We start from the raw sequence: 72,089 nt of genomic DNA, 5'->3' as shown, positions 1-72,089 counted from the left end.
CAATCCAGAGACAAGGTAAAGCTGGTTTTAATAACCATGGCTTTCCTACGCCATTCAGGCATGGCAGTGTGTTGTGTCTCTGAGGTTTACATATTTTTGTCAACCCTCTCTATATCTTGGTAGGAGAAACCATTGCAATTAAATCTGTACAAGTGGCTTTCTGAAAATTAAACAGCTATGTTTAAAAGGACATGGCAAAATTTAGTTCAACTAGCACAGAACGGAAACTAATTACATTGAGACACTGACCTTTGATTCTATTCCTTATGTCATAATCAGTACCTGAAGATACAGATGAGACGCTTGCCGTTTTCTTGAACTGCGAATACATTGACGCGCCGTCAACATGATATTGATTCAGCAGTCTCTCTCCCGCCACAGAATTTGGCAGGATATCAACATATCGAGTGTTGCACACGGTGTTAGGAGCTATGTGCACTAGCTGCGATCACTGAATCGGAAGACACAGTGTTGTTTTGCATATGATGTCAAATGGTGCTGCAAATGCATTCGGCAAATATGTGCTTCCATTCCGACTGAACGCTGAAGTATCTTCGACGATAAATTATGCACAGGCCATTAGTTCTCGTATTTAATACACAGAATGTTCCGGCAGACCTTTTGCGCAATCGCATAGATACACATCCCCCGTCGAGCAGTGAATCAAGTGGAACCAGGGCAGAACGGTTATTACGAATGTATCTCGTTCACTGATGCGTTTTCTTGGTTTGATGTTCCCTCTATTTTCGATTTATTACAGAAATCTATATCACATTTTCTCACACTACTGACTGTTGTGTATTTCTGCCATTTTTGGTGAAATGAAGAGCACAGATGAAACATTTTTTAGGACAGGACGATACACGAGGACAGGGGCTCATAATAAAAATACACGCAACGAAGAAGGTTCTTCATCCTTGACACATTTCTCGGGATATGAACGTGGAACATAATCATTATATCGAATTCGGTAAGTCATGCGCTACAGCCCAGATCGCGTAAATATTTCTTTAGTATCGACAACCGGTCTCGACAGACTGAGCTATCGCCAGCATCTCGTGGTCGTGCGGTAGCGTTCTCGCTTCACACGCCCGGGTTCCCGGGTTCGATTCCCGGCGGGGTCAGGGAATTTCTCTGCCTCGTGATGGCTGGGTGTTGTGTGATGTCCTTAGGTTAGTTAGGTTTAAGTAGTTCTAAGTTCTAGGGGACTGATGACCATAGATGTTAAGTCCCATAGTGCTCAGAGCCATTTGAACCATTAGACTGAGATATCATCTTCAGGTCCTTAATATAGTGCATGTACAAATAATATGTCGCTTACAATAATTTATAATTATTATTATATTTGAGGAAAGAGCTTTTTGTTTGACATTATGACAAATGGAAACGGTAACAGTACATTAACATACCTTCAAAATTTTTTACTGTAAAACGTTCCACTGTGAGTTGGAACCACATAACAAGTTGTCATATAAGTGAGTACAATGTACATATTATACTAAAGTTTATCAGGAATAAAACATTCACAGTTAAAAATGGACATTATGCGCATGGCTATGTCCATATATATAGCGCTCACAGATGATTGTTAAGTCTTAAAAATCGCAGTATACTGGAGAATGGATATTAGCACATTTGTTAACGTTATCCTGGCGTGTTCCACTCATTGACGGTATGTACGGTACATCTGGATGGCAGTGTCGCAAACATAACACGTGAACAGCGTGTCACAGCGACTAGATGGCTCCTACAGCGGTATCGCATGGTCAACGTGAGAAAATTCAATTATACCGAATTTCTTTGTAAATTAGAAGCAATAAGGTGGAGTGGAAAAGGTGTTGTTACGATCTGAATGTAGACCGTACATGTGCCGTTCGGAGCACGACCTAGTGTAAATTGTTTGAATATAATGTATTCCTCTTCGCATGAAACAAATGAGAAGTAGCTAGCGCCGATGCGAATCTGTGGTGTCACCGCCAGACACCACACTTGCTAGGTGGTAGGCTTTAAATCGGCCGCGGTCCGTTAGTATACGTCGGACCCGCGTGTCGCCACTGTCAGTGATTGCAGACAGAGCGCCGCCACACGGCAGGTCTAGAGAGGCGTTCTAGCACTCGCCCCAGTTGTACAGACGACTTTGCTAGCGATGCTATACTGACAAACTACGCTCTCATTTGCCGAGACGATAGTTAGCATAGCCTTCAGCTACGTCATTTGCTACGACCTAGCAAGGCGTCATTACCAGTTTATATTGAGATTTTAATTATGTATCATCAAGAGTGATGTTCTCCAATTATGGATTAAAGTTAAGTATTCCAGAAGCTATGTACTATTTTTGGCTACTATAATTCCTTGTCATTTCCAGACCTCACGCCAACCTGTGTGAGTTTAAACGAGTGCTTTTCGGCTTCCTCCAAACTCCGTGAATTGGCCCCTGCCAAATCACAACACATGGCGACGAGTGTAAAAACGGTCTTCTTCTTTATACTTGCTTAAATTACTTGTGTCATGGCTTCGCCACAATCTCCAGATGTACTGTCCGAATTTTATCGCTTGCAGAATCAGCAGACGCAGGCCTTGCTGGATGCCCTTGGACAGCTCGTCCAGGGTCAACGTGCAATGCCAAAAGATGCGGCAGCCGCCGCTTCACCGCTACCGCAGCCACAACACCCAGTTGCACCACCTTGTCGTCCTTTTGATGCGGCACTGGAAAGCTGGACGGAGTGGTAACGCCAATTTGGATTCCATCTCGCCGCCTACAGAATTCAAAGTAACGAGCGGCAGCCTTTTTTATTAGCGTGCGTCGGCGTACAAATGTATCGTGTGATAGTGAAATTGTTTCCCCGATGCGATGTAGCAACTCTGTCCTACGAAGAAATTTTGGCTGTTTTAGATGCTTATTTCAAAGAATCAGTCAATGTCGTTGCATAAAGGTATACGTTCTTTCGTACAAAATGTACGGCCGGTCAAACTAATCGGGAGTGGGTTGCAACCTTGCAAGGCCTTACTAGGGATTGTGCTTTTGAGTGTGAATGTGGACTCCCTTATTCCGACACAATGGTGCGTGATGCAATTGCACAGAACGTTTCTGATGTTCGTATAAGGGAACAGATTTTGAAACTAGTCAATCCCTCCCTTCAACAAGTGATAGACATATTGGATCGACAGGACACACTTGACTTTGCTCAGGAATTATTTGAAACTTCTCCAGCCGTGTGTCACATTAACTGGCCCGCTGCGTGGAACAGTAAACAGCCCTCGCGCCCATCCGCACAGCTGCCGCCAAGCTCTCCGCTACGTGTCCCGTGCCAGCATGCAAATGCAGTGAAATCATGCCCGCAGTGTGCTACTAGACATTCGCGTGAGAATTGCCCATCACGCGAGGCTATTTGCTTTTTCTGTAATAAAAAAGGACATGTTCAAAGTGTTTGCCAGAAAAAGCTCCGATCGGACACTCACAACCATTCCAGGCCCTTTATTTCGAGCCGGAATCGAACCAAGAATACTCGGGCTCGTGAACCTTCGCCCATGGAAATTCATGTAGTTAACTCCACTCCGCCCAGTGCCAATCTCTCTAATGGTGACTGTGTTCGTCCCACAAATAGTGTGCGTCGACGTCGCAGAAAATCCCGTCAAGTCGCAAGTGATTCGGTACCAGTGTCTGTTCACGTTGCATGAGACATCGCTCTTGTCGTCAGCAGGACAATAAACTTTTTGTGGACTTGGACATTAATGGCAACGTGATCCCATTCCAGCTCGATACCGGAGCTGCAGTTTCACTACTCAATAAAGACATGTACAAACAACTGGGCACACCTCTGTTGCGTGCCGCAAATGTTAAGTTAAATAGTTATTCAGGACAAGCTATCCCTGTATTAGGACAGTGCAGCCTTCTTGCAACATACAAGGGACAAACTAAACTTGTGTCATTTTACGTACTTCGTTCTTCTTCTGCAGTGAACTTGTTTGGTTTAGATTTATTTCAGTTGTTTAACTTGTCTATAGTAAATCAGGTCCTCCCAGTGAACCAGACTGTGCCTTCAGCCAGTGTTTCTCGTCTATGTGAAGAATTTGCAGACATTTATGCACCGGGCCTTGGTTGCGCTAAGAACTATAAAGCACATTTGGAACTGAAAGTCAACGCGCAACCGAAATTTTTCAGAGCGCGCAATGTTCCCCACGCATTGCGTGATGAGGTTGCAAGAACGTTAAACGATTTAGAATCACCAGGTGTGATTGAACGTGTGCAGGCTTCTCTCTGGGCATCACCCTTAGTAATTTTGCCAAAACCTTCCGGAAAATTGAGGCTTTGTGTGGACTTCAAGGCAACAGTGAATCCACAACTAGTGATTGCAACTTTTCCTTTACCCCGCCCGGAGTATCTTTTTGACAAACTGTGCCCGGGTAAATATTTTTCGAAGTTTGACCCAGCAGATGCGTACTTGCAAATACTGGTGGTTAACACGCATCTTGGTTTTTATCGATTCAAAGGCTGCCATTCGGGTGTGCATCCGCCCCTGCATTGTTTCAGCAATATTTACAAACTGTTTGTGCGTCGGTCCCTACTGCAGCAAACTATCTGGACGATATTGTAATCTCAGGAAAGACGGAAGAAGAACATTTAGCCAATCTCCGAACATTATTTCAGGTCTTGCGACAAAATGGTCTTCGCTTGCGGAAGGACAAATGTGTGTTTTTTGTTCGTGATTTTCCATATCTGGGACTTGTACTCACTGCCCAAGGCACACATCCCAGTCCAGAGCACCTCCGTGCCATACAAGACTTGCCTTCGCCACAGAATTTGAAGCAGCTACAGAGTGTGTTGGGAAGAATGAATTACTATCATCGCTATGTGCGCCACGCCTCTTCAATTTCAGCTCCGCTTCATCGCTTACACCCTAAAGGTGTTCCGTTCGTCTGGACGACGGAATTCGAACGCGCGTTTCGCCAGTTGAAATCGGCGTTGCTTTCCAATGCTTGCCTTACGCCATTCGATCCCCAGAAACCCCTTTTGTTGATGGTAGATGCATCGGATTTCGGGATCGGTGCTGTGCTTGCGCACAACGATGGATCACACGATCTCCCTATTGCCTTTCCGTCCAAATTGCTCTCGTCTGCGCAAAGAAATTATTCACAGATCGAGAAAGAAGCTTTGGCTCTCGTGTTTGGTGTTACTAAGTTTCATGATTTCTTGTGTGGTCGTCACTTTACCATCAACACAGACCACAAACCACTGACATCGCTTTTTCATCCAAACAAGCCTGTACCTCCAACTACAGCGCAGAAATTCATTCGCTGGTCTATTTTCCTCTCGCAGTACAGCTACGATATCTTGCATCGGTCCACTGCTAAGCACAGAAACGCCGATGCGTTGTCCCGTTTACCTGTTGCTGAGGATAGAGACTTCGATTCTTCCGAACTTTCTTGCATGTTCATTGATGCGGAAACCGATGACGTGGTCGAATCGTTTCCAATTGATTTTCGTCGTGTGGCTACAGCCACAGCTGCTGACCCTGTCCTTGCTACCGTTTTGCGTTTTGTTGCTACGCAATGGCCCTTGTCAAAGTCACGGATCGAGGATCCGTTGGTTCGCCGATTTTTTGCTCACAAGGAGAGACTTTTAGTACGACGTGGTGTTTCGCTGTTGCGTTCTGATAATGATCAGTCCAGGGTCGTGGTCCCACGTTCGTTACAGTCCTCTGTCTTAAAGCTTCTCCATCAAGGACATTGGGGTATAGTGCGCACGAAACAACTTGCTCGTCAGCACTGTACTTGGTTCGGAATCGATGCTGCGATTACGAATATGTGCTCTTCTTGCATGGCGTGTGCCGAACAACAATCCGCACCACCGCGGAAATTCTTTGCATGGCCAAAAGCCACTTCCCCTTGGCAACGCTTACACGTCGATTTTGCTGGTCCATTCTGGAATGCCCGATGGTTGGTTGTTGTCGATTCATTCAGTAATTTTCCTTTTGTTGTCCGGATGTCTTCCACGACGTCATCTGCCACCATCCAAGCGTTATCTGCTATCTTTTGCATAGAAGGTCTTCCACAGACCATTGTTTCCGACAATGGCCCACAATTCACGTCCGCAGAATTTCAGTCGTTCTGCAAGGCCAATGGTATTCAACATCTGACGTCCGCACCGTTTTCGCCACAGTCAAACGGTGCCGCTGAACGTTTGGTCCGGACTTTTAAGTCACAGATGTAGAAGTTGAAAGAGTCGCATTCTCGGGAGGACGCATTATTGCTCTTTTTATCCTCGTATCGCTCTCAGCTCCGAGATGGTCGCTCTCCGGCTGAGTTGCTTGACGGTCGCCCTCATCGAACCTTGATGTCTTCGATACATCCGCCGCATCAGGTTCCTGTGCAGCGGCAGGTACTTGCTTTTGCTCCCGGCGATGTTGTATACTATCGCAACTATCGCGGTTCACGGCGTTGGCTCGCAGGGCGCATTCTTCGCTGCCTCGGCCGCGCTGTGTATCTGGTTTTGGGGGCCTCTGGTGAGGTGCGTCGGCATCTCAATCAGCTGCGCCTCTGTCGTCGCACGGGATGTGCCGCTCCCCGTCTGCTTTCAGCGACGGTGCCGTCCGGTCAGCGCCCTGGGGACCCATCTACTGGCTCGCCTCATCCCCAGGTGTTACCGACGCTGCCTTCCATTTTGCCCCATGGCGACGCGCCGCCGCCGCCGCCGCCGCCGCCGCCTGTTCTCCCGCCGGCAACGCCCGCAGTGGACGCGTCGCTGCAACCGCCGGGCGCCTCCCTGGGTCACGCGCCGCCGATCGCTTCCCGTGACCAGTTGTCCTCCGCCATGAAACTCTTGCCCGCTCCGGACCATCTGTCGTCTTCGCCCGTCGGGTGCTCCGACTAGATGGAGGTCGACCCTTCGGCCCCTCCTGACTATCTTCGGGTGCATACCCCGTATGTTGGCGTGCACCCTGGACTAGGTTTTCAGGCGTTTCCTAGCTCCTTCGGACCGAATGGCAGGATGCGGGTGGCACAGCCTCGCCTGTTGTTAGGGTCCCCACCTCGTCGCATACGTCAAAATGGGCTCCTCCCCACGGCGGGCGGAAGCCTTATAACACAACCGTTCGCCGATTTGCGGGGGAGGTATGTGGTGACACCGCCAGACACCACACTTGCTAGGTGGTAGCCTTTAAATCGGCCGCGGTCCGTTAGTATACGTCGGACCCGCGTGTCACCACTGTCAGTGATTGCAGACCGAGCGCCGCCACACGGCAGGTCTAGAGAGGCGTCCTAGCACTCGCCCCAGTTGTACAGACGACTTTGCTAGCGATGCTATACTGACAAACTACGCTCTCATTTGCCGAGACGATAGTTAGCATAGCCTTCAGCTACGTCATTTGCTACGACCTAGCAAGGCGCCATTACCAGTTTATATTGAGATTTTAATTATGTATCATCAAGAGCGATGTTCTCCAATTATGGATTAAAGTTAAGTATTCCAGAAGCTATGTACTATTTTTGGCTACTATAATTCCTTGTCATTTTCCAGACCTCACGCCAGCCTGCCTGATCTTAAACGCGTGCCTTTCGGCTTCCTCCAAACTCCGTGAATTGGCTCCTGCCATATCACAACAGAATCTAGAGCACTAACTACGAAAACGATAGCAATACTTTGTTACAATCTTAGCTCTGTTTGAATTCTCGACATACACCACACTGCTCTGTTTGTTAAGGAACAGTATTTTTTTTATCTTAATGTATTAGTAAGTGAATATTTTTCGCTCTTGGACTGTGATACGAGTTACTTTCATGAAAGTCGACATTTCGTTGCTGACGGCAATTAAAGCGTACTAAGTTTTATAAGTAAATAAAGACCGAATCCCGTACCTACAACGTGCATGTGGGTAATTGTGTCCACCGACGTATTTCTACACCGGGTTCTTCCTTTATCCTGGTAACACTATTTTACGAGGGACGTTCTCCATTTGTGCCTTCGTTGGAGCACAAGAACTCGGCTGTAGTAAACCGCCCGTCCGCTTTACTGATGGTATCGATACTGGTTAAACTTGCTACGATGTCAAACTTATTTGCAATATACGTAGTTTCTGTATTTATTTATTTATTTATTACCCAGGTTACGTGAGACCATACGTGCCATAATACTTGGTCAGGAATAAGTCAGTGCGTAGATCACAGAACGCTGATCAGAAAAATTTTAACAAGAGAATTAATAAATTAAGTAATAAAAATTGTGAGAGAGTATATGACTAAATCACGCATTACAGAGATAAGTTCTCAAATACAGCGAAGAATTTGTGTGCAGAGTAGGTGTGTGGCTGTAGCAGGCCTTGTAACTTGAATTTGAATACTTGGGATTCATTACTCAACTTTTAGGTTCTCCTGGAAGGATGTTGAAAATGAAACCTGCTGAACAGTGTGTATCTTAGAGTACATCTGAAGTTGATATACAAGTGTATATCATTTAACTTCCGGTGTTCACTGCGTGAATGTTACAGTTTCTTCTGAATGAATTAATATTGTCAGTAACAAATCCTGCCAAAGTTAGAATACCGAGACATCAGAACGACTGACTACTCGACGTCCGCGAACCGACACCGTCCATCAGTCTGAGCGCACTTTTTTGATCTACTAATATTCTTTGTGAGTAATTCAATATGTAACATCGTACGAAACTTAAATGTTTTACTTTTTCATTGATACATATACAAGACTCCTGATGCGGAAAACCACTGGGCCGGAATCATCAAAGAAAAACATGTTGAAATGTGTGTGAATTCCTAAGTTACCAAACTGCTGAGATCATCGGTGCCTAGACGTATTCACTACTTAAACTAAATTATGCCAAGAACGACACACACACAAATGTCCGAAGGAAGACTCGAGCCTCCGGCGAGAGCGGCCACGCAATCCGTACATGGCGCCTCTTACCACGCGGCCACTCGGCTTGGTGTCAAATAAAATTCGACAATTTGATTTACTAATAACAATGCACATTCATCACACGTTGGTATTTTGAGAACAGATCCAAGCAATGTCAAATGATATTTTGTAATTGAAATATTCAAGATGGTAACGGTTACTGGTCTTTAAAATTTTACCACAAATAAAAGGCCACCTGCTAGCGTACAGTTTAAACACCGATTGCCAGATTTTTCATATTCACTGAGTTAAAAAACAAAGGGTTCTGAAAAAAATCCAAAGGCTCCTAAAATGTTAATTATCCAAATGAAAAAGAGAACACTGATTTCTTAAGTAATTAGAAAATGTGTGGCAGCTATGTGTGTTTACAGGGAACGGTAGTTCATTTAATTAAACAAGTTGAAAACTGCAAGAGGCCCATGAACATTTTCAGCAAACAAAACGTATTACTGAATTTAATTAAGCAAAGGTTGATATTCCAGCCTAAATAATATTCAAGAAGAGAAGTGTACAGCCAATGCCGTAAGTTACTTTAACTAAACCTGGCTGGTTTCATTAAACTCTACAACACTTGACAATTTAAATAAGACCAAGCCATTAAAAAAATTGTCATGGCAGTTTGTTACTGGAACATTAGGATAAAAGAATGACCTCAACGTGAAAATTTTAAATCTCCCTGCCAGACAAACTGAATACCGGTGCGATAAACCTAACTAACCTAAGGACATCACACACATCCATGCCCGAGGCAGGATTCGAACCTGCGACCGTAGCGGTCGAGCGGTTTCTGACTGTAGCGCCTGGAACCGCTCGGCCACTCCGGCCGGCCCAAAAGGCACATCCATGTGACAATTTATTACACAGTAAGTAGTTCTTTAATAAACTCCCCACGACTGACTTCGGAATGATAAGCCTTTAACAGCTAACGCGGGCGTCTTGCATTGCTCACACTAAATCTCATACGCGACAGGACGTACTGCCGAGCGGTGGGTTTTTCTCAAACTTTCCTGTAAACAACGTCCACCTATATGGAGAGGTTTCAGAATGTCTGCCCCTTCACTCTGCGATGGTAGATAGTGGTTTAGCCGACAAAAGCAACGTTGACGAAAATTCGACTATGTACCTACCATGCGAAGGCCACGAAACTTCAGTCCGTGGTTAGTAGCTGAAAGTCGATATAACTATCGTACGTTCGAGATCATTGCATGACTTGTTTGAAAAATGCCTAAAATTTCCTTTAAGCTTGTTTATGCTCCTTAAAACTCAGAAAATTGCTAACAAGTTCGTATTTAATATAATATCAATTCTGCAATGTTAATCACTGTCTCTGTTAGAATGTCACATCCGACAGCAGTTAGAAGATTAGTCAGACCCTACATTTAGAACGTTCTAAACAGTTACTGACCCACGACTACTTGTGAGTTAACACATTCAGTCCTTCAGGAAGCTTCTTGTAAATAAGTGATCTCCATAACGTCTAGTAATCCGTACGGAACATCCCACTTGGAGATTACGTACGACATGAAATGTTCGCACGCGTCAGCGACTCAAGAACCGATCCAACGCTCGGATTTCCTCATTTTAGTACCAAAGTAATCAGCGAGATTTATCGTGTCGGAGCCCGACCGATCTGTAATCTGTGGCACCAAGCCCTACGCAAACGAGCGGGAAATGCAGAATTCCTATAGCCTAGTATATTAAGCAGACAATCAGAACATTCCGAACCCTTCTGTACTCGCGGTATTTCTAATGTCAGCCAGTCAGATTGTTGTTGTAGTCCTCAGTCCAGAGACTGGCTTGATGCAGCTCTCCACGAAGCTTTACCCCGTGCGAGCCTCATCATCTTCAGGAAACTACTGCAACCTACATCCTTCTGAATCTGCTTAGTGTGTTCATCTCTAGGTCTTCCTCTACGATTTTTACCCTTCACGCTGCCGCCAATACTAAATTTGTGATCCCTCGATGCCTCAGAACATGTCCGACCAACCGATCCCTTCTTCTACTCAAGCTGTACCACACCTCTTCTCCCTAATTCTGTTCAGTACCTCCTCATTAGTTACGTGATATAATCATTTAAACTTCAGCCTTCTTCTGTAGCATCACATTCCGAAAGCTTCTATTCTCCTCTCGTCTAAGTTATTAATCGTCCATGTTTCACTTCCATACATCGGTACACACCAAACAAATAGTTCCAGAAAAGACTTCCCGACCCTTAAATCTATATTCGATGTCAACAAATTTCTCTGCTTCAGAAATTCTCTCCTAGCCATAGAGAGTCTACATTTTATATCCTCTCTACTTCGACCATCATCAGTTATTTTGCTCCCCAAATAACAAAATTCATTTTCTACTTTCATAATCCAATTCCCTCAGCATCACCAATCACATTATTGCAAGTAATTTAAACTAGACACTTCGTAATTACGAACTAAATAAAGTTTAATTAATCGCTTTCCACAAAATAAATTTATAACAAACTTCAAACTCAACGCCTCTTAGGGGTGCCTTTTACAAATCAAGCTCACGCGGACAACTTTCTCATGGATGTCACCTTCCCAAACAACAGTTGAATTCATATCGTGTAGGCTTTCACGGTCGGCGTCTTCAGTAATTAAAACTTCCGGGCTAAGAGGCCGTGGTCCAATAGTAGAAATACTTCTCCCTGACGTTTCGTAGCCAGCTGCGGGCAACATCATCTGAGGTGAGTCTACGACTGGCTGCTAGGCCGTGGAGGTCCTGTTTATATAGAGCGCGTAGAGGGCGCCACCACTCGTCACGTGTTGTCAATTTTTGATGGAGGGCAATACGTTTTATCACTGGGCCACAGTTTTTCGAAGTCGGTTTGATAAACATTCGGGACAATACCAGCGAATGATTTGCCCACCAAGATCGCCCGTCATAAACTCCATGGAACATTTATCGTACCCCGGCAACACTTTCACATTTACAGACTGTTACAGAGGTAGCATAGCTCATTACTTCTGCAAGGTGCTTCCAACATAAACCCCTGGCAATTGCGACGTCAAATCGTGAATGAGGTGTGCGCCAGTGTTGATACTAGATGGTGTTGCATGGTGTTTGTTCCCTTTATAGAATCTGATGATGATATTTTCGTAACGAGTCATTACAAAGAGGGGTCACAAAAATTCCTGTGGCTATTTTACCATTATCATAGCATCCATAATATCTGTTCTCACACTCCTACAAAGTATAAACCGATGGACCTCGCGCAGTCACCAAACCCCCAGTCCCCTGTCTATTGTTCGCCAAACGCAAGCTTTCATGACACCAGTCAAATACAAACCTGTTCTTTTAGTTGAAACTGGAAAACAACACTCTGCTTCATACTTTCCAAATTTGTACTATTTGTCGTGGTTTTTACATCATCCTTTCGGTTCTACCTTAATCAAAAGTTTACAGTGAAGCGCCAAACAAACTGGTATAGGCATGCGTATTCAAATACAGATACGTGTAAAAGGGCTGAATACGTCGCTGCCGTCGGCAACACCTGTGTAACACAATAAGTATCTGACCCAGTTTTTAGAACGATTACTGCTGCTACAATGGAACGTTATCAAGATTTAAATAAGTTTTAACGTGGAGTTATAGTCGGCGCACGCGCGATGGCACACAACATTTCTCAGGTAGCGGTGAAGTGGGAATTTTCCCATACGATCATTTCACGAGTTTACCGTGAGTATCAAAAATCCGGTAAAACATTAAATCCCCGACACCGCTGGAGCTGGAGAAAGATCCTGCAAGATCTGGACAAACGACGACTGGAGAGAATTGTTCAACGTGACAGAAGTGAAATAATTCCGCAAATTGCTACAGGTTTCAAAGCTGTCAGCGTGCGAACTATTCAAGGATACATCATAGATATATGCTTTCGGAGCCGAAGGCCCACTGATTTACCCTTGATGACTGCACGACACAAAGCCTTACGCCTCGCTTCGGCTCGTCACACCGTCGTTGGACTGTTGATGACTGGAAACATGTTTCCTCATGGGACGAGTATCGTTTCAAATTGTATCGAGCGGATGGACGTGTATGGGTATGGAGAGAACATCATGAATCCATGGACCCTGCATGTCAGCAGGCGACTGTTCAAGGTGTTGGAGGCTCTGTAATGGCGTGGGTAGTGTGCAGTTGGAGTGGTATGGTACCCCTGATAGATAGAAGTACGACTCTGACAGGTGACACGTACGTAAGCATCCTGTCTAATCACTTTCATCCATTCATGTCCATTTTGCATTCCGACGGACTTGGGCAGTCCCAGCGGGACAATGCAACACCCCACACATCCAGGACCGCTACAGAGTGGCTCAGGAACACTCTTCTTAGTTTAAACATTTCCGTTGGTCACTGAACTCCCCATACATGAATATTATTGAATATATCTTGGATGGCTTGCAACGTGCTGTTCAGAAGAGATCTAAGGCACCTCATACTCTTACGGATTTATGGACTACACTCCGAGATTCATGGTGTCAGTGCCCTCCACCACTACTTCAGACTTTACTCGAGACCATACCACGTCGTTCTGTGGCACTTTTGCCTGCTCGTGGGGGATTAAATGAGATATTACTCGACACAGTGTTCATTTACAGTGTTAATAGTTCGTCCTATACTATTTGCATGCTCTACTTTAGATATCGACAAATCTAGGGCTTACATGGCCGTTATCGAATCATCTTTTATCCTTCACAGAACATGAGTAGTAGCTTATGTATCAGGATTTATTAAGTAGCAGCTGTTGAACCGAAGTAGTCAGACATCACTTTAAGCTTCTAATACTATATCTCACTTAAGTTCCAGTAAAATTTTCGCGCAACTATTAAGTGGATCAACCTAAACTGCACTTCACGTACTGCATATTATGTGTCGCACAACTCGAATCCGAATCGTATGCCTTTGAGTCAACAGACTTACTCAATGAGCTATCCGTGAGAGTTTTAGCTGAATTTTGAAAGTAGAAGAGATGGACTTGCAGGGTTAAATTGAGTGAAATACTCAATAAATGGTACCGAATAATTCGCTAACGGTCGTCGAGACTCAAAGAATTGTGATAACGTCGGAATGGGTGGGACTCTATTAATGTGATACACTTTTGCCGTGATATAATTGACGGTAGTTGAGGTATAAATTGGGCTAATTCGTGAAAGAGTCGTACAGTTGCTGTGGCATCTCCGTAAAGACTTATTAACGTATGTAGTTACAACATCCATACGTTATGATGAGCAGATTTGCGAGGCTCAAAATATGTGACGTAAATGTCCGTATCTTTTGACTGCAGAAACTCTGATGCTTCAAGATTTTACACCGCCAAGTGGCCTTCCACCTTAGTATTTGGCATAATTTTTAACATGATACCACTCACCACTCCTGAGAAAAAGTGGTTTTAATAGACGGACAGACAGACAGACGACAAAGTGACACAGTAAGTGTAAGTAGGCTGTTTATATTTTCTTATTGGCAACTATGTAAGTAGGCTGTTTATATTTTCTTATTGGCAACTATGTAAGTAGGCTGTTTATATTTTCTTATTAACAACGTTACGTAGCGCTCTGTATGAAAATCACTGGCTGTGCTGTGTGCAGTCTGTGGCTAGTTTGCATTGTTGTCTGCCATTGTAGTGTTGGGCAGCGGCAGCTGGATGTGAACAGCGCGTAGCGTTGCGCAGTTGGAGGTGAGCCGCCAGCAGTGGTGGATGTGAGGAGAGAGATGGCGGAGTTTTGTAATTTGTCATGAACTGCTATATATATTATGACTGTTAAGGTAAATACATTGTTTGTTCTCTATTAACATCTTTCAATTGCTAACTATCCCTATCAGTAGTTAGTGCCTTACGTAGTTTGAATCTGTTATTTAGCTGGCAGTAGTGGCGCTCGCTGTATTGCAGTAGTTCGAGTAATGGAGATTTTTGGTGAGGTAAGTGATTTGTGAAAGGTATAGGTTAATGTTAGTCAGGGCCATTCTTTTGCAGGGATTTTTGAAAGTCAGATTGCGTTGCGCTAAAAATATTGTGTGTCAGTTTAAGCACAGTCATGTATAATTGGTTCTACGGGGACGTTTCATATAAGGATTCAGTGTTTACTGACTTAGATAAGGATCCTAAATAGACACTTCTCGGTGTTTCTAAAGTGCATCACCAAGTGGAATTATGTTTTTATACCACTGCTATATAAAATCGATCTATACATTTTTTAAACCAGTACTTTTTGTAACAGCGCACGCTCCACTATCACCCGAAACACTCATTCTGAAAATATAATATTAAAATCGATATTTCACTATCGTGATCATTTGGACGAAAAGGTGGTTGCTTTTTCTCATTGCAGATAAAGGTGACAAGCTGAGGAGTCGTTCGGAGGGTGACAGCGAGGAGGGTTGTCGTTTGTACTTTTGGCACTCGCACGGGATCCTTCGCCCAGCAGCAGGTGCTTGAGCCCATGCTCCCTCTGATGGCAGATCAGCACACCACGGAAAGCATCGCGAATGCTCGACTGGTCCATCAGGCGGCGCCGCCTCCGCCGCCGCCTCCGCCACCTCCGCCGCCTCCACGACCCACACAGGGAGCGGCGCTGCCTTTGATCTCGCAGTCGGCAGTCGGCAGCTGTGCTCCCCGCCGTTCTCTCTCAATGTATGTGCTTCCGCATAAAACCGATGCCACGATTACCTCTCCACTGCGATGGTCCATCCCGTCTTCTGATCTCCGCAGCCTTGCGGCAGCGACGCTGCTGACTATGAAGTCTCCTAGGCCGATAGACGTATCGGTTGTGACTACATGAATATCTCGCGAACGGCAGGAGAAACTTCTGCCAACATCGTGAGGCTTTGTTCCGTTCATTATTTAGGGCGAGGAGAGTTTAAAAATGAGAGCCTACATCAAAATTTCTATATGTACTTATGATATGAGTAGCAGAGCTCGTTTTAAGTTCGACCATTACTGAAATAGAGGTATATGTGACGTCACACAATATGAACGTCAATAGATTGCGCTTAGGCATTTGCTTCAGTCACTATGTACAGAATTAATTAGCCGCAGAACAATATAGTCTTCACGAGTTATAATGTCGTGTCATTTTCATGTATTCCAGTTTTATTATACACTCCTGGAAATGGAAAAAAGAACACATTGACACCGGTGTGTCAGACCCACCATACTTGCTCCGGACACTGCGAGAGGGCTTTACAAGCAATGATCACACGCACGGCACAGCGGACACACCAGGAACCGCGGTGTTGGCCGTCGAATGGCGCTAGCTGCGCAGCATTTGTGCACCGCCGCCGTCAGTGTCAGCCAGTTTGCCGTGGCATACGGAGCTCCATCGCAGTCTTTAACACTGGTAGCATGCCGCGACACCGTGGACGTGAACCGTATGTGCAGTTGACGGACTTTGAGCGAGGGCGTATAGTGGGCATGCGGGAGGCTGGGTGGACGTACCGCCGAATTGCTCAACACGTGGGGCGTGAGGTCTCCACAGTACATCGATGTTGTCGCCAGTGGTCGGCGGAAGGTGCACGTGCCCGTCGACCTGGGACCGGACCGCAGCGACGCACGGATGCACGCCAAGACCGTAGGATCCTACGCAGTGCCGTAGGGGACCGCAACGCCACTTCCCAGCAAATTAGGGACACTGTTGCTCCTGGGGTATCGGCGAGGACCATTCGCAACCGTCTCCATGAAGCTGGGCTACGGTCCCGCACACCGTTAGGCCGTCTTCCGCTCACGCCCCAACATCGTGCAGCCCGCCTCCAGTGGTGTCGCGACAGGCGTGAATGGAGGGACGAATGGAGACGTGTCGTCTTGAGCGATGAGAGTCGCTTCAGCCTTGGTGCCAATGATGGTCGTATGCGTGTTTGGCGCCGTGCAGGTGAGCGCCACAATCAGGACTGCATACGACTGAGGCACACAGGGCCAACACCCGGCATCATGGTGTTGGGAGCGATCTCCTACACTGGCCGTACACCACTGGTGATCGTCGAGGGGACACTGAATAGTGCACGGTACATCCAAACCGTCATCGAACCCATCGTTCTACCATTCCTAGACCGGCAAGGGAACTTGATGTTCCAACAGGACAATGCACGTCCGCATGTATCCCGTGCCACCCAACGTGCTCTAGAAGGTGTAAGTCAACTACCCTGGCCAGCAAGATCTCCGGATCTGTCCCCCATTGAGCATGTTTGGGACTGGATGAAACGTCGTCTCACGCGGTCTGCACGTCCAGCACGAACGCTGGTCCAACTGAGGCGCCAGGTGGAAATGGCATGGCAAGCCGTTCCACAGGACTACATCCAGCATCTCTACGATCGTCTCCATGGGAGAATAGCAGCCTGCATTGCTGCGAAAGGTGGATATACACTGTACTAGTGCCGACATTGTGCATGCTCTGTTGCCTGTGTCTATGTGCCTGTGGTTCTGTCAGTGTGATCATGTGATGTATCTGACCCCAGGAATGTGTCAATAAAGTTTCCCCTTCGTGGGACAATGAATTCACGGTGTTCTTATTTGAATTTCCAGGAGTGTAAGTCCAGTCACATTAATGTGACATTCACCTGCGTTGTGCGACAATGTGTAATAACCACACACAGACGGCAGGTGGCAACAAGAGCATTGGAGGGTACATGAAACCTGTGGTGTGAGGTGACGGGCGGGGGGCTTGAGTTTGGGGTGGGGGGTGGGGGGAAGCAGAACAGTGCAGTCGTTGTCGTAATGAGGGAATGGCGAGCTTTATCTCGTGTCCTAAAGGGCGTGATCATTGGCTTTGGCAAGAAAGGTAGAAATATTTACGAAACGACTAAGTCAATAACGTGTTCGCGTTCCACCGTGGTTAAAGTACACTGTCCAAAGTGAATCGGCACTATCCAAAAAGGACCCAGACGCAACTGTAGAGCTTCACGGACCATAGATCCCAAGAGTAAATAACGACTGCGGAGATGTGTACTGGCGAACAGACGTGTAGCTGTAGAGCATCCGACCACCCAGATGAACCAAGGGGCTAGCAACAGTCTTTCTTCAACAACTTATTAGTGAACGTTGTTGCGTCTGGGCCTCCGCAGCATGCGCCTGGTACCTGCACCTACGCTGAGTACTGTTCATCGGCGACGAAGGCTCGTAATTGCGCGGCAGCACAACTGGATGTCCTCTGAGAGGAGGTGCCGTTTCAGATGAATTAAGTTTCATGCCCCATTGGGCTGAAAGTATACACGCTGCAACAATCGTCTGAATGGTCCTTGCTGCAGAAGGAAGCGTTATGGTCTGGCGAATATTTTCTTAGCATTCCCTGTGTAATCTCGTCATTCTGGTAGACACAATGGATCAACACAAGCATGTATCTCTCTTTGGTAACCACGTCCATCCCCATTTCAGTTCACTTCTCCTCGACACGTTGGCATCTACCAGCAGGACAATGCAACGTGTAACACAGCTCGCATTGTACGTGCATGGTCCAAGGACACGAAGATCAGGTTAGTGTTCGTCCTGACCATCAGACTCGTGGGATGCAAGCGAGCTACATTCTGCTCGAAACTGAAGCAACCTGTTTCAAACATGGGAGAATAAATTTTATTGATTCATAAGCTATTTCCCACAAGGGAAGGACAGGCTGAGGTGTCCAACACTGTCACACACTGAACTCCAAGTGCATTTAGATTTTTCCAGGGAGTGGAAATGCGGACAATGTGCGTGGTTTCGGATGTGGAGGTCAGCATCGGTTGTCCACATCGTGCTGTTCCAGAGGAAAATGCTGTGAGCGGAACAAGGTTGCCCCTCGATTTCCTAAAAACAATTTGTGGTAAGATCTTTTAGGACCGAACTGCTTATGTCATCGGTCCATAGACTTACACACTATTTATTCTAAGTTAAACTAACTTACGCTATGGACGAAACACACATCCATGCCCGAGGGAGTATTCGAACGTCCGACGGGGGAAGCCGAGCGGACCGTGACAAGACGCCGCAGATGGCGCGGTTACCCCACGCGGCCCTCGTTTTCCTCTGTTACCGTCATCAGCATCACAGAATTTACTTCTACATGCACCGCAATACTGTCACTACGTAAAGCCCTTGCATTTAGTATATAAAATAAACCAAAAATTAATCATGTTAACAGAGATGAAAATAACATTGAGGTCGAAGTTCAATGCCTTTCGTTTTCCGCCACTTACATTTCAAAAACATATAAGATTTTTGCTAAAGGGAGAAGTAAATGATTATTAAGAAAGTGTCTGTGTTAGAGTTCAGGAAAAATCTTGATTAATGGGAAAACATCGCTACAGGAACAAACACCAAACCTCCCTATTTCTACTGCTGTAAGAATTACAGATAAATTTTACAAAAGTAATAATGAAGATGTTGTTTATAAAAATTATTTAATGAATTAGACATGAAGTGCCCATCCAGATAATTATTTTTGACATGCAACTGCAAAGTATGCATAGAAAACTGTTACTCTTTCGGTGCAATCCGTATCTTGAAATATGTTGCGTTTTAAGTAACACGAAACGAGATCAAATTCCAGCTACAGTGGAAAAGGAGTAAGAATCAGTATGGACTTAGATATTAAATTCTTCAAAAGCATGACTGTAAAAATGGAGGAGTGTTCCAGAAAATCCATTCTTTGGCAAGTTTCTGTCTTCAATGACACATAACATTCAGCGACCTGAAAATAATGTTGATCTAGCAGGAATCGTATTACTGCTTCTAAAAATAATTCTACGTATTTATAAAAACTGTAAGTATAAATGGTTCAAATGGCTCTAAGCACTATGGGACTTAACATCTGAGGTCATCAATCCTCTAGAACATAGAACTACTTAAGCGTAACTAACCTAAGGACATCACACACATCCATGCCCGAGGCAGGATTCCAACATGCGACCGTAGCGGTCGCGCGGTTCCAGACTGAAGCGCCTAGAACCGCTCCGACACACCGGCCGGCTATAAAGGTAGAAATGAAGCCAATCCTGAAGGGTATACTACGAAATATTTACCATCTACATTATCAAACAGCTAATGGGAGGGGGGGGTGCACGAACTTAGTAGTATATTGTCTATCTAACCGCTTAGATGGCAACTATACACTTGGCTTTAGATATTTTGTGTGTTTACTGATCGACCTTAAAGTTTAAAGTGCTGCGTTAAGAGGACTGATCTCACGTGAAAGGTTTAACACAGTAAGTCATGTATTGCAGTTAGAAACTTCATGCAATGAAACTTCTCCATCAGGTGTGACGTTTTAATTAATTACTTCATTACCACTTGTTCTATTCACAAAACATTCTGCAAGCATTACACATATACAACTGGCTGTTCCTGCAAAATCATGCCACTATACGACACAGAGTTCAGTAGGACGTCATAAACGTTGAGTTGGGGAGAAATAACTTTTACTTGAAACGTAGCGCTGCTTGCTCACGTGACACTCATCCAGTGTTTGATATTAAGAGCATTTAGCGACTTCCAACAATCTTTAAGCATAATTTCAAACATTTTCAAATTATTTCTCGCTCATATACTTAAAGGCAAATACTGAACACACTAACTCATTTGTAATGTAATCAGACGTCTTTAGCTGTTTTATATGTGGGAGTTCAATCCTGTAGAGAATCGGGAGTGTTACTGATTAGTAACTATGAATTGAGATATGATTGTCTCGCAAAACCAATACCTATGGTAGATTATTAAATTAAGAGCCTAGAAACAAAACGGCGAATGAGAGCTATTTTCAAATTGATTGCCGAAGCCAGAATAACCACATGTGATGGATATTTAGCGATGTGTGGGATACGGTTTGCCATATGATGGCATTGCACCACCCAACAGCCATGCGGTTGGGAACCGCGAAGGTACAATAGAATATTGAGGGCAATAAGCCGCATCATTTGCCCTCAATACGCATGATACAAACCTAATAGCTTCGTTCACATTCTTGGCTGGGCTTTGGTGCAATGAAACACAAATGCGCCATGGTACGTCAGCCGTTCACTACGGGTGGACATGCTATTGCGTCAGCTCGGATTCCCGTGAAAAAAGTGACGCCTCTGACTACAGTAGGGACAGGGAAGCTGTCGCTTTCGTTGACCTGCTGAGTTAAACGTTTCCAAACCCCTAGGAGAACTACAATGTCTGAGGCGAATCGTTGGCACTGAAGCTACACGCGGCCAGGTTGCAATGTTGCCGGTTATGGCTCACAGGAACCACATGCCCAGTATCTGCTACCTGCGTACTCAAGGGCCAAAAACAAATAACGCAAGAGTACAGAGGATGTTTTGAAACGCATAATACATGTTGGGACTTGTGACATCTTTTGCAGCATGATTTTGAGCAGTTCAGATGCCCTCAAATCTACTCTGTGATACATGTCTCGTCTTTTCAACCACTGAATAAGATTCGTTTTTCATTGTTGCCAATGTTGGTGTTTTATCATGAACATCTGAATGATATGGGACACTATATATGGCTGATAGTGATATGAGGTATGTCATAAACGATGTATCGGACCATTTATGAAAAAAGTTGACTATTTATCTCATCATGAAAATCGCCTTTTTTCTGACGGATCATTAGCAGGTGATTTAGCGTAAAATCCTCTGATGCCCTTCCACATAAAAAAAAAATGACGCGCGGTTCTTTTTCCAAATGACACTATCATTGTGATTTTATGCATTCAATAACTTAAATTTTTATTTAATAAATGACTGACATTAATCCAAGTTTATATTCCAGCAACATAATACTGTGACATACTGTCACAAATCGCTCAGCGATATTGCTTCATTTTCTTCCACAATTTGGTGTTTATTATCGAGAGAACTGCATATGTGGGCTTGGGAGGAAGGTTTTGCCTTTTCGCACTGGGAAGGTGCACACCCACTGTGGTCTCATGGCTCTGTTCTCGACAGAAGGCTGTCACTGGAGCTCATTAGGGGTGTCGAGCATTCGCAGCGAGACTGACTGTGGAAGTTCGGTTGCTGCCTGTTTCGTGATTTTGTGGGCAGAAGCGGTGCCTCACGTATCAGAGGGCAGGGGACATCAGCCGCCACTGCTGTCTCCAGATAATGTTAAGTACGACATCTTTATGTTCCTGCACGAGCTTCAAAGGTCTAGGCACCAGCGTTGCCCAGCCAGTGTGAGAAAGACTATTGCTTCCTCTCCATAATTTGCCTTCCAATCAATCAGAGCTACCCCACCACCATGCCTGGCGAACAGAGTCAACCAATCAAGGAGAGACTGCTCTGTTCGAGTATCAGTCTTGTGATTGTTAACGTGTGCTTTGTAGGCGAAGAGTTGGAATTTCCTGCGGCAGTCCCCCGTTTTTTCATGATATAAGGGACATTGCCAAATCGGCAATAGCACTAAGTGTTCATTCCAGGTAAAATTCTTTGAAAGAAGAGAATTGATGAAGTAGCACTAAGATTCATTAAACTTCATGACTTTCGTGTTCTGGTCACCGTGCTATTGGTCCCTCGTGTTCCGTCTGGTGCTGATGGTGAATTTGCAGCCTACCAGTATTCCATACAACCTCACGTCTCCCCACAATATTAACATCATCTTGTGTGATTTCAATCCATGTTTTAGAAAAATTTGCTCTCTATTAACAAATCGTTTACTGTGTACAGCAAACGGCCTTGCCGGAGTGGTCACACCTGTTCCCGTGAGGTCACCGAAGTTAACCGCTGTCTGGCTTAACTACCACTTGGATGGGTGACCGTACGGTCTGCCGAGCGCTGTTGGCAAGCAGGGTGCACACGCCCTTGTGAGGACGATTGAGGAGCTACTTGACTGAGTCGTGGCGGCTCCGGTCGCGACGTCAGACAACGGCCAGGAGGGTGGCGTGCTGACGTCACGCTCCTCTGCGTCTGCATCCAGTGACATCTATAGTTGAGGGTGACACGGCAGTCGGTTAGTACTATGGGTCTTCCGAGACCTCTTCGGACGGACTTTAGTTCTTAGAGTTTACTCTGTACAATAGTCAGAACAAACAAAAAACCTGTTATTCTCGGACATGAATTAAACTTCAATATCCTTCAAATTGTCATACAGCCTTTACACTGCTGCATGAGCCATATCTAAGCTTGTTGTTCATACTGTGACGGTGTTATCATTGTACAGTGGAAAAATTCTACAATCATTCAGTTAAGATCATGATCATCGCACTTTCTCGAATTGTTTGACTATAAGCCAGTTTATTGGCTAGGAAAATCTGTGTCGATTCCTCCTTGGGTTATAATTTTGCTGTGTGGTGTTTTATGACTGGCTTACTAACTACCTTGCAGTATTGAGATGTAATAAGCAACAACATTTTAGAGCAACGTCATACCATAACGTAGGTCAAAAAAGAAAAAAAGGGAGAGAGAGGCAAACAGCTTAAACTTCCAGTGCTGTACTTTCAAATGTCATGCCCATGATCCTCTGCAAAAATCTGATCTGCCATGTTACATCTGTCACTTCGTTTAATATTTCACGTTCATTAATAACTGAACAGGCTGGAGCCTATGTCCCTGGGCACATGGAGAAATTCAGAGTTTCCGAGAAAAAGTAGGTTGTCCTTCTGAAACGACGTGGGGAGTTTCACTAACGAGGGATGTTTCCTTCTCTTCTATTACTTATACGGCCGACGTATGGCGTCTTTCTGAAAATCGTTCGAAGCTGTCACTTACTTCTTTCTCTCAGGCCCCTTGTTCGTGATTGCTACACCTTTGATGATTCATTCTCATTACAGTCTATGTCGTATGATTAGTCCCCCGTAACTACACCATTGTTTTTACTTTATTCCTACGCAGTGGCAGGCCTCCTTAGAGATTACGCAACGCAATATAGGATGTCAACTTTTTCTTGTTTCCTGAAAGAAGTACCTCTCCGAAGACAGTAATTTCCGGTCTCGGTTTCGCTCCTCGTGCTAGGCTTGCACTAATCGTTGCTCTGGACATAGTGCGAAATGAGGTAAATAAAGACCAAGAACACCAAAAACGAAAACAGTTACATAATAGATTTGTAGTTAAATAAGCGGCACTGCAGCACCAGTGGCACTAAGAAACTGCTGCGTTTCATGCACGACCACTTTAGCTCGGCAGCGCAGCGACGTGGTTCGTGGTACCCGATAAAGTGGAGTTCGTCGTCGGGCGGCTTCCTGTGCTCGATTGGCACTCTACTAAGCCGTCAGTACCAAACATTTGTCTCAAAGATTATAGGCAGCCCTCTATGGTACCGAAACTGATGCGGTTATAGAGAGCGGAGTATAACGCCAACACTTAACGACATTCGTAATTCTCGGTTCTTTAGAAGTGGTGTTTTTCTAGTGTTTTATGAACGTTCTGCCCCTATGTTTACTTCTTATTTTGTACCAAATGTTAACCACTCCTATCCGTGTAATATAACCTGTGAAAACATTTTATAGGTTACAGACCGATGTTTAAGGTCGATAGAATTCTGACGTGGGGTAGGAAAAGCTTGAGGGAAGTGCCTGTAGAAGTGTATGAGTGTGTGGGTCAGTAGTCAGCCATCATTGTGAGCACATTTCGGACGGTACGGGGCTAAAATCTGTACAAGGTTGTTGAAATATCGCCTTAAATGGTTGTTGGCTCGGAAAGTATTATGCACGAACTCCATGCAGTGGATACTCACGCAGAAATTTATCAATCTGTTATAAAGTGTTGGCCTATAGCTTTTTGACTTACAAGGATAGTAATCGTAACTACACTGAATATAATAATTTTATGCGTATAAATTAAGCTGTTTAAATATGTTTCAATTTTATAATTAATGTTTAAACATTGCCAAGCATTAAATAAAATGAAAAAATGTCAAGACAGCAGTGGGAATCGAATCTGAGCAGACAAATTGCCAGTCACTGCATTTAACCACTGTGTTATCGTGCTGTTACGTGAGTTGCATCTCATAAATCCCTCATACTGCACGTGTAAATCTTAAGAGAGTGTTTTACCTTTTCCTGTGGCCCATTCAGGCGAAATATTCTAGGAACTTCTAAGGGGCATCAACCTGCTTTTGCTCTCATAATTCTGTTTTATCCATAGTTTCTGTCAAAGGAATCAATGGCCTGTTTATAAACAACAGCTGAAGTCATATGCAGATTAAATATTTGTTCAGTACATCGTCTCCCCTTCGTGAAACCGCCTTAATATTAATCTCCATTTGGAAAATGAGTTATGTGCAACTGACTGCAAAGAAATTTCTCCATAGTCGTTAACATCTTGTTTATAGCCTTTCATATGTAGTAAATGTATCAAAGCCAAGTTTCACTCTCCAGAGAGTTTTTCTGGTTTCTAGGATTACTAAAAGTTTAATTTTTGAGTTCCTTTTTTATTTTTTCTGCTCCAATACATTCTTCTCCTCCAGTGTTATAAGGTTTTAACAACTATTTAATTTCTTTGATAGTTATGGGTAAATTTTGTTCTAGATCTTCGAGAGTGTTTGAGTATTCAAGCCATGGATTAGTTCTGGACAGTTAACAAACTGATCAAAATATACTGCAAGTATTCCGAAATTTTCATTGATACGTAAGTCAAATTGGCGAGCCTCGTCCCGTGACCCTCTCGTCCTAGATTTATATTTGAAGCAGATCCACCTAACTATTGCGTTGGGCAGTTATAGAGATTATGAAGAATAATTTCATTTCCCTGTATGGTCAGATGGAAGCTGGGAGTTAATTCAGTTCTGAGGTTCTCACGTAAACTTTTGGGTGCAGCACAAAACAGATTCATGTCGCTTACAGCGTATGAGTGATGGAAGGCGGTCGAAGCTGCTCCAGTCAGCATGTTAAGATGGCAAGAAACAAGTAGTTGTACGAGTAGCTAGCTACTGTGGACTACGTAGTAACTGATAGCTTTACCTGTATTTTCATCTTTGTCCCTCTGGGTAACAGCTGAATTATGAGACGATTTAGAAGCATTGTTCCAGTAGTGTGAGTGTCCGGTTTGTCCTTGCAAAATTGTTTTGTCTTGAATTAGTCCAAATTGTTATTAACTATCGAACTTCTAATTATCTGAGCTTACCTCACTCAGTTTGTTTCCTACATGCTGTGTAGCATTCATTGCTGAAGTGCCATTGTTCGCTTTCGTTTATCATAGTTCTCCCCTACGGAGGAAGTCTCATTCTTGAATGATTAACATCGCCTCTAGTGTAGTTTCCGCTTCCTTAGTGCGCAGAGTACACTACACGCTGATCTTTTTACCATTTAGATTCAATCGGTGGTAAATGTGTACATGACAGTTTCATGATCAAATATTTAATTCGTCTCTTGTCAAATTCCATTTCGGCTGGAGAAGAGAATGTTAGTAAGTGTCGTATTTTACAAGGCTTTTTTAAAGTTGCAAGTTTCTATTCCCATGTGGTTGTAGTCGGTAATATAGATCATAAAGCTACAACTTCATGTAAAGATCTGGTAGTTACCATTCTTAGGCAGTAAAAATTTCGTGTTATCTTGTGTAGGGTTGGATTAAGATCTCCTCATTATAAATCAGGAATCAAATAATTAATTTTCTATGGATGGAAGTCGGTTCGGCCATTGCACTTATGACCGACGAACGATTTAAAATAGTAACAAAAAATGTGGGATGTCTTATGAAAGAAGATATTGATATACTAATACAGGCCTAGTATGATAAGTTGTTAACTCTTCTCATGTTTTATCAATAATTCCCAGATGTCTACGACGATTTAAAATTCCCTTAATAATAATAAAACATAAAGAACTATTCAGAAGGGTAGCCTAGTCTCAAGCACAACGTCAATCTCCAATCCAACGTCGTTACGACAAAATGACTTTATGACTTTCGCTGTTCTGGAAACTAGCGAGTAGTGCGTAATGGTGGCTAAAATTTTTTGTCGTACATCAGAAAGATTTGCGTATTTAAGATTCAGGTAGGTGCGGAGACACTGCTATTTTATATTTTAAACCTGTGCCTTCAGGTCGCAGATCACATCCTCAGAACTTTACAACTTTTGACACTCGCATCTTTTCTTTCCCGTACCCAAAGTCATTAATCTTTGATTCGTTTTAAACTGAACTGCACAACTCTTACCTTTCATCTCTTTCACTAAATAAAACTAATTTCTTAGAGCTTTCCTCTGTTGCTCGATTAGTAACTTATTTCAGTTTAAAACATTCTGCTGTTACAAATTCCACTAAAATACTGATGAAAACAGTAAGGCTGCTGATTATTTTTAAAACACGCCTCCATCTCTCACCCATTTTTCTCATTTCAACTGTATCTCACTTGTTTCTGTGTTAAAGGAAATTAATCGCTTGGAAATGACTCATTAACATCTGTAAAGTTCAATTTTATATTCCGTAGAAAGCGTTCACATGTTGTAGTATTACATGCAACCTGTTATAAGGGATAGAGATTGTTTCAAGTAGGCATGAATATGGAACCCTGGAACATATGCACCGCAAAAGTAGAGAAGGTAGTGGGAAAGATTAACACTAATAGGAAATAGGAAACCATTTGAACAAAGCAAGTTACAATATGCAGATAATTTCAGATCTCAAATACTGATAAAATTTGAAGCTAGACAGTCGATAAACGACACGTTCCAATCACCCACTCACGTAGAAGTGTTAAACAATGAGTGCACCAGTGCAAGTTTCTCATTATGTTTATCTGAACGTTGATTAACTGTGAAACATCGGATGACTGTAGAGAGCATTTAGAATGTGAACGCTTTTGGAAACAATTATGAAGAAGAAGTCTTAACTGCAGAAACCACAAATTTGCCAGGCATGCTCTACTATAATGGGTATTAATTCTTCTTTCCATAATTGCGGTAAATGAGACAGGGAGCTGCAGAAAATCTGAGATTTCCGTTTCAAACTGCAGATCAATAGCGCTTTCTGGCAGGAAGTACTCAGACAGCGTGACGGGAAACAGAATGTAATGTCTCATCCCACAACACTCTGTGCAGAAATTACACCCATAAGAAAATGAGTTATAATTACATATGATACTAAATTTCAGTAGAGAAGAGCGACGTTCGTGTCACGTTTAAGCGATTACTTTTACGTCTCATTCAAATACCACATTTGTTTGAAATCCATTCATTCGTTTCTGTCCGTTCACTATCCCAGTGTCTTTGGTATACTTAAATAATAGAAATCCGAATACGGCAGGAAATGGAAAATCTGAAGTTGGCGTAAACTTGAAGACAATGAGAAGTCAGTAATTCCAGCTTACGGAGGACAATCCCTCACAGGATACTTGCTCTTTGGTTGTCCATTCTGCATGCACACCAGATATTTTAATGTCTTACGTACCTTAAGTCGATAGCTGTTTTAATGTTTATTTACGTCAACTTTCATAATGGTTCATTTTCTCTTACATACATTTTCCACATTTTCCATTTATTTCAATCATCTCGTGACACTGTCCTACAAAGCCGAAAGCTGGTTTGCGACCATACAATGTTTATCAGAATATCAGGAAAGTGTTTCTTACTTTATATTATAATAAATTTTTATTTTTCATGATTTTAGGGTATAATTTTACTGTGAAATTAGTTACGTTTAAGAATTTATTGTAAGTGGTTACTGAAGTTAGACGAGCAAAATCCTTTTTAGAAAGTGTTTAATCCAAGTTATTAGCAATTATCTACATCTGCATCTACATGGATATTCTGCAAATCATACATAAGTACCTGACAGAGGGTTCATCGAAACAACTTCGCAATAATTCTCTGTTATTCTACTATCGATCAGCTCGGGGGACAAACGAACGCCTATAGCTTTCCGCGAAAGCTTTGATTTCTCATATTTTATATGATGATCGTTGCTCCCTATATAGGTCGACATCAGAAAAATATTTTCGCTTTCGGAGGATGTCCACCGCAAATCCTGTATCATGTCCGAGACACTCTGTCCTCTGTGTCTCGAAAATACAAACGTGTTTGCCTTCTTTTTCAATGTATTCCATTAATCCCATCCGATAAGGATCCCACTATGCATAGCAGTACTCCAAAAGAGTGGACGGACAAGGTAGTCTACGCAGTCTCTTCAATAAATCTGTCGCAGCTTGTAAGTGTTCTGCCAATGAAACGCTGGCTTTGGTTTGTCTTCCCCACAACATTTGTTATGTGTCCTTTCCAGTTCAAGTTATTCGTAATTGTAATTCCTAGGTTTGTTCTTAAATTTACTGCATTTAGATGCGACTGATTTATTGTGTAACGAAATTTAACAGATTCGTTTTAGCACTCATGTGGGTGATCTCACACATTTCATCATTTAGAGTCAATTACCTATTTTTGCGATTGGTTTTGATCTTCTTACTGTTTTGCTAGACGACAAAAGTCAGCATCATCTGCAAACAAGATCGCTGATCAGATTGTCTTCTAAATTATTTATGTAGATCAGGAAAAACAGAGGGCCTGTAACAGTACCTTGGGGAACGCCAGACATCACCTCTCTTTTACTCTATGACTTTCCGTCATGTACTACGAACTCTGACTTCCCTGACAGCAATCACGAATCCATTCGCATAGCTGAGATGATACTCCATCAGCACGCCAATTGATTACAAGCCGCCTTGCACCAAACCAAATCTAGAAATACGGAATCAGTTTGAAATCTTTTATCGTTAGCATGCAACATTTTGTGTGAGTAAAGAGCTAATTGTGTTCCACAAGAACGAAAGAACGATGTCTCTTTTTTTTTTTTTTTTTTTTTTTCCCAATCCGTGCGGAATATGTGTCAATAGACCGGTCTCTTCGACGTAGTTCATAACGTTAGAACGCAATTTATGTTCCAAAATTCTGCTGTATATTGACGTTAATGATGTGGGCTTGTAATTCAGTGGATTACTCCTATTGCTTTTCTTGAACGTTGATGTGACCTGTGCAACTTTCTAGTATTTGAATACCAATTGTATATGATTCTTAAGCACGGAGCTATTACATCAGCATACACTGGAAGGAACCTAAATGGTATACGATCTGGACCGGAAGACATTCTTTCATAAGTTACAGGGTGTTTCAAAAATGACCGGTATATTTGAAACGGCAATAAAAACTAAACGAGCATCGATAGAAATACACCGTTTGTTGCAATATGCTTGGGACAACAGTACATTTTCAGGCAGACAAACTTTCGAAATTACAGTACTTACAATTTTCAACAACAGATGGCGCTGCGGTCTGGGAAACTCTATAGTACAATATTTTCCACATATCCACCATGCGTAGCAATAATATGGCGTAGTCTCTGAATGAAATTACCCGAAACCTTTGACAACGTGTCTGGCGGAATGGCTTCACATGCAGATGAGATGTACTGCTTCAGCTGTTCAATTGTTTCTGGATTCTGGCGGTACACCTGGTCTTTCAAGTGTCCCCACAGAAAGAATTCACAGGGGTTCATGTCTGGCGAATAGGGAGGCCAATCCACGCTGCCTCCTGTATGTTTCGGGTAGCCCAAAGCAATCACACGATCATCGAAATATTCATTCAGGAAATTAAAGACGTCGGCCGTGCGATGTGGCCGGGCACCATCTTGCATAAACCACGAGGTTTCCGCAGTGTCGTCTAAGGCAGTTTGTACCGCCACAAATTCACGAAGAATGTCCAGATAGCGAGATGCAGTAATCGTTTCGGATCTGAAAAATGGTCCAATGATTCCTTTGGAAGAAATGGCGGCCCAGACCAGTACTTTTTGAGGATGCAAGGACGATAGGACTGCAACATGGGGCTTTTCGGTTCCCCATATGCGCCAGTTCTGTTTATTGACGAAGCCGTCCAGGTAAAAATAAGCTTCGTCAGTAAACCAAATGCTGCCCACATGCATATCGCCGTCATCAATCCTGTGCACTATATCGTTAGCGAATGTCTCTCGTGCAGCAATGGTAGCGGCGCTGAGGGGTTGCTGCGTTTGAATTTTGTATGGATAGAGGTGTGAACTCTGGTGCATGAGACGATACGTGGACGTTGGCGTCATTTGGACCGCAGCTGCAACACGGCGAACGGAAACCCGAGGCCGCTGTTGGATCACCTGCTGCACTAGCTGCGCGCTGCCCTCTGTGGTTGCCGTACGCGGTCGCCCTCCCTTTCCAGCACGTTCATCCGTCACGTTCCCAGTCCGTTGAAATTTTTCAAACAGATCCTTTATTGTATCGCTTTTCGGTCCTTTGGTTACATTAAACCTCCGTTGAAAACTTCATCTTGTTGCAACAACACTGTGTTCTAGGCGGTGGAATTCCAACACCAGAAAAATCCTCTGTTCTAAGGAATAAACCATGTTGTCTACAGCACACTTGCACGTTGTGAACAGCACACGCTTACAGCAGAAAGACGACATACAGAATGGCGCACCCACAGACTGCGTTGTCTTTTATATCTTTCACATCACTTGCAGCGCCATCTGTTGTTGAAAATTGTAACTACTGTAATTTAGAAAGTTTGTCCGCCTGAAAATGTACTGTTGTCCCAAGCATATTGCAACAAACGTTGTATTTCTATCGCTGCTCGTTTAGTTTTTATTGCCGTTTCAAATATACCGGTCATTTTTGAAACACCCTGTATTTAAGTTGTTTCACTGCTGCTAGGATATTTACTTCTAAGTTACTGATGCTGGCAGCTGTTCTTGATTCGAATTCTGAAATATCTGTTTCTTCTTCTTAGTTGAAATAATTTCGGAATCCTGTGCTTAGTAATTCAGCTTTAGCAGCACTATCATCGATAGTATTTCCATTGCCGTCGCGCAGAGAAGGCAGTGATTGTGTCTTGCCGCTAGCATACTTTACATACGACGAGAATCTCTTTGCATTTTCTGCCACGTTTAGAGACGAAGTTTCTTTGTTGAAACTCTTAAAAGCATCTTGCATTGGAGTCCACGCTAAATTTTGAGCTTCAGGAGAAGATAATCAATCTTGGGGTTTTGCGTTCGTTTAATTTGGCATATTTTTCGTTGTTTCTGTAATATTGTTCTCACCTGTTTTGTGTACCATGGGGAACCAGCTCCTTCGTTTGTTAATTTATTTGGCACAAATGTGTCAATTGCCGTCGATATTATTTCTTTGAATTCAAGCCGCTCCTGGAGTACACTTGCTTTGTTAATTTGGAGGGAGTGGAGATTGTCTCTAACGAAGGATTCATTGCGAATTTTTACCTGATTTTTTAATAGCTAAATTTTTCGTTTATGTTTTATAGTTTTTGGAATCACGGTATTCACTTTCGTTACGAAAAACCTGTGTTCACTGATCCAATAACCGTTTTGATGCTCGTTATTAGCTCATGATTATTTGTTGGTAACAGGTCAAGTGCGTTTTCACAACCGTTTACTATTAGAGTAGGTTCATGAACTAACTCCAGCCGGCCGCGGTGGTCTAGCGGTTCTGGCGCTGCAGTCCGGAACCGCGGGACTGCTACGGTCGCAGGTTCGAATCCTGCCTCGGGCATGGGTGTGTGTGATGTCCTTAGGTTAGTTAGGTTTAAGTAGTTCTAAGTTCTAGGGGACTTATGACCTAAGATGTTGAGTCCCATAGTGCTCAGAGCCATTTGAACCATTTGAACTAACTCCTCTAAATAATTTTCAGGGAATGCGTTTACCAAAATTTCGGATGACGCTTTATTGGTACCTCCGGATTGAAACATGTATTTTCTCCAACAAATGGAGGATAAACTATATTTGTAGGAGTCGGCATGTGTTCAAAATGAGATTCAAGTTTTCGTTGAAGCTTTCAGCTATTGTATCATCCGATTTGGGAAATCGGTAAAAGGATCCAATTAATATCGTATTCCGGTTGCCAAGAATGACCCCTACCCACACTATCTCACAGAAAATATCTGCACTGTGAAAAATAAAACAAAAATTGTCGTGGGAAAAGGTGAGTGCAGACAATAGTGCCGAAATCCGTGGTTAGCATTTTTTATTCCATATACGGAAATACGATATTCAAACAGCAGTAACCATAATATGACGCAATTAATATCCTGAACTGACAATAATGTACAGTTTACCGAAGAGGTCATAGGATTATAAACGTGTTTCTGTACTACCATCAGTAGTTGCTAGTATTCAGATTATATTTAATTTTTCCAATAATCCTTATTAACGTCAATTAGTTTTCTGCAGACTACGGAGAATACAAAGGTAAGGATAAATTTATTAGAGATATCAGATCAGATATGTTAACCGTAATAGTTCACAGAATTTATAAATTTGTTCTGAAATCTCTCTCTCTCTCTCTCCCTCTGTGTACCTATCTATCCATCTCTCCCCCTCTCACAAACAATCCATTGCAGCAGTAAATCACTGAGACTGACAGAGACAAAGCAGTTGTTCAGTTGACGAAAGTTATGGGAAGAGATTATTTGTACTTATAATAATTTAGGGAGTGAGCTACACTGCGACGATCTGATTGAGATATGAACCTCACCATTCGCATAAATAAATTCCATTCATTCAGAGGTGTGGGAAGGTTATAAAGGAGCCACGTGTTCCTAGCTACAAATCCAACTCGGTATAGTAATGCAGTCACTGATTTAATGATTTCCAACACATTAATTTATGTTACGAGCTTACCTTTGCACTTCACACTGTTGGCCTTGCACTGTGACAATTGCACTAATGCCAACTTGGCACTGTTTTAACTACTGCTGGCTGTATGGTGTTCGTGTTTCAGTGTTTCTGTTTTACGTTAAGAACTTATCTTTGTGTCGAACTCCTGTTATTGTCCAACTGTGGAAACTGCAACTATGTTAAAGTGGCACTTTCGCAAATACTGTTGGCTGTACGGTCTTTGCTATCCAAAGCCAAAAATAAGTATATAAATAATAAAATAGTTTTCAGGATCACTATAAGTTCCTTTTAGCTGTAAAGTTTATATCGCAGAAACGTTAAAGAGTCAGAAACTTAGGAACATCGTCACCAGCTATCACAAAACGTCGCGTTTAGAAGTAGATGAATATATATAAATGTTTTTTTTTTTTATTTTTAATTTTCGTCCGAATAATAGCGAAGCGTGTAGCTGTCGGGTGCGTTGCTTTAGGAGACGCAACAGCAGCGCGGTCCGCTAAACATGAAAAGTGGGTGAAGAGCGCCGGTGACAGCGGGTAATCCTGCAAAACGACGGCGTCACCGGCTCCAGAGGAGCGCCGCTTTGTGTGCGACTGCCAGTGACGTGTGATGTAGGGTAGGGCAGGGTAGGGCAATGCATGGAAGCCGAGCCACGCCGAGCCGCGCAGCAATACGGCAAATGTCGAAAGGCTACAAAAGCACCCTTCCGTGTCTCTTCATTCCTTCCTCTTTTCTCCGCCCTGCCACTGCCCTCCCTTCGACCTCCCACCCTTCCCCTCTCGGTCGCTGTCTCTCTCCCTCTTTCTCTCACTGCGCGTATCTACATCCCTTTACCTATCCGCGTTACACACATACACACACACACTACACGCAATACTCACAGCTTTCTCTTCCAGTTGCAAATAAAGTTCGCGCACGTTATTTTTCTTTATCGTTTTCATGATTGCCTTGTTGTTTGTTCCTCAGAATACAAATCTATTTGACGGTCTGTAAACTCTATGACCGACTGGAACTCGAACACGGAAAATGCGAAATGTAATAACACTGCACCAATAGACGTTATTTTGGTATTGTTTTCTTAGGCTGCCAGTTTGCACATTCCAATCACGCAATCTTCAACCCTCTCGCATTGAGTGACACAAAGTACCACTCGTGCATATATAACACAAGGCACCGATATTCATATCGGGTTCGTAGATATGCGAACTTCGTGAAAATATGTGAAGAGCACATAAACGAGTGGCACTTGGTGTCAGTCAGGCGACAATCCTGAAGGTAACGTGGCTTGAACGTCGAAACTTGTTGCCTAATGAAACCATGTTAAAATAACGGCTATACATTTCATTGACCAGCCGTTGTCCCATGATCCTGAGCCCAAGATGAAGTTGCATTTCTGGACCATTAGAGTATCGAAAACTGGAAGGAGGTTATTGCATATTTTATTTTACGACTCCTAGTTTAATAATTCGGTCGCTAAGAGCAATACCCTCGAGTGTCAAACGCTGGTATTCGACATTCTAACCAGCACAAAACTATAATCATTCAACTCCAGCAAAGCTTACTTCCTATAGCAGAGTGAAATATTGATTCTGAGTAAGTAATTAGTAAACGAATTACATGTATGTAATCGCATGTACACTCACAGATTGCAGATTGTATTAAAAGCTAACTCATAACAAATAGCCTTGCTGCACTGAAATCGGCAACTGTAATTATCTGCAGTAACTTTACGTATCAGACGCAGCTGAATTATCGATTACAAAACAGTAGCTAGTTTCAGAATGAAAACTACAATCAAACAGCGTGCTCTTCACCATTGATTTCACTTGCTATTCCCAGACACTTGATGCTGCACATGCTACTATAAACTGGCTCTACAGTCAGCAGACATAATGAATTTCGATACCAGTTACTTCTGTAAAAGCTATAATCGAATGTGGGTATCGAACAAAGTCGTTACGCTCGTTACACGTGACGTAAGAATCACAGGTCTACTAACCTGCAGCAAAAATTAAAATTAATATCTAAGCCCGTGCAGTTTCGGTAAACGTTCAACAGAAGCTAAGGAAGATCAGGCGGTACCTTCCTAGACATTATCTAGATCAAGAACTTTGTCACCAATTATAAAGTATGGTCACTAAACTAACAAACTAAGCGCGATCGCCGTTCACTCTATAGCTCACTGAGCGTATCAGTGTAAAAACCCGAGCTTTATAGAATCTCTCTCCAGTGGTGTAACTGATAGAAGTGGTAAATAGGCTGACGCTCGGGCTAGCTCTATCAAAAATTTGCCATAGTTACTCATCTAGCTATTTTCCTATCTATTACGTTAAGCTTCAGGTAAAAAACAAACTAGTTTCAAGCAGTCACTTGATAGTAAACAGTTAATTACTGCGCTAGTTGTTAAACATTTTCTCCCGTTATCACACAGAATTTCTCACATGACAATAACTGACAAATCATGTTGTCGCTTGTTTCTAGGCCTCCCTTTTTCCGCAATCGCTGTAATACAAGTAATATGGACTTTATTTCATCTTCTGAAATACAACACCCCTATTTAGACCAAGCAAGTTTCGATTTATTTGAAAGCATCTTAGTTTGTCACTGTAAGAATTTAGGTTTTCTTACAAATCAGTCATGATCGTAAATAGTGCACGTGTCTTACATCACTACAACTAAACAGTGTTAAAATTCATTGACTGTCTTCTTTCTACTTCAATCCTAACGTTCTTCCACACGTAAGTGCTTGACATTTTCAATGTTGCGCTTCACTGACAAAGGACGTATGCACGTTTTCATTATATGTGTGGAGGTACTTACACCTCGTCTAGTTTATTTTGACGTTGAGAGATGGGACCGTCGTTTGTTTCGTTTTCTGTGGCTGTAGGAGCATCAGCTGTTTCTTTCTGCCTGTCTGTCTGTCTGTCTCTCTCTCTCTCTCTCTCTCTCTCTCTCTCTCTGTGTGTGTGTGTGTGTGTGTGTGTGTGTGTGTGTGTGTGCGTAAAACGACTGTGATTTAACACCGTTTAACAGTTACAACGTAAAAGATGAGAACTGCTTGCTTTCTTGACAAATATCTTTGTAAGAAAAAGAAAATTTTTACAGTGGCCACTGAAGACGCTTTGAAATAAAGTGAAACGTGTACTGTCGAAATAAGGTTTTTATTACAACCGCAAAAGACGGATTACAACATGTAGTACTTGAATTTTTAAAAAAGCTAATAATAATAATAATCTCAAATCAGTTTCCTCCCTCTCAGAATAGTGTACTCAATTAATGTGGGATAACTAAGCAACATTTTAAGTACACCGATATTGAGACTGCCAGACATATAGATCCGTATGTTTTTGGTTGGTAGGTTGATTGTTTTGAGGGAGGAGACCTGACAGTGAGGTCGTCGGTCTCATTGGAATAGTGAAGGACGGGGAAGAAAGTCGGCCGTGCCCATTCAAAGATACCATCCTGCCATTTGCCTGGAGCGATTTAGGGAAATCGTGGAAAATTTGAACGAGGATGGCCGGACGCGGGATGGAAACGTCGTCCTCTCCAATGAGAGTCCAGTGTGATAACCACTGCGCCACCTCGTTCGGTAGGCTCGAATATTCTGGCCGCAACGCCTATATTTTGCTAGATACTCACGAGCTGCGCGAGTTTTGGATTTTGGGAGCATCACCGTGTTGTTGCCAAAAATGCTAAGTCGTCACAGCTAGCTCGAGCGCCAATTTCTGCTGAACGTCGTTCCTTGAAAACAGGATGTAAGTGGTAAGTATAGTACTGGTTAAATTTAAGAAGTTAATTTCTGCACGGAGAAATCAGTCGCCGCCTTATAATCAAACGGAGTGAAACGCCCGCTAAACCCGCTGGGCAGAACAGGTGGTTGTGGAAAGGGCCAAATAAGGTGGGGGGCAGTTTCACTGAAAATTGTAATTTATTGTAATTTAATAACACATTTACAAACAAAACAGCACATAGACGAACCATTACAACTATGAGTTTCAAAATAAAATTGTTTCACGGCTGAAGGCCTCCAAACGAGAAATCTTAAAAATCAACAAGACAGAAATGCAGTAAAATAGCAAATAAAGGAACAAATATATATATATATATATATATATATATATATATATATATATATATATATATATATTATAATTTTAGGTATAAAGTTAGGTGGAAAGCCTCAAGGGAAAAGTAGATAGAACAAACATATCCAAAGTGGACTACAAACGGCTGAAGGCCCCCAATAAGATTTTCCAGATTGTAAAATAAATTATCATAATCTTTCAAAGGCAGAAGGCCGCAATGTTTAAACTTGAAATATAATTTTAAGAAGAAAGTTCCAAGGCTGAAGGCCCACAATTAATTTTCCAAGATTAAAAAAAAATGTATATAATCATAAGCCTTAAGTTTTAAGTAGCTTGCGGCAATGGTCGGGCGAGCCATGTCGACGCAGACCTCACTGCTCCGACCCGACTGCACTATTGCCGCATTGCAACTCTCCGACTGGCAGTTTGGGACTTCGCTCCAGACGCGTTCCAACTGACTGGTTGCCCGAATTCGCGCCCCGAACTCTCTTACGACAGAAAATGACCAGGAAGTAATTGCAGTCGAGCAAAGATACTACAAGATGGGATGTATCGATACGCGCTGCTAGCGCCGCTCACGGTCAGCAAAGCAGCAACTCACTGACAATAGTATTTTACATTAACACAGTGAGGTGGAAGTACGTTACAAACAGGGAGTAAAATACATGATAGCGGGAACACGAGCCACGCACGCCTCACGGAAATTCAACACACAAGAAGTGTCATACGAAGGGTGTTCATTAGGTAATGCAACACATTAAATCGTGGCCAGTTTCGGTTAAAAAATGCGGAATTTGTTGTGGGACATTGTTAAATATTCCCACTTCAGTCCCTATAGTTACATGAAATTTCGATGGGTAGCGGCGCTATACGTAGCCTTCGAAACGGCATCATGACGAAGATGAGTTCCAAGCAGGGACCTGCCAGTGAGTTTCTTTTGGCGAAAAACCATGGCAGTTTTTCATAAGGGCTTGCAGAATGTCTACGGAGATCTATCAGTGAACAAAAGCACGGTGAGTCGTTTGGCGAGGCGTCTGATTTCATCGCAACAAGGTTGCGTTGACCTGTATGATCTCCCGAGTACCGGCCGGCCGCATACAGCATTGACTCCTCCAATGTTGGAACTTGCGAGCACTCAAATTCGAGGTGATCGACGGATTACAATCAAACACCTCGCTGCACAACTGGACGTATCTGTCGGTAGTGCTGACAGATATGTCCGCCAGTTACGATACTCAAAGGTGTGTGTCCGTTGGTTTCCTAATAGAAGACCATAAACAGCAACGTACGACCATCTGTGCGGAAAGCCCTCCACGTTGCGCGACTGATGGTGACCCATTTGGGTCGGACATCGTCTCAGGCGATGAAACATGAGTACATCACTTAGAACCGGAAACAAAACGGGACTTCATGGACTGGCATCACAACACCTCTTCTCCGAAGGAAAAGTTCAATGTCGCACCCTCAGCCAGTTAAGTATGGCGACGGTTTTCTGAGACTCTGAAGGGGCTATTCTGCTTAATGTCCTCCCTCATGGTGCAACGAACAACTCTTGAAGCTAACTGTGCTACCCTCAGGAAGTTGGTGAAACGCCGTCAGCCTGTTTACCCCCCAAAAAATGCAAAGTAACTGCTCTTTCTCCATGACAAGGCAAGGCCTCACGCAAGTCTATGCACCCGTAGGGAGACCACAAAACTTTACTGGACTTTTCTTCCTCATCCATCCAACAGCTCGGATATCACACTTTCCGACTTCCATCTGTTTGTTTCAATGAAGGATATACTCCACGGGAAGCAGCATGTCGATGATTGGGAAGCTACTGATGCAGCAAATGGTTGGCTCCGACGTCAATCAGTAGACTGGTACAACGGGAGCTTGCAGACCATCCTAGTAAGTTGGCGTAAGGGTGTCACTCTGAAAGGAGATTATGTTGAAAAACCACATTTTGTATCCAAAAGAGTGGGAAGTTGTACGGCGTATTTGAATCCTGAATAAAACCAATCTGCTTTCAGAGAAAAATGTTGCAGTTCTTACTGAACGCCCTTCCTATATGGGAGAATTACGCCTGACGATGCAGGAAGCGAATTATTACAGATATACTGTAGTTACCAATATTAAGGCATACCAATATTAAGGCACGCAATGAGAATTAGCATTGACGTTCTGCGACCAATAGCTGAAGAATCATTGTAATAGACAAAGCTCTGAAGAACTGTTTTCTGTTGAAAACTCCGAAAGTACGCAAGTCTTTCGTTGTCGTGTGAATGAGAATTACAAAACCGAAGGGAGTGAGTTGTTTCTATCACACAGAACCCGTCCAATTTTATTTGTATAAAATTAGTGACATGCCCCTGATTCACACTGGTAGCAAGAATTATCTAAGGGCGGACGGTTTGTATGGTGTTGCAGTAAGAAATTTTCCACAAAATTTCTTTGCGAATCAATCTATATTTCAATGAAAACCGCGTGAAAATCCTTACAGAAGTTCCTGATTTCAGCCTTCGCATATGAAGCGAAAAACGCGACGTGGGAACACCATTCATCATAGTTCAGCCAATTTGAACCAATAACTTGTGACACTATTTACGTATGTGGTGGGCCGGCCGCGGTGGTCGTGCGGTTCTAGGCGCTCCAGTCCGGAGCCGCGCTGCTGCTACGGTCGCAGGTTCGAATCCTGCCTCAGGCATGGATGTGTGTGGTGTCCTTGGGTTAGTTAGGTATAATTAGTTCTAAGTTCTAGGGGACTGATGACCACAGCAGTTGAGTCCCATAGTGCTCAGAGCCATTTGAACGTATGAGGTGGTTGTCCATATGACTAATTTATCCATTATGATTTTTCATGTGTACATATCTAGTTTGATTTGACGTCCATATTGCATCTACAGTAAACTTTCAGTCCCTGATTCGCGACATAGAGTAACTATAAACGTATGGAATATATTTCGACATGTATTTGAGATTTCGTTTATTGTAAATTACGATATGACATTGGTTTGACAGTTCGTTCACTAAGGTGCTCAACGTTTGCAAAGTATAATTAGTTCAACAACGACAATATTATCTTTCACTGATCTGATTTTGTTATGAATATCTTTGATCTAAGGATGTTGCCAAATGTACTATCCGTTTTCGTGTTCCAGTACGTCAACAAGGTTTTCCATATAATATTTATGTTCAGTATTTCAAGTGGATAGTTGCTCGTATGTATACAGGGTGGTCCATTGATAGTGACCGGGCCAAATATCTCTCGAAATAAGCAGCAAATGAAAAAACTACAATGCACGAAACTCGTGTAGCTTGAAGGGGGATACCAGATGGCGCTATGGTTGGCCCGCTAGATGGCGCTGTCATAGGTCAAACGTATATCAACTGCGTTTTTTTAAATAGGAACCACCATTTTTTATTATATATTCGTGTAGTACGTAAATAAATATGAATGTTTTAGTTGGACCACTATTTTCGCTTTGTGACAGATGGCGCTGTAATAGTCACAATTTTAGACGAACAATTGGTAACAGGTAGGTTTTTAAATTAAAATACAGAACGTAAGTACGTTTGAACATTTTATTTTCGGTTGTTTGCACATGACGCTGTCGTTTATCGACTAATAAAGTCATCAGAAGGTCAAAATAAATTGCAAAAGATTTAGAAATCTAAATGGTTCGAAAATTGTCAATTGACCCTAAATAATGTAAAGTGTGAGGTCATCGATATGAGTGCTAAAGAAATCCGTTAAACTTCGGTTACACGATAAATCAGTGTAATCTAAAGCACGCAGATTCTACTAAATACGAAGGAACTACAGTTACGAACAACCTAAATTGTAAAGAACACATAGAATATATTGCCATAAAGGCAAACAAAAGGCTGCGCATTATTGGCAAAACTCTTAGAAAATGTAACAGAGCTACTAAAGAGATAGCGTGCACTACTCTCGTCCGTTCTCTTTTGGGGTATTGCTACGCAAATTGGGAACCTTAGCGGATAGGATTAATGGATTACATCGAGAAAATTAAAAGAAGAGCATCACGTTTTGTATTATCGAGAAATAGGGAGAGATTATCACGGCCAAGGTACAGGATTTCGGTTGGCTAACATTAAAACAATGGATGTTTCGTTGCGGCGTTATCTTCTCGTAAATTTTCATTCACCAGCATTCTCGTCCGAATGCGAAAATATTTTATTGACGCTGGCCTACATAGGAAGTCGATGAACCGTCTGCCAGGCACTTAAATGTGAGTTTCAGAGTATCCATGTAGATGCAGGTGTAATTTAGAGTAAACAAATTGCTAATTTCGTGTGGAAACGTATTCCATACTTACCATGTGTTACATAATCTTTACGAATTAGACAGTGACAGTTCACTACAGATGCAATATGCACTTAAATCAAGCTACCAATGTAAAGCAATTGTTACCTACGTAGTATTCGCAAGTTACTTGAAAATGGCAATGTGGCCCTGACAGCTATCGTAAAGAGCATTCAAGTTATTACAGCTAGTCTGAACCCTTCATTTTGAAAATATTTATAAATTATACACACAAGCCTTCCTTGTGAACCAGTCTATCTATTAGTGAAAACCGTATAAAAGTACCTAAAATAGTTCCTGAGGTTTACCAACACACGCAGAGAGAAAAACTCGGCTGTGGAGATTAATTTCGAAATATGAGGAAAGTAAAACCTCTGTAAATCGAGCCCTGGCAATCCGAATCTGTTTAATCCGAGGTGGATAATGGATGAGCGCTACGTTATAAAAAAAACCAGAACAACATAACGAACAAAGCGGAAAATACACGTCGAGTGTTTGCGATCTGCGGCCGAGGTGCGCTTCCCATTCTTAGTTTACAATCGTGCCCCCTCTAGCCGCTGTTGTTTCACCCGCCAAATTTCAGCCAGTGTCTGTTCTGGATCAGTAAGCTGTGTGTCAGTAACTTGGTCGCGTTACGCATTTATTATTGTTCTTGCCATTTGTCACCAATATCAGTGATCACTTTTCAGAGCAGGAGATGAATTTTGTTTCTTTGGATAAGAAAATTTGACCACCGAGAGGATTGACTAGTTGTGAGGATGTGAAAATGGTAGCGGCACAGCTGGGCGTAGGCGAAGTAACACTGACTGTCAACGAAACAGAACCAAACTAGAGCAACGGCATTCTACCAAAGCGTCTTGTTCTTGTCCTAAGAATCTTCGCAATTCACTGATCGCAAAATTATGAAAATGTCAGAATATGAACAAACTAACCTTGTCCAACCAATGGACCAAGGAACGCAGACATGTCTGAAAAACATATATCGGTGCCAGTTGTTGCAATCACTTCGGCGCTCTACAGGAAATGAGCCCAATCAATAGAAGCTGCCCTGAGAAAAAAGAAAAAAAAATATTTTTGGAACATGTTGTCCACTGAGGTGCAAAACTTCGGTCCGTTTAAAATCATAAATACTCTTAGGGGAACATAATAAAGACGAAAAGAAGATAATGAAATGAAGGACACCCAATCAGAACAAAACGAATATGAACAGTTGTTTGATTTCATTAGACACATTTCTGAAGAGAGAATGCAGACCATAATGAAGTGCAAATGTGATAGAACCAAGAGGATTAGTATGAAGTTACTGCCAGTGCTACTGTGGAAATGGAATGATAAAAAAGGAAACAGATGTGCTAGTGATGAAAAAAAAGTGGACGATGTTGGTGCCAGCAAAGTGAGTCATAGTGTTGGAACGGCGGAATTAGAAATTGCATTGCGCTGCATGGAGCAACAGAATGTGGCGACACCAGCTGATGTTATTCTTCTACGGAGATCACAGTACTACCCCGCTAGAACAGAAGTTCTTGGAAAAGACAAAACAACTACTGATTCATTTTTCTAAAAATGAAATATGTACATTCGTAACAGTTGTACATAAGTTCAAATAAATGGTTCAAATGGCTCTGAGCACTATGGGACTTAACTTCTAAGGTCATCAGTCCCCTAGAACTTAGAACTACTTAAATCTAACTAACCTAAGGACATCACACACATCCATGCCCGAGGCAGGATTCGAACCTGCGACCGTAGCGGCCGCGCGGTTCCAGACTGTAGCGCCTTTAACCGCTTGGCCACCACGGCCGGCGTACATAAGTTCACATAAAAAATATGTTTACAGCAAATGTTTGATTTGTATTGGTACATTTTTTCTCAAACAAGCACTAGGTAATATGTAACAGATAAAAACTTTGTTCACTGTGAATATAAAGTACTGAATCAATTTAAAAATATCTCTAAAACTGTCACTCGTCGTGTAGTTCGCGGTTTCCCAGATTCGAACTCTACTGGGTTTCTTTTACGCTGAATTACCGAGGTTTTTACTGTATATGTTATTTCTTCAATGTCATTCATGATGACTAAGAAGCTACGTGTTATGATTTACGGGGTGGTTATAACTAACCTTTCGGTTCTTGCGCCAGTGTAGACGAAAAATTATTTACCGTATGGCTACCCAACTTTATAGAAATTATGTTCACATTTTCCGCACAGGACTTGAAAAACATGATTCGGAAGTTCTAATTAGCGGGCGATTGGCATTTGATCCTGGGAGAGGCCGATGGCCAATAATGTCACAAGTTTTTAAGACGTTACTGTTGTCACGGCTGAAAGTGCGACACCTTCTTTCAGGTACGAGCTGCATTACGGCAGCTAACATTTAGTGGTTCACCGTTCGAAAAGTGCTGCGAACAATTGTAAAACGATACCTTTTATCGTATTCCAGGCTGACGTCGATACAGATGGTCGTCACAGGGAGCAACACTGTGCTTCACCAACACATCTGTTCCACAGATAAACTAAGCAAAGAGTTTCAGTTCAGCAAACAAACCGATGTATGTACGTCCTTATTACGGAGAAAGTGTACCCAAATATAGTCAAATGTGCTATTGTTGGAGAAGTGCGACAGTATCTGCAGTACACAATACCAACGAAAATGTGCATGTACATAGAATTATTGACCTTGATTTGTTCCTCAGTCCGTAGTCGGATTGATGCAGCTGTAAACGATAGCGTATCTCCTGCAAGCCTCTCCATCTCTGCGTAACTGCTGAAATGTAAAGCCATTTTAGTCTGCCCCGTCTACAATTTTTACGCATCCCTTTTATTCCATTAAGACACTAAATACTCCATGATACTTCACAATCTGTCTTATCAACCTATAATTTACTTGTACAAGTTGTGCTAAAAATGTATTTTCCCACCAGCTCTGTACATTACCTCTCCATTAGTTATTGGATATTCCCATATAATCTTCAACATTCTTTGTAAAACCACAGTTAAAAAGTTTCTATTGTTTCCCTGTATATTCTCTTTATTGTTTACTTTTTTTAAAATAGAGGACTACAGCGTAGGCAACTGTCTAAAAAAATGACAGCGGAATACTAAAATTCACATTGGTTGCGAAAATATTCATTGTCTTCAGAAACGCTTTTCCTACTGTTACCATTCTGCATTTGAATCCACTCTACTTCGATCATCAGTTAGTGCATACCACAACTGTTCTGCTAGTTTTGGTCGTCTCATTTCCTACTCCAATGTCTCACCATAGCCCGATTTTTATTCATCTACTATCCATTAACATTTTTGAAATTTTTAATGTTCATGTAATGAATGGAATTAGATGAGAGAAAATTTGCACTTCGCTAACAATAATTATCGATTTCTTAGCCACTGGTGCCCCCAATACTTATCTTCTCACATTAAACACCTATCATCATTCCACAACCGCAATACCAGAACGGATACGTCTAGCATCTTGGCTGTACCTTTACATAACACAAAATCTTTCTGCGTGTCATTCTCCATCTCAGCCATACGACTATGGAACGCGCTCCCCTGTGATCTGCGTCTTATCCAGAACCACTCAACATTCAAGAGGGAACTCAAGACTTACATATTAGGGACGGTATAGCCACCATTGTTGTGCCCCTCTCATCTTTTCCTTTCTCCTCTCCATCATAGCTTCGAATTTTACCATTCTATTTCTCTTCCTCTAACCTATCTACCTCTTCTATATCTCTTTCACCCCATTCTATCGTCTTATGTCTCTGCTTGATGAGAATAACTCACAAGCTGCAAGATTATAACGAGAAAATTCCCAACTAGCAATAGGACTGACATTCATAAAAGAAAAAAATGTTTACTTTCATATACATAGTCATTATTATTATTATTATTATTATTATTCTTGATTGTTATAATTATCATTGTACTACTTTTATAATCTCTATTTTTTTCTTTAATATTAATACTGTATAACATGTTATATGCCCTTAATGTTCTGTAGAAACTGATATTTGTTGAATCTGAGTATGCCTGGTTAGGTGTAAGAGAGGGCCTGAAGGCCCTAATCTTGCCAGGTAAAATAAATGCATAAATAAATAAATAAATAATTTCTGCAGTTATACTGTGATTTTCACACCGACGGAAATCGCTTTAGATCAATAGATTTTTTTTGTGTAGCCGTTCAGTAAATCTTTTTATTCAGCATAATTACACTGTTACCTGAATGTAGACAAGCGTGTTATCATGAACTAGTGCGCAGAAACAGTTAGCTTTCCTACTAGAAATACAATGTTTACGTTTTAATTTCACTTTCAGACTGTATGTGCCACGAATAACGCCGTAATACAAGCTCCAATGTGAGTCTGTCCTCGTGTTATCTCACTCAAACCAAAAGGCGCTACATATTTTGTCGATTTTGAAAACATTGCCTCTAACACGGATCAGACCAGATTAAAATTACATGACATTAATATGAAATACGAGGTTCCTCCACAAAGTAAGTTCCGTTGGGTTATATTAAACAAACGTGTACAGATACAGAAAAAATACTTATTGTACGGAAACCTACAACTGTATGGATTCAACTTAACAGATTGTTGACTCATTTATGGAATTGTCACTTGGGTGTCAATAAGGTCTGGGCTGCTAGACTTGTTACCGATAGGTACGAACAGCACGCAACTATTACGGAGATGCTTCGGGAATTCGATTGGTAATCCCAGGTGGGAAGGCGATTTTCTTTTCAAGCAACGCTGTTGAGGAAACATAGAGAACCGGTATTTGAAGCTGGCTGCGAAACGATTCTACTTCCGCCAACATACACTTCGCATAAGGACCACGACGATGAAATAGGAGAAATTAGGGCTCACACAGAGGCACAGAGACAATGATTTTTCCCACTCTCTGTTTGCAAGTGGAACAGGAATGGAAATGACTGCTAATGGTACAGAGTACCCTGCGGCATGGCGATTAAGTATATATACGTACATGCTATCGAATGTTTACATGAAAGGTTAATTCACAGACGTTAATTTCAGAAATACTAAGTAAATAAGAAAATGAAAGTTCATTCTTCCGAGAACGCACAAATTCTCCACAGAAGATTCATTTTTAGTTCTAAATCGGAGATGTTGCGACTTACGTTGTCACTTACAAAATGTTATGCCCGTTATCCGCTTATGCAGCGACAGCTAAATTAAAGTTACTTTGTGTGATAGAAATAACCTCTTCTTAAAAAGGTAATGTTAGGAAAATCTCACTGTACCGGTAAAGTTACGATGCATGTCCAATCAAAATATAACACACTTCCTTTAAATCGGAAGTTGATTATTACATTAGTACATATTTCGACAGTCTACGTTTTGATTGCAGAAAACACTAAAACGTATTTCAAACAAATTTCATTGTATTCGTATTAACGCTCACACGTGAATGTAAAGATGTTTTTTATCCTCTTGATACCATTCACAATGCAAAAATTTAAGATATCTGTATCAGAAGTTTTCTGTTTTCTTATTCATGTATCTGAGAGTAAACTAAAAACTTATTATGTTAAAAAACTGCGTTGTTGAAACATCTGAAGTCCATGGTCTCTACTATGATTGACAGAGAGTAATTCAGCATGTCGTAGCCGCTGCAAAGGCTGAGTGGCAGAGTACAATTAAAACGGCTGAACGATAAAAGTGTAATTCCTACATGTAAGTTCCAGAAAAGTGTGTGAGAAAAACTTGTAAGCTTTCATCTTTGTCGCCTAGCAAAAATATATTCTGCGGGGAAAGCGAAAGCGCTACATAATTTACTCATCCTGTTACAGTAGTTAACAGCTTGTTAATACTTCAAAAAATGCATGACTCTATTGAATGCTGACTCTATTTGTGTTTTATTCCAACTGTTTTCGGTTATAAACCATTTTTACGGTAGTCGATAATATCATCTGCAGCCAACATTAGATACAAATAGTAAAGATATCGTTCATTTCGAACATTACAAGTATGATGTCTGTGTGAAGAGCTACGAACTGAAGAGAAACAACACCACACATTATCTCTTTGTAATTTGTATTTAAGAGACATCGTAAGTGCCAGTAAGCGACTACAAATACAAATACAGAGTTAATGTGGTGAATAGTCGAGAACACTTTTGATAGAAGTCAGAGTCATTGCAATGTTGCAAAGAACCTACCGGTCTTGCGATGAGTGGACGAAGCATCGAATTGTCTTATATGTAACATTGTGTTGCCTTACAAATAACGAGAAATTGTGTCCACATTTCAAATTTTGAAATATTTATGACAGCTCCAAGTTCGGGAACAGATAAAAACTTTTTTGGTTATGTGTGACCTGTCTTCACACGATATTATCAAGAGCACTTGTGAAATCAAATGAAAAATTAAGTTGCACGAGATACACAGTGTTTATGCGTGGGTAGAATTGTGTATTTAGCAACTATAACGACTATCGACTTTGAATTCAAAGTGTCCCGTATTGTCATCTATGTGCGGTGTCTTCTGCCACAACCTGGTCGCTAGCAGAAGTCACCTGCAATCTATCAAGAATAACGAATGGGATAAGCCTTTGAAATACTCTGTTCGAGAAGTTTCTCCATTTGTGGTTGATTAGTATGAACATTTTGTAACGATGTTTACTAAGAAAAAAGAAAAAAAAGTTACACAGCAAAATTAAGGTCTGGAAAGTTTTGACCGGATTATGAGATCCTACCGAACTGGTAATTAAAAATGTATGTAAGACTTTCCTCTAACTCTGGAAGTCAGTGTGTGCGGTTAAGCTACACTAGACAAAAGGCTACATAAATTGTTGGAGGGCCTTTTGAGAGTGTCTGTAATTTCGTAATCGAAGACTAATTTCCCAATAAAAATTTAAACACGCTTATACGATTATTGGTGGATAGAGAGAGAGAGAGAGAGAGAGAGAGAGAGAGAGAGAGAGAGAGAGAAAGAGAGAGAGAGTGGGGGTGGGGGGAGAGGAGTAGAGAAAGAGGGTGAGAGAGAGGGAGAGAAAAACAGATTTGCTCCTCCTCCCAGACCTTTGCCAGCTAGGATCAATAGCAAACAATATAGAAGATCCAATGACTTAAAAATCACTTCGTCACAGGTTTACTTAGTAGGCAACGGAGTGCTCACTTAACCCCAATGACAGGGGCTACAAGAGAGGCATTGTTGATCACACAGAAGGTTACTGTTGAATTTCCGAAAGCCCAGGTTCAAAGGTGAATCGGGTAAGATATCACTTCATCCCACAATTATTACCGGAAATGACCAGAACGAGGAAGAAATAGGTATTACAGCTGACGCGCAGTTATACTTCTCTTGCGTAGTCTTTCTTGTCTACGGACCATTCATGAATGCGAAAGAGGCCGTAACTTTCTTTGCGGAGTATAGATGTAGATCTAGAAAAATACTATATTTACTATTTAGGAACACATATTTTCTCCATGCTATATAGGCCTATTCTGGGCCTAGTAAGGACGTACTGTTTGCGTATAATTGTCACGGGTGCGCACAGAATACTGAGACCATGGTGTTAGTGATGGAAGCTGAGATAATTAGAAATGAGAAGAGTTAGATGGCATATTGGCAACAGGTCTGTAATAGCAATGAGGGGGCTGCAAGTTTAAACGTCCGCGTGTAACCAAGAGATGACTATTAAAATGACTCAATTCGACACTTGATACAACATGGCCGAAGCTATTCGTTTAAAAAGTCAAGAAACCTAATCCGTGATATACTCGCGCTAAATAACAATCAGCAATGGACACTAACTCTCTTTTGATCATTACAGCGAAACTGTGCGACTACTCGGCTTAGAATAGAATTGGCACATGATTTAGTGGAATTACATCGGCCTCAAAGTGACCTATGTCAGTACTGAACTATCCCGAAAAGAAGTAAAAATCAAATTATTACTCAAAAGGGATACACGATCAACGTTGTCAACTTACTCAGAAGGAAAGAGGATGCGGGTCTAACGACGCGTCGACAACATCGACGTCATAGACGGAGCACAAACTCTTAATGTTAAAGGACGGGTAGAAAATTTATTACGTTCTTTTCAACGTAACTATCCATGGATAAGCCTTAAGTGATATATGGAATGTGTGGAAAACGAACCACCTGATGAAAGAACGGGAAAGCGAACTGAACCTCTATAGAATACAAGTCGAATGTCTTAATTAACTACTTTCCTCCTCGCTTGCCGGCTTCTTCAGGTACATGTGTACAGGTAAGAAGATGGTGAGTGCCCACGTGTTTGGGACAAGAACTACGGAGAATCGCGTAGACTCTATGAAAATAACTATGGCAGACTAAATTGCCAGGCACATTTACTGAAAGATGATCGGTTTCGATCGTCACATGATCATAATCAGACCTACCATCATACTGATGGACAATGGTTGTTCTTAGAGTAGGAATTGCTGAATGACGATACTCCATCGCTCAGTTGACTGCTGCAGTTGACTACCGTCAACCGGCGATTCCTGATCCATACACAGCCATTGTCCATCAATATGGCTGTAGGTCTGAAGATGATCATGTGGTGATCGAAACGACTCACCTTTCAATAAATGCGTCTTGTGATCTGGACTGTTACAGTTATTTACAAAGATTACATTTTGATCTCTGATATCTCCAGCAATGTAGGCTCTATTTCTTTTAGACTTCAGCTCTTTGTCATCAGCTCTTATCTCGTCCAGTTTCCTCGCCTGCTTCAAAGGTTTCTTAACGGAAGACTACGCATTTCATCTATAATCGCACTCAGAGACGACGGAAGATTAATCTCAATCCAATATCGCCGATGTTGCGCTCACAAAATTTAATGCCTGCGAAGGAAGGCTATTATTCTCTTCTATTAGTACTACAATAATCCATAAATCTCAAAATAAACTGTTACGTAGGAGGTAAGTGGCCGCCAATAGATTTAAATACCTTACAATGAAATTTATTAGTTAAATCCAATGATATGATATGCAGGACAATGCTGCGAAGCGCCGAAACCTATATGTAAGCTATAAACGCTTCTGAATAAGAATTAGAGAAAAAAATACCTACCTATCACCGTCATTCCTGGCCGTTAATGAGGCCATTCTGGAGTGAACAATGGCCTCGCACTGGCTCTGCTACTGTAATTGCCATTTAGTCAGCCGATTCACGGTGGTATTCGCTGTACGGAATCTCAAGAACGTGTGTTTCTCCCGTATACTACATAAATAATAACACTGGAAGCAGAAACTATTTCTGTTTCTGTCGACCAGAATTTATCAACTTTACACAGCAGAGGCCACATAAATAACACCGCCTTGAAAGGAAATCATTTCAGATCTATAGAATTTATCAGACAGAATGCAGCGACATTATTGGGTGTCACGAACTCAAACGCAGTGAGTTATGTCGGATTACTCGATGCAAATTTAGGACACAAAAATAAAGGACGATGTTTATAGAAATAGCTCGACAAGGAATGTCATCACGAATTTGATGTTATCTTTGTTACGAAGAGACAGTATTTTCAGACACCACTAGATAAAAACTGCGTGGTGTTCCCAATATCTACAAAATAAATCTGAATTAAAAGTACTTTGGTAATAGTAGCCTGTATATTTTAAGGTTGATAATCGATATGTGGCTATAATTAAGTATCTACATACGGTGACGATACAAAATTTAGTTAATCTATTTCCGTCATGAGCACAATGGATGATGTGTTCTTCCTGGAACTAAACATACGACAAAGAAGTAGATAATAAGCAGTTTTTTGTTCTTTTTAGCAATGATTCAGTACCTTCAAACACCACAACCCAAACCCTACGTGGAACTCCCACTCTGTATTATCCACAGCGTCTAAAGGAACAAATTTAGCGATAAGATGTATGTTTATGATATCCAGATCAACGCATTACATACAATGTTTATAAAACTGGAAAGTACATCTTCATAAGAAATAATTTTTAAGGAAGAGGAGGCCCAACAACCAGTTTAGCTAAAGGAATCATTAAAGATTATTATTAGAATAGAATATTTTTGTAGAATACCAATGTCAGAGGCTTTGGTAAGACATGTGGTAATGAAATTCTACTGACGATGCACGCTAACTGGATTGAATTGTCAACACAGTTCATAATCGCGCAACCACTATACATGGAGGTATTGTTAAGGGGCACTCCAGTCTGACTGTATAGAATTGTCAACAGAGTACAAAATCGCGGAAACATGGTACATGAAGATGTTGTTGAAAGGCACTGCCGTCTGACTCTATAGAAATGTCAACACAGTTCATCATCGGAAACACGATACATGAAGGTATCGTTAAAAGGTGCACTGTGTTTATCGACGAAAATCATTTTTCGACCATGTTTTATTGCTGATCCAGTTTAGCACTGCTGTAGCTATAAACAAGAAGTTTAGTACAGTGGGCAACAATAAGTGAATATGCGAAATACTCACCTAAGCAGCAACAATGACTGGAGAATATTACAGGAGTGGTACCAGCCCTGGATTGAGCTCGATGTATCTGAAATTAGGTGTTGTGCTGAAGACTTCTGCTTCTAGCTTGATCTGCTACAATGCCGACAACGATGCTAATTCTATATAGCGCAGTTTCCACTTCACTTTGGAATGAGAAGATATTCCACATACACGAAAGGAGTTTCCTACGAACAACTGAGGTTAATATGCGTGATTCAGCGAAGTTAGTGGAAACACTGTTGAGTCACTGCAAGTGAGACACTGCTACTTTGTACAGTTTCTCTGTCTAAACTGCGAGTCACGACCAGCTGTTTACGATGTACTTGCGCTAGTTAGGGAGAGAGTATCCTCGGTGATCCATGCCTTCGCGCAGCATAATGGTTTTGTCGGCAAAAGAACACTGATTGTTACCTGTGGGCGCTGTCAACATACAGGTGTCCGGCGCACAGTAACGAAGAGAAACACTTAAGACGCAGTCAGTCTGACCTGCAGACGTCGCTGAAGCGGGCGACTAGGCAGTGGATTCGAACCGATGCGTCGCGTCCGGGTAGCGGCCTGAGTTCGCGAGTGAACTGGGCGTCGTCCTCGTCGGACCGGCGCGGTGGCGACGTCACGGCGTGCGGGAGGCGTCGCCGGCGCTGCGTGCACGGCCGCGGAGCCACTGGCGGCGGCGCGGCGCGGCCCCCGGAGGCGGCAGGCGGCGAGCCGCCCCCGGCCCTCTGCGCAGGCGCGCCAGACGGGGCGCCTCCGGCCCCCGCCTCCGCGCAGCGCTCCGGTCCGCTCTCCGGCGGCCGCGCGGCTTTCGCCACGGTCGATGTCCGCCACCGCCGGCCGCAGGACTCGTCGGCGCGTAGGCCCGCCTGCCGCCTCCCGCCTCCGTCGCGTGCCGCGGTGAGGGTCAGACCGCGTAGGATGTGAGAGTAAGCGGGTCAGTGCCTCCAGCGGTTAGCGCAAACACACTAGCCTGACTCTCACGTCACGCGAAACGTCTAGGACCGAGCGAAACATGTATACCGTTATAAGACGTCTTTTCGGGACCTATTATTCAGACTTATCATACAGGCAATGACGTCGTTGCTTCCAGGAAGCACTGGAACAGGCTGTAATGCCGTGCGTTAATTGTTCAACTGTCCACTTGATAACCATAAAATATAAAGTACAACATTTAAACTTAGTGCTATCACTTTTCAGTCAGTATTCTTTACCATTACAGACATTAATTACCATTTAAAACGGCTATAAATAAGAAGAGAGAATTCAGATGTTTCAGGAAGATTCACCACTACATTCCGATACAGAGTAGAACACTTTCCCGGTCTGCAGACCATACTCTGCGACAACATAAGACATTCAATGTTTATGGTACACTGTATGCACAACAGCATCCGGATACCCACTATGTAATGCGGGACTAACAACTATATGTCTCGTGAGGCGGACCCATCACTATAAAAGGAGGAGGCGAGTATTGTGAAGTGAGGAGCAGTAAAACATGATAAATGGGCCATTCTGAAGGGCTCATTGACTTCAAACGGAGACTAGTCACTGGATGTCACCTCATTCTGCAGGCACACGTACATCATACACCGCAAGGCATCTAATGGTGTGTGGTGGCGGGTATTTTTTGTACCACTCACGGAGCCTCCAAACCTGTTCCACTCACGAGTAGCGCGTGGGAAGAATGATTGTGGGTAGGCATCTGTATTGGCTCTAATTTCTCAATTTTTCTCCTCATGGTCATTACGCGAGACGTGTGTTGGGGAAAGTAACATGTTGTCTGACTCTGCCAGAAGAGTGCTCTCTCGAATCTTCAGTATTAAATCTCTCCGTGATGCGCAACGTCTCCCTTGTAACGTCTGCCAATGGGGTCTTGAATATCTCCGTAACGCTCTCGCGCCCAATAAACGATCCCGTGACAGGACATGCAGATCTTCGTTGGATCCTCTCTATCTATTCCTTCAGCCCCATTTGACAGGCATCCCACATAGATTAACAGTACTCAAGAATGGGTCGAACAAGCGCCTTAAAAGCCACTTCTTTCGTGGATGAGCTACATTTCCTTGAGATTCTTCCTCTGAATCTGAGTATGGCGTCTGTTCTTGCCACTATTTGTTTTATCTGCTCATTTCACCTAAGACCGCTCCGGATAGTTAGACATAGATATTTTACAGCAGATACTGTTTCCATCGGTTTGTCATCAATAGTGTAGCTATATAGTATTGGATTTCTTTCCCTATGTAAGTGCGATATGCTACATTTACTTAGGTTCAGGGTCAACTGCCAGAGCCTGCACCATTCATCAGTTATCTAGAGGTCATTCAGCAATTCTTTACTGTCTTCTGGCTTTGCTACTTTGTCATAGACAACCGCATCGTACGCGAACAGCCTCCTAGAGCATCCTATGCTTTCTACTAGATCAATTACATATACACTGTGAACATTAAGGGTCCTACCACACTTCCTTGGGGTTCACCGGATATTGCCTTTACGTCTGTCGATTTCATTCCGATAGCGACGTGTTGGAGGTCTATCTGCAAACAATTCTTGAATCCAGCCGCAAATCTGCTCCTTTAATCGATAAGCACACATTTTTTCACTAAACCGCAGTGTGAGACGGTGTCAAATGCCTTCATGCACTCAAATAACATGGCATTTTGTACAGCGCTGGGGATTTCCTGGAGGAACAGAGAAAGCTAAGATTCGCTGGATCTCTGTTTAGCGGAATCCATATGGATTTTATAGAGAAGACTTTCCTTCTCCAAGAACGTCATAGTTCTCGAGCATAAAGCATGTTTTGTAATTCTACAACAGATAGTCGTCGACGATATAGGTCCATAATTGTGTGCATCTGTCCTACGGCCCTTCTTAAAAGCGTGAATGACCTGCGCTTTCTTCCATTAGCTAGGTACCCTTCGTTGCTCAAGTGATCTACAATAAATTACTGCTAGAAGGTAGCAAGGTCTTAGGCATAATCTTTGTAGAATCTTATCGGTATCTCATCTGGTCCTGACGCCTTTACACTACTAAGCGATTATAGTGGTTTTATATTCCGCGTTCGGTTGTCTCAATAACTGCAGTTTTGACGTTCGTACGACTATTGAAAGGAGAGACCGGGTTACGATTTTCGTGGAGAAGCAGGTTTGGAAGACCGAGTTCAGTACTTCAGCCTCATCTCTGTCATCTTCGTTTCGGTGTCAGTAAGGTCACTTAGTGAATGACGAGATGATATTGACCCACCTACTGATTTTAAATACGACCTAAACGTGTCAGGGTTCCTACTCAGAACGGCTGACAAAGTTTTACTTTCAAAGTGATTTGACGCTTCTCTCATTCCTCTCCTTACGCTCAATCTCGCTTCGTTCAGCTTTTGCTTGTATTTTCGACTTTTCAACACTTCTGAAGCTGCCCAAGTCAACTGTTGGTCGTGCGATTGTTTAGCGGAAAATCGAATGAAAGGGTACATCTAAACCAAGACCAACCAAGCCTCGTGTACTGCCGTCGATCATTGCTGAATATGAATGTACACAGTCGGATGAAACTACCGGAAGGAATTACTCATGAGTTCTCAAGCGCTATCAGCAATCCTGCAAGCACTGTGGCTGTTCATTGGAAGCTAAAAGGACTGGGGTAAAATGGTCGAGGAGGACCTCATAAGTAACACATTTCTGTAGTAAGTCCTAAGTGACAGTTGAGGTTGTGTGAAAAGCGACGCCAGTGGGCAGTGGATAACTGGAAAGGAGTGACGGATCACACCATACCCTGTAGCAATCCTATGGAAGGTTTGGATTTGACGACTGCTTGGAGGACCGACCTGCTGTCATGTATAGCGCCAACTGTGAAGTATGAAGAAGGTGTGTTACGGTGTACAAGGAGTGGTCCCCTTATTCGCAGACGATTGCTCTTTGTATCATCATGGCAGTGCGATCTGTAATAAAGCAGTAGCTGCGAAGCAACGATTTGTGGACTGTAACATTGCTGACATAGACTGGCCTACCCAGAGTCTCGATAAGAGTCCAATGTAACAGCTTTGGGATGAGTCAGAACATCGACTTACCTCTAGACATGAGCGTGCAACGTCGCTCACTACTTGCTCTGGCTTGGGCCCTTGAGGAAGGCTGCGCTGCCATTCCTCCACAGACATTCATACACCACATTGACACCAGCAGAGTTCAAACGGTCATAATGCCGAAGCTTGGATATATCCTGTATTAATATCCACTAATAAGTGTGCGGAAACCTTTGATACTGGTTCCCTAGCAGGCTTTGGAAGTACCTCAGCGGCTTAATAGCTCATACTACAATCGTATAATACAAAACACAATATTCATTCTCAATTGTTGGAGTAATTTAGTACTTTTAAATCCACATTTTCAGTATTCCAGTTCGTCAACACTGAGATGTCAGAGGATCTCCATATGAGAGGTAGATTCATTTCACTGTATGCTCTGATGCAGTTTGAATAACTCTTCTAGCTCACATGACGTAATGTGAGACGCCACTACAAATTTGTTCCACTCCTGACAAAAGTTTTCGGGAGGTTACCATTGTTTCCAAAGAAAATTCCGGTAGAAATCACCGCCCATATACTCCCACTTGCTAGCCCCTTTACCCAATTATTAGCTTGCCTTGAATTCTCTGAAAGTAACTGACAAGGGAACTGTCTAGTCCTACATGTGGAAACCTGCCCTGAAATTCTTCTTACAGGAAGAAAATACCGAAACAAAGAATATGTGAATATTTTTGCTGCTAAGACACATTGCAAGTATTGAAAATAATGTTGAATTTTGCTAAATTTGTAGTTCGCCAGACGGTTGCAGAAATGTACACTCCTACCGTAGCTGAAAGAGACAGCGCATAGGTAACAGGGCGGGCACGTTTTCTTGGTTGACGGCACGGCGGTGAACAGATAACTCGGCACTACGTGACCGTAATTTCTTAAACGAATTTTAGTTACCATTGATAGTTTCTCTGACACAGTTGTTCACAGTTACTGTTTGCACGCATTTGCAACCAGTTTAATATCAATAATAATTAGCAGTTGCCTCTGTCTTATGGGAAGCGTTGACGGTGGAGATAAAACTGAATTCATGTTCTTTGTGATTTATTGGTAGATGCCTGCTGATAGCATTTCTCTTTGGCAGGTTCCAGAGTTTACAGCAATGGGCAGTCTAATTACTGCTTTGAACCGTGCGAAGGTTTGAAGAACGTAGAATCGAAAAGAAATCTCCTGCTTCGCCTTAAAAACTACAGGCGTTTTATTGATTAGTTTACGTCTTGGACATTAATTCCGATTACGTCACTATTTCTTTAGCAATTGTGCAAACATAACAAGAAAGAGGAGATAACTCGGACGATTCCGTGAACTGTGTGCTAATTTAAGTCCAGATTAAAAACAGAGAATACATCTACGGAATACATCTACAGTAATAGATATCAGTGAGAAAGAAAAGGCTCGATATTTTTTGGTTAAAGGAAAAATGCTTGCACATAAACATCATGCAAAGCCAGTTTTATTTTGTAAAATCTGAACATGAATTGTGAAAATGAAAGAAAGATTTACACGAAGTACGGAATAATATCCAAAATAAAAGTCGCGAAAGTGTGAAAGAAAAACTATTCGGAAAAACTCTTCGAAAGATTTGCTCTTGAGAGTCAACGCATCTTTACAGAGAGAGGTCTGTGCGATGAACATTACTGACACCCAGTCTTGTTTGACCTGGTTAAACAGGTTCAGGAAATTACACGGAAAAAGAAGTCACCAAATGACGAAGTTTGTCTCAAGTAAATGTGTAGAGGAAATGTTATTAATAGTTTAACATTTTAAAGAGATTCTTAGCTGACATAACGATGGCGCTTCTAGCTATACCATAAAACCTGTGTACAAAGCGTCTGTCAGGTTTAGTGCAAACTGCGCTTTATCATTTCAGTGAAGGCAAATTTGCCACGGTAATCGATGAATTCTATGGCAACGTCGTGTACAACTTGTACAATCGATACAACATTGCAAATGATGATTATCAATCAATAACTCGTTCCCCAGATTTATCTATGTCTACAGGAACATGAAGCAAATTGGGGCCAAAAGTTTTTGAAAAAGGAGTGCTTACTCACGAAATTCGTGCAACCAACGTAGCAAAACCAGGAGAAATATGAGAGAATAAGTTTCAGTGTTACATCCAAAACATTTTACCATTTGCAGAAAATAATTCATTGTTTTTGTTGCACCATTGGCCTGGACATAATGTGGTGTCAACGTTAGACACCACGCTAGAAGTATTGATAATCGATAGCGGTCTAGCACTTGCAACCTCTCTGCACTCGCTGGCGTTTGCAGCGCCGCCGTATGGCTCAATCAGAGACTTGCAGATCGCACCGACCGAGTCAGCTACAGGTCGTGAGCGAAGTCAGATTAGAATAGTCTTCAGCTCACTAGGTTCGCAGCCTCTAGTTCGCGCATGTATTACGTACGTAATTGTAATCCAGTTAAAGTTTGTTAATGAGTCATTTTTATTCAAGAAAGATAGTTGTTATTGGTTATGTTCCTGGAGTCCAGTAGCTGGACAAAGTTAAGTAAAAGTTATTTATTAAATTATTCCAGTACTAATTACTATAGAATGTTCCAGATTCCTACAACTACCCCACTCCTACTAGCCGCTGTCATCCCACTGCAAATCCCAGGGGTACCGATCGAAAAGCATCCAGCATTTGTGTGCGGTCGTGATATTCTGCCATCGACCTTTGCATCACATAAAGTCACGTTTGCCTTTATGATGACAACGAAAATACTGTTAATATAGTTTAAATTCCACCCAGAACTAATAGTTTCGTTCAGTCTCGTAATTAAAAAAAGGCAGGTCAACGGAGTAGAGTAATTTTCAGAAAACAGACAGTATAATTTCTGGTAAGCCATTGTAGGTTTATCAGTGGGAACAGGATTATTAAACTTCAGTGATTCCTGCATTGGCAGTTTGCATCACCACTTTTATGAATTTGATCAGGTATACGGGGTGCTCTGCACAATATAAGGAACAACGGCCACGAGAATTTCTTTCTTCATTCCAGTTCTGTCTAAATAAAACTAGCAATTACTGTGAAGTGCGTGAAGGTATTAATTTTTCTTACATCAGGTGTGCCTTCTGTGAGGAAAATATTTGTTTCCTTCATCCAACAGATACTACGTATTTTTGTGTCGATTGCAGGGAACTGTTCCATTTTTAGAAAAACGTATACATTATTCAAAAGTTATCACAAGAAGCAAGCCACGCGAATTGTTATAAAATATTTAATGTTAGTAAATTAAAGTCCAGATTGATGGAAGTCGTTTTTAAGGTAACATAATGCACTGCCTACTTTTTCTTTCCTCTGCTAGTCACTTGTGTAACAATTACATCTGCAACAATTTAGCTGTCGTTATAGGCGGCAAGTTATTCAAAAAGTTTGTGATTTGAAACATATTTGGTGTGGTTTAAGTGCTTAAAATTGACTCGTGTGCGCTTTGGACTTCGTGCTAGGCGCTCTGTGATTCTTGCAACGGCTGTGACTGCTTGTTATTCTCCAGTTCGCGAGCTTGCTAGGAATACCCGTGTAAACAGGTGTCAGAAGTAGTACTTCGTAGGGCAAAAAGGAGTAACTTCAACATTTCTTAAAGTAGTCGCACAGGTTCTCAGCATCTACAAGTCTGACAATGCGTTTCTTTCAGTGTATTCTTCCTGAGTGTAATATTTCAGAGTGAAAATCTCATTCTGGATTTCAGGTTAGGTTTCAACACAAGAGTATAGGCAGTGTATACATTGAGGTGACAGAAGTCAGTGGATACCTCCTAATATCGTTTCGCACCTCCTTTTTCTCGGCGTTGTGCAGCAACTCGTTCTGGCATGAAGTCAGCAAGTTCTTAGAAGCCCACCGCAGAAATATTGGCCTTGCTGCTTCTATAGCAGACAGTAACTGAAAATGTTGCCGGTGTAGGATTTTGTGCACGAACTGACCTCCATGTTATGTCTCATGAATGTTCGATGAGGTTCATGTAGGCCAAATCATTCGCTCTAAATGTTCAGAGTGTTGTTCAAACCAATCGCAAACATTCGTGGCCCGGTGACATGGGGCATTGTCGTCCATAAAAATTCCATTGTTGTTTGGGGATATGAAGCTCATGAATGGCTGCAAATGGTCTCCAAGTAACCTGTCACCACTACTCCAACCAATGATCGGTTCATTTGGACCAGAGGACACAGTCCATTTCATATTACAAAGCCCACAGAGTTACGTAGCCACCACCAGCATGCACAGTGCCTTCTTAACAACTTTGATCTTTAGCTTCGGGGGATCTGCGTCACGCTCACACTCGAAACCTACAATCAGCTCTTACCAACCGAAATCGGGACTCACCTGACCAGGCTGCGGTTTGCCAGTTGTCTAGGTTCCAACCGATATGGTCACGAGCCAAGGAGAGCGTTGCAGGCGGTGTCGTGCTGGTAGTAAAGGCACTCGCGTCGGTCGTCTGCCGCCATACCCCATTAGCGCCGGATTGCGCCGCGCTGCCTTAACGGATACGTTCGTCGTACGTCCTTCATTAATTTATGTGGTTATTCAATATTGTTTGTCTATCAGCACTGTCAACTCTAGACAAACGTCGTTAAGCGTAGACTATCGGTCACTCCGTTGTCCGTGATGAGAGGTAATGCCTGAAATTTGGTATTCACGGCATTCTCTTGAGACCGTGGATCTCAGGATATTGCATTCCCTAACGATTCTGGAAATGGAATTTCCCATAAGTCTACCAATCCGCATTCAGTGTCTTAATTCCCGCCTTACGGCTGTATTATCATAGCAGACCTTCTAATTTGAATCATCTGAGTACAAAAGACAGCTCCGGCAATGCACTACCCATTTTTACTTTGTCTGCAAGATACTGTTACAATTTGTATATGTGCGTATCACTATCCCATGCCTTTTGTCGCCCCCGTGTATAGTTCTTAACAGCTTACTATATTCATCGGGTAGCTTCTTACGATAAACACAGTAGTAAAAGGAAGTGAATCCCTTCAATAAAAGGAGCCAATGAAGGGAAACTACTACTTTATACCTTAGTGCTACGGCCTTGGCCTTCTGGACCATCTCGGTCCACTATTCTCTGCTGGCTACCTTGGCTCACCATCTTCTAACTCTCAGTCTTCTCAAGCCCTCCTCCAAGTTGTCTAGCCATCTGGTCCTCGGTCTGCCCTATACACGGCGTCCATCTGGTTTTCCTGTGAACGTTTTCTTGACTGTGCTGCTCTCCACCGATCTTTCTGCATGTCCCAACCAACGTGGTCGATAACTCTTTTCCTCTGTCACGATATCTCGTTTGTTATACTACTCTCTGATCTCATTATTTCTGATTCGACAAAAATCCCCATCATGCATTAGCCCGAAACTTTCCTAAGTATCTTCCTTTCTCGTCTCTGCAACAATTCCTCATGGTTTGTGTCATGCTCCAAGCCTCCATACCATTCACCAGTACAGGTCTCTCTACAGTATGACGAACAGTCAGTTTCAGATTCCTCCTAAGCTTTCTTTATTTCAATACGTCGATCAGTGCAAAGTAACTACTGCTACCAGCTTTAATCCTTGCATGCATTTCTTCCTTCCTGTCGTTATTCTCAGTTACCAGTGTCCCAAGGTATTTAAAGCTCTCACTGCGTTCAATTTCTTTCACGTTCAAAGTCATGTTTCTTTCTCTTTCACTATACCTTTACCTACATGTTGACATGTGTTTGGTCTTTGACCGAGTAATTGTCAGCCCCATCTCCGCTCCATATCTTCCTAATTTTTTGCTTTTCTTCCAGATACTGTTTCCTCCAGGATAAAAATCATATTATCTGCATATGCAAGATCCTGCGTAACTCTATTAAACAGTGTTTTCCCGTGTAGCCCTTTTGTGTCTTTAGCAATCAAGAGAAACGTTTAATTGGAACATCTATACTGGCAGCTAGCTACTAAGATTTATTTGTGTTTAGAGTTAAAGTACATTCATACGGCATGAACGTCTGGAAGTTCAACGAGAGGGATGTTCCAATTGGATACCACTTGGGTGACTTACGCGCCGTAATGCTAGCCCAGTAATTCTACTGGGGAAAGTGGACCAGTTTAAATTGGAATCCCAGCCACCTGCAGCTACAGGCCTATCTTCATATCAATGACTGATGAAAGCCAAAAGCTAGCGTAAAGACAGACTGAGCAGGTCCGGTGCCTGACTGGGATCCGACTGTGCGACCTACAAGGTGTCTCTCTGGTCGGCAGGCAAGTAGGTTTCTCTAATCAACCTCAGTTTCTCAACAACAATGAGAAAGAGCCACCAATTAAGTGGCAATACTATGAAAACTATGCAAAAAGGATATGGATGCAAATTGCTATAAACTGTGGCTCTGTGTAATGACACTGAAGACGACACAATGTATGTCTCACTACAAGATGACAATTATCTCTCACATCAGTAAATAAAATTACTGAAACTCACCACATCGTCTCGTGAACTTGAATGAAAGAAATAATTGAATATCAAAACAGATTTAACCATAAAAACAAATATTAAATAAAACGTGGTTCAACATAACACATTGATTATGCTCTATCTACACTCATGCTCATAAATTAAGATTAATGCTGATACATTCTGAAACAACGCTCTGGTGGGCGGTTTGTGGGTTTAAATCACTTCGTCGCACGGTGACGCCAGCAGTAGTCCACATACGCAGTGGTGTGTTGGTGCATGTCAGAGTAAGGTGCAGCGAGTAAGAGTGCACACGTTTTCAGCCGTGCTTGTGGCGACTGTGTGTTGAAAATAGCTCAAAGACACGTATTGACGACGTCATGAGGGGTAGAATACTAGGGCGACTGGAGGCTGGTCAAACACAGTAAGTCGTAGCACAAGCCCTCCTTGTGCCACAAAGTGTGATCCCAAGATTATGACAACGATTCAAGCAGAAAGGAAACGTGTCCAGGCGCAACAGTACGGGGCGTCCACAGTGTACAACGCCACAAGAAGACCAATTTCTCACCATACTGCCCGCAGACGGCCACGGAGTGCAGCAGGTAGCCTTGCTCGGGACTATACCGAAGCCACTGCAACAGTTGTCTCCAGAATCACCGTCTACAGACGACTGTACAGACACGGTTTATTCGCCGGGAGACCTGCAAGGTGCATTCCACTGACCCCTGGTCACAGGAGAGCCCGTAAAGCTTGGTGTCAAGAACACAGTGCATGGTCATTGGAATAGTGGTCCCAGGTTATGTTCACGGACGAGTCCAGGTATAGTCTGAACAGTGATTCTCACCGGGTTTTCATCTGGCGTGAACCAGGAACCGGATACCAAACCCTTAATGTCCTTGAAACGGATCTGTATGGATGTCGTGGTTTGATGGTGTGGGGTGGGATTATGATTGGTGCACGTACACCACTGCAGGTCGTAGAAAGAGAAACTGTAACATGTCAGGTGTATCGGGACGTCATTTTGCATCAGTATGTCCACCTTTTCAGGGATGCAGTCATTCCCATCTTCCTCCTGATTGATGATAATGCACGGCCGCAACGAGCTACCATCGTGGAGGAGTACCATGAAACAGAAGATATCAGGCGAATGGAGTAGCCTAGCGGTTCTCCAGACCTAAACCCCATCGAGCACGTCTGGGGTGCTCTCGGTTGACGTATCGCTGCAAGTATTCAAACCCCTAGGAGCTCCGACAGGTACTGGTGCAAGAATGGGAGACTATACCTCAGCAGCTGCTCGACCACCTGGTCCAGAGTAAAGTGTTGGCAGAAGAGCCAACACTGTGTTGCTAGAGGAGGCCGAAATGCACGCGTTTAATTACACGCTGACTGGCGTGTTGTCTGGAACAGTTAAGGGAATTAATAGTAGCAAATAAAGTACGTAGTTGATATAATAATTAACTTTAATCCACAACTGGTGTACATCGCTCTTGACGGTACATGTTATAATCTCAATATCAAATGCTATGGCGCCTTGCTAGGTCGTAGCAAATGACGTAGCTGAAGGCTATGCTAACTATCGTCTCGGCAAATGAGAGCGTACTTGTCAGTGATCCATCTCTGGCTAAGTCGGCTGTACAACTGGGGCGTGTGCTAGTACGTCTCACTAGACCTGCCGTGTGGCGGCGCTCGGTCTGCCATCACTGACAGTGGCGAAACGCGGGTTCGTCGTTTACTAGCGGACCGCGGCCGATTTGAAAGCTACCACCTAGCAAGTGTGGTGTCTGGCGGTGTCACCACACAGAGTATGCCAACCAATTGTGCGGCCGTTGTACGTATGCACGGATATCATATCCCATATTGATGTCAGGGTACATGCGCAGGTAACAGTGGCGTTTTCTTAGCACATGTGTTTCGTGACGGTTTTCTCAACTTATCACCAATACCGTGGACGTACAGATCTGTGTCGTGTGTGTTCCCTATGAGCCTATGCTATTAGTGCCAGTTTTGTGTAGTGCCACATTGTGCGGCACCACAGTCTGCAGTTATCCTTAAGTTATGAGCGTGAGTGTAATATTCATAAAGTAGAGTAATCTGTCTGGCAGTTGAAAAATTGGAACCAAGTGTGATCGGTCGTCTTTAAAGGGATGACTGTGATTAATAGGAGTGACTATGGTTAATAGGGACTTCTGTGGTTAATACGACAGAAGGAACTGAACTCGGAAGCACACTACAATGGGCTTGAATCGGACACTGGCTACTGGTCATGTGGGCACGCGGAAATGTACGAGAATTTGCTGTAACGATTCACAGTGATGGTGCTGCGAAATGCTCACCACACACAATAAGATATCTCGGGGTGCCAGGCGCAGTGCGCTTTGGCGTCGCTTCGGATGGCGGACGTCCGTCACATCCTCCGGCTCACATAAACCTTCGGGCAGTCCAACAACTACGTCTCCGTCTCGTCCTGGCCTCCAACGCCTCCGCGGATTACGACCGAATCTTAATTCCGTCCGTACTCTTGTGCATAACTCAGCCGAATCCTCTTATTCTCTAGTCATTATTTCTAAGGCCGCAGAAAGCTCCAAGTCGATTTTTCGCCAACAGACTCGGAAAACACATATGCGTCAGTTGCGCATCACTTCGATCACTATTCAGCCTTCCTCCACGAGACGTAAAAATCCTCTTCCCCTGATCGTAGTACATCGAAAGGCGTAGACTGTAATGACTTGTACGTAACGGACAGCAGTCCGGTCAACACAATGCCATTTTTGCACTACGGTAAACCACGCAAACCGGAGTGTCAAAAAGTATGCGACCTGCATAACACGCTCAGGCACACATTATCCGGCAGCCAGCAGTGTTTCGAGAAATGTTTTCACCAACTGATCTTAGCGAAAACAGGAGACAAATTGGAGCCCCCTTCTGAAAAGTGGTCTGTGCCTTGCTTTACCCGGGAAAGATTGCCGCTATCACATTCCAAAAAACTTTTTCCAAAGAAGTTGTGCATTTCTCTTCTGACTACAGGGGCAGTACAGCCGAACCGCTACTGCTGTCGCCTCTCCATTCTGTGTCGTTATCAAACTCCTAGTAAACAAGGTTAGTTTGAAATAGTGTAACGAACACAAAACTTTTAATACAGTTAATGTTGCATGGTCCAACGAATCTAAATGTAGACGGAAATTTGCAAAGTCTAATTAAAAGTGCTCCTGCTTCTTGCAAGCCTTATTTTCCATGTTTCTTTTGGTCGGTCCTGTTAGTCTTGTTACTGGACGTATTCGAGTAATGCGTTATTCAAGGGAGCGTTACCGTCGTTGGCAAGTAGTTGTTGGAAATGCTTAATGAACCTCATTTACATAGTAGGCGCTACGCTTCTAATCAACCTACTTGCCTGAAAATTGTGGTAGTACTGAGAGTATTTTTTTATGTTAATGGGCATTAGGAATCAAATTTTTTCTGAGCAGATGGACTGATCATTTGTGCTTTTAGTTCTAGTTATTATAGCAGAAAATCTTTTATCCGAGGTAAGTTACTTTCGTATTTCGAGTTGAGAAATCTTTGCTTAGTTCTGCCGTAGGTGTGCGTTAACAATGCTGCTCTTTACACATTTGAACCTGTTCGTTCAGGCGAATTTTATTACCATAAAACTGCGTTTTATTACGTATGTAGGAAGCTTCAGAAAACAGATTTAATATCAGTCGAACGGGCAAGTAATACAACTAGACAGAACTACTTAGTCTGTAGAAGAACAGAGGTCTGATATTCTAATCTCACTTTCATTACCTAGGAACGTCTGGTCCCGAATGTAGAGGGAGGTACCAACACCTTCTCTTGCAATGATACAAGTGTTACGGATTAAACAGTACCTTTGACGTGGAATGCCTTTCATGTGCATACGAATAATATCTGCTAACCCAACCCTTTGGAGGGCAACCAGTTGGATGTTTTCGAAGTATTGCAATGATCTATTATGAAGTAGTCACGTTTATTTACCAGTAAGCGTCGTTTCATGATTTCTTGCTGTATTACATGTTTTTTTAGTAATTTGCATCACTAGGAACAGTAGCTTCTGTTACAGAACTGTGTGTGAAAGAATGTGAAATAGTTATCGAAGTGTACTATTTCTCTCTCCTGCCTTCATCAGTCAACCTAATAAACCTCCTTTCGTTGAAGCATAAAATCGCGCTACTCAACGTCGCAGCTGATTCCGATTAATACTTCTTATTTCGTCAAGAACCGGCACTTGCAAACTAGTATCTATTTACCATCTTATAGTCCATGGAGAGAGATTAGCTCTCACTTCAGGTACGAATATACTTTGGATCCACAACAAGTAAACGAAATGACGTCTATCATTACAGATTCCCTATGTTTGCAATGGAAGCACCTGAATGTGTTCATCAGTTTTTGGTTGCATTGCATGTACACAGCGATTTTCACAGAGGCTGAACAAGTTAAGTGTTCTAAGAACAAATAAAACAGAAAGCCGTCTCCTTTGTTCTCCTTTGTAGTGTCATAAATTTCTAGTTCTGTAATAGCTACATTGTCTTTAAGGGAGGCCTCATTTTATTCGAGGAAGAAAAAGGAAATTAAAAAAAAGAAAAAAAGAGATAAAACTCAGTAGTCTGTAATCATTGAAATTATCATAAGAACAACAAGAATTAGAAATTTAAGAATGAAGAGGCGATTCCAAAAACCGCATACCTATATGAATGTGCTTTATTCGCGACTACCTGTTTCACGTCAGCCTAGACGCATCTTCAGAGTATATATGCCACGAATACAGATCCTTGTCTTCAACATTTGAAATGATAGAAATACAAAGCCATTCACAGTTTTGACATTCAACAAAAAAGAGTGAAAAGGGCTCATAATGGCTATGTTCGTAATATAGATGAACAGTTAAGGAGTTCCAGAATTTAGGAAGATATCCAATTTAAGAGTAAAACCACGCTGGTGGTGTTGGGAATTGAAGTCATCGGGATATTTATATCCCTGATTACTAAAACTCTTTATGAGACATAACATGTTGTATACTTTCTTGTTACACATATGCCGCCCGTTGTGGCCGAGCGGTTCTAGGCGCTTCAGTCTGGAACCGCGCGACCGCTACGGTCGCAGGTTCGAAACCCGCCTCGGGCTTGGATGTGTGTGATGTCCTTAGGTTGGCTAGGTTTAAGTAGTTCTAAGTTCTAGGGGACTACTGACCTCAGCTGTTAAGTCCCATAGTGCTCAGAGCCATTTGAACCATTTGTTACACAAATGTTCTCTGACTTATAAATAAAGTTGTATGCTGCACTGCAAATCGCTTCTTGCTGTTGTGATTCACGACATAAGATTTGGTGCCGAAATCCGGGAGATTTCCTTTATTGCTACTGTGACAACACGGTTTTTAACATACTATCATGATTCACTTAGATGACTGTAATCTCTTCACAATGTCTGATACAGAAACGCTGATAGCAGCTATCAGTTACGATGCTAGAAAAGAGTACGGGCAAGGGCAAGAGCTAATATTACATGTCTTTTGAACGAAGTACGTAACTTTAATGACACAACTACCATTGAAGGTTATGATATTCCAAAGATCGATTGCAGGAGCTATTGTTTACACTAACAGAGCTTGATGATTAAATACACGTTCTTCTCGATGACGCTGATTTCGCTGCTCATGTGTTCAAATGAAACGAATACACAGACGCAGCCAAGCACACTATTGCATGCACGTCAGGGGGAGCAGAGGGGAAATTTACGAATTCCATGGCTCAAACTACCATCAGTGATGAACTACCTGCTACGACAGTAACTCCGTTATTCCACCACCTAATATCACATTGCCCACTACAAAACTTCAGACGTTTTCTGGAAATGTTGAGAACTAGACTCAGTTTTGGCTGCAATTCCAGCAATCGATTGATTGAGATCCCACGATATCCACCACTCATAAACAATTTTTTCTGAGTGGCCGCTTAGAAGGGGAACATTACTATTTAGTTGATGGTATTGCTTTTATCCCTGACACATATGAAGAAACCAATAGAATAAACACAGCACAATAAGGCGATAAGGATAGAATTATGCAAGCTCAACTGGATTATTTAAAATCTATTAAACCCATTCAATTTCCGAATCCAGACTCCCTTGATTCTACGTGTATCGAGTGCAACCGCCGCATCCAAGCTTTGTGCGCGCTCAGTGAAGACGTAAATGCTATGGTCCCCAAGCTAGTACGGAAAAGTCTCAGAAGCTTTCCGGAAGAACATATATGTCACTCAAGAGTTTGAATTTGTTACGGCAGAATGAGAGCAAGTGTGCGTATTATATTGGTTTCTTGTTCGGAAGTCTTGGAAAACTAGTTTAGTTGTGCTAGGAATAGGCCTAATTGTGATTGCGTGAAGAAAACCGGTGTTCCAGAAAGGAACATCCTTTGGTTGACAGAAATAGACGCAGCGCTTGCTTTTCAGAAGATCCGATGTGATAATAAAACGTTGACTTACCTTCCACAGCTGCAGCGCTTCATGTCCACGCTGATCAGAAACAAACATTACCCAATGGCAATAAAAACTACGATCCATTTTGCGTCTTTTGAGCAGAACATGGCCATTGGGGCCTAGAACGTAATGACGTTACTAACCTCAATATAAGGAAACAGAAATGGAAATATATTAACCGATATTTCTTTGCCTAACAGACGATATAAAATCTCAGATTGCAGGAAGAAGGTTAGGGCATTTTGTGCTAATTGTAAAAAAATCACATCACAATCCGATATGCGCCGAAGGTACGACGTGTAAAACATTTGCACAGAGCAACGTAACTTAGCGTTTGCATGTTAAAATCTCATACTAGCTCCTCATGACGACTTAGCCCTGTTAGTTTCAACATTTGGGGAGCGAGGACTAATTCTACGACTTGCATCAATGTATATGGAAGTGACCACTACTCCACGCCTCAGTCCAGTGTTCCACAAGATATTAAGAATGTAATTCATGGTTGCACACTACAGTTAGCTGATCCACAGATTCCCAAGAAGATATGACCATCGAAGTTTTAATTTATAATGGTCATGACTGGAAGATTGTCACCCATAATTTACCCACCCATATTTCTAAACCCATTGTTCGGTTTTCCACAATACTCGGTCGTATCCTCAGTGGCTGCAGATCTGCTGTCTCTACGAATTTAGCTGTTGTTAACTTGGTACTTCAGACTCAAATACCCACAGATGACCATTTCAGACTCTTTTTGGATCTAGAAACTATTGGCATAACTGCGCATCACGGCGCGGTATAGCGTCTTATCTTGTGCAGGATCATTGAAGAGTCGTTCATATTCCTAAGACACTAAATTTTGGTTTTATTCTACTAACGAACTGGACGCAGAAAGTAGATTTCGAAGTTTACAGAAAAGACTTCTTAAGAACGACTCCTTCAGGAAACCTACCACCGTCTTACGTTGGATTACATTACAAAGAACCATGTAGAGCTAGCTCCTCCTGAACAGCCAAGTAACACCAAATTTTACCTTCCACATCATGACGTTAGGAAGCAAAAATTTGGTAATATAAGGTGGAGGCTAGGTTTTGATGCATCGTCTCACGAGATCAACACACCCTTTCTCAACAACACTTCAGAGGCATTACCAAATCTTCTGCCAGAAATAGTTGGTACTCTGCTACGTTTACGAATGCACCCCGCGGCTGTTATTAGCGATATTACGCAATCGTTTCTGAAACTTATTTTGCACGAAGACGACACCTAATTTACAAGATTTCAATGACACCAAGTTTTTCAAGATGGTCATGGAAACTACCATAGGGCGAACGAAGTATCGACTTATCATTTCAGTAGACTTCCACCCGACCTGACATGCAGTCCATTCCTGATTTTGGTAACGCTGAAAGAACAAGTTTCAAAACATGAGACCGCACTTTCCGTCGTTGTAAAGATATTAGTCAACGATGATTTAATGGGTGACTTCGCTTTGGTGCAAATGACGACGGTGAAGCTATCGGTATCAATCACGATCTAAGTGCCCTCATGAAACTATAACTTTCCATTAGTGAAATGAACCACGACTTCACATCAATTATAGCTCGTGTGGAGAACCGAAGGACGACAGATTACTATATCTCCTGAAGTTTTAGTCGTAAATTGGGGCACAGAAACGGCCAGCTTTTACATTACTACGGATGATGTCACGGAAAAATTATCTCATGAACCGACTACCAAAAGGTAGCTACTACGCACTGTTGCTAAATTTTACCATCCACTAGGATTATTCTCTCCTGTGTCAATCATCGCAAGACTATTATTCCAGGAAACGTGTTGTAGAGGAATTGACTGGAATGATTTGCTACCCAAAAATATGGCAACACAGTATAATACTTGGGTATCTAATTTACCTCCGTTGTCTTCCATTTTTGTCTCTCGATTGATGTCAGCTACAAAAGATTGCGACATACAGATTCACATATTTTGTGATGCTTCGGAATGAGCGTATGGCGCAGCTCTGTACATCCGTATTCTTTAACACGGTGACACGGTGATTCAATTGACCTGTAGCAAGAACAGACTTGCAGCTTCCAAAAGGATAATACTGCCAGGTCTCGAACTTCTAGGGGTAATTGTGGGAGCACGATTACTAAGATATTTCTGCACACCTACAGTGTACGACATTAGTCATGCAACGTTATGGACGGATGCCGCAGTGACCTTAGGCTGGATACGCAGTGCTGCAAATCGATGGAAGACATTCAGCTGTAATAATGTGACATATAGTCACACATATACGTCCCCTAGTCTGTGGAGACTTTGTCCTGGAACAGATAACCGAGCATTTCACCTATCATGGGGACTTCTTGGCAATCAAATCTTGTCTGCGCGTGTTTCGCGGGAAGGACCGCCATGGCTTGCACACCCAGAAGAATGTTGGCCATCTGGCACTCCAAATATGCGTCATGACGCCCCCCCCCCCCCCGGAAAAAGGAGGAATGTAAAACACGTGATGGTAGTTGCGATACCTCCCAGCATCACAGACTTTTCCAAATTCAGTTCGTACTGGACACTAATTCGTACAACCGGGTCCTTCGCTTCACACTTGAGGTTCGTCAGAAAGACAAACTTGCTGGAGAGCTGACAGAAGTCGAGCTCACCAATGCAGGCACTTAATGGATCAAAATAGTCCAACTTCAATGCTTCACACAGGAATTCCATGCACACTGGAACGATTGATCGATCCGGCAAGGCTCTAAAATGGGACTCTTTCATCCATTCATCGAATACGGACTCATTCGTCACGGAGGTAGACTACAGTT

At 42.5% G+C, this 72,089-nt stretch overlaps 1 protein-coding gene across 1 annotated transcript; it reads left to right on the top strand.

Moving 5' to 3' along the window:
* The first annotated feature begins 15,359 nt into the window (after positions 1-15,359).
* LOC126101306 (WAS/WASL-interacting protein family member 3-like) lies at positions 15,360-53,226 on the top strand. The gene is made up of 2 exons (XM_049911983.1): positions 15,360-15,550; positions 52,743-53,226. Exons 1-2 carry the CDS (start codon positions 15,360-15,362, stop codon positions 53,224-53,226), a joined length of 675 nt encoding a protein of 224 aa, XP_049767940.1.
* Positions 53,227-72,089: the final 18,863 nt, after the last annotated feature.

The sequence above is a fragment of the Schistocerca cancellata genome, chromosome 9, assembly GCF_023864275.1.
Source record: "Schistocerca cancellata isolate TAMUIC-IGC-003103 chromosome 9, iqSchCanc2.1, whole genome shotgun sequence".
Classification (NCBI taxonomy): Eukaryota; Metazoa; Arthropoda; class Insecta; order Orthoptera; family Acrididae; genus Schistocerca; species Schistocerca cancellata.
Note: the sequence above shows the minus strand (reverse complement) of the source record. Positions and strands in the feature narration are given on the sequence as shown.

What these genes read in the sequence shown, in the direction of transcription:
- LOC126101306 (XM_049911983.1), top strand. Translation starts at nt 15,360, where the DNA reads ATGCTCCCTCTGATGGCAGATCAGCACACCACGGAAAGCATCGCGAAT. An exon ending in CCCCGCCGTTCTCTCTCAAT is followed by an intron (nt 15,551 to 52,742) that starts GTATGTGCTTCC and finishes GTCAACATACAG; the next exon opens with GTGTCCGGCGCACAGTAACG.